This window comes from Mytilus trossulus, chromosome 5 (assembly GCF_036588685.1).
Source record: "Mytilus trossulus isolate FHL-02 chromosome 5, PNRI_Mtr1.1.1.hap1, whole genome shotgun sequence".
Taxonomy (NCBI): Eukaryota; Metazoa; Mollusca; class Bivalvia; order Mytilida; family Mytilidae; genus Mytilus; species Mytilus trossulus.
The window spans coordinates 6219577-6291665 of NC_086377.1; the positions used below are offsets into that span (position 1 = coordinate 6219577).

Here is a 72089-nt window from a genome sequence, read left to right on the forward strand (position 1 = left end):
CTGTTTTTCATCATTGAAAATGAAAATAGAAAAAAAAATTAAAGTATCTATACCAAAAACATGATGGAATATAATCATACGATGGAACTTAAATCAAACATCTGACAATATATATTCCATAACAAAATACAACAGATATCAAGCGAACAACTAGCATAATGAAATGAATAATTCATTTCCTACTTTCATTCTTATATCATATCAATTACATCAAGCTGTAAGGTGAAACACACTAATGGAGACATTTGTAGTTGGTCATTGTTGTGAAAGCTCTAAATATTAATTGTGTGGTTGTCGTTTGTTGTGTTACATATTAGTTTTTTGTTCACCTTTTTACACACATTAGGCCGTTACTTTTCGAGTTTGTATGGTTGTGCATAGTTATAGCTGACTATGCGGTATTGGCTTTGCTTATTATTGAAAGTCGTACGGTGACCTACAGTTGTTAATTTCTGTGTCATTTGGTCTTTTTTTTAAATTTATCCTATTGACAATCACACCTCATCTTCTTCTTCTTTGTTTAAACACGAACGGGAGGAATTTGATTATTTTTTCTTTCTGCTATTGATACAGAATTTAAGATGTAAACATATCATGTGTTGGAAATGTATGTTAGAATTGCGGAATCCTATTGGTCATCCGTTTAATAGTGTCATTAAAAAAACTCCAACTTTTCAAAAATATTTTTTATCTACACTATATTATTGGCACGTTTTTGATTCCAATAAGACTTTGAATAAAATACGGATAATGAGATATTTGTAAATCATCAAACCATTTCATTACTTTTTGAGAGGATCCTTATGTCTAATATATGACAAACAAAGGCAGAACATTGTCCCTGCTACAACATCACTGGCTTATATCTGGGTAACAAGTACAACGACCTTCGTTATTTTTTTATCTTTTTGATTTATGAGTCAATGACCAGTAGCGGAAATAGAATATATACAAAAGGAGCAATCTACATTTGTTGGTTCTCTTAGCAGTTTGATAAATAAGGACACTCGAATAAAAGCTGCAAAAGACTCCCTGTTAATTCATATAAAAAGAAAGGAGGGGGTGGTCAAATATCTGCATCCTCGGTGAATATAATGTGAACAAATCCACATGCAAGGTCTATAATTGATACATATTATCATGTCATCAGCTGTGTTTCTGATCAATAAATTTGCATGTGACTTCGATGTTCAAACTTTTCGCTGCTTTGTGAAGAGGAGTATTTCACTGTAACCTAGTACAGTAAAAAAAACAACAAAGTATTTCTCTTACAAACACAGAATGTGATATTATCAAACAATGGAACTAAAATCAGTCATCAAACAAAATCTACTCCAGATCAAATAAACAAAGATATCAAGTCAAACAGAAAAAGTTCCAAATAAAAGATACGCAATAGACAATTATTCGAAGAAAGTATCCCATGTGTCACCTCTGACATGATTTACCTGTACACGCAGTTTTTCAAGATTCTGTAGGTGTTTTTCAAAATTAGTATCTTTTTTTTCAACATATATAATTAATAACTTACATCATTGTCAGGAGCATTGACATCAGCTTTGTTTCTGATCAATAGATCTGTGACTCCGACATTCCCTCGTTTTGCAGCATTATGAAGAGGGGTAGCTCCCTGTAATTCATCAAAGTGAACAAAATAAATAAAATTATTTATTCCAAAAACATGATGGTATATAATCATACGATGGAACTTAAATCAAACATCAGATAATGTGTACGCAATAACACATGACAAATGACAAAGATATCAAACTAAACACTAACATCATGACAATGCATTTCCTACTTTCAATCTAATATCAGAACAACTATATTAAGCTGTAATACACTAATGGAGACATTTGTAGTTGGTCATTGGTACATACATTAGGTCGTTAGTTTTCGAGTTTGTTTATAAAAGTGAGAGGGTTACCACTATAGAACCAGGTTTAATCCACCATTTTCTACATTTGCAAATGCCTGTACCAAGTCAGGAATATGACAGTTCTTGTCCATTCGTTTTTGATGCGTTTTGTTTTTTGATTTTGCCATGTGATTATTGACTTTCCAAATTGATTTTCCTCTGAGTTCAGTATTTTTGTGATTTTACTTTTTTTTTGTATGGTTATGCATAGTCAAAACTGACTATGCGGTATTATATTTGCTTATTGTTGAAAGTCGTACGGTGACCTACAGTTGTTAATTTCTGTGTCATTTGGTCTCTTGTGGATATTTGTCTCATTGGAAATCACACTTCATCTTCTTTTTCTTTATTTAATCACGAACGGGAGGACTTTGATTATTTTTTCTTTCTGCTATTGATAATGAATTAAAAATGTTAACATATCATGTTTTAGAAATTTGTGTTAGATTTCTTTTGGTCATCCGTTTATAAGTGCCATCAAAGAAACTCCAACTTTTCCAAAATCTTTTATATCTACGCCATATCATAAGAAATAGCGCAGATAGCTGTATGCCTTGCATTTATTTACGTTGTCATTGTAGAATTTAAGATCATCACATTTGTCCCGTACAAGACAAATAATGTTATTTCAGTAATTCCGCCTCGTATGCATGTAAATTATATATTGTTGGTAGAATATTGTAAATGTATGGAAATATATTGCCTGTTCTAGTTGTTATTAAAAGTTTTCAACTATTGATTATTTATTCACGCTACCAATGCTGAAAGAGAACAAACAACAGATTTGACAGCCGTATTTATTTATTCCTCCGTGTATTAAATAGTTTTTATGAGAATATTCGTATTTGCTGGCTTTATATACAATCCGAACTTTTCTGATTGGATTCCATTAATATACCCACCAGAACTAGAAATTAAAGAGACCACAGACACGGCTTCCTCCGCCTCATTTTTAGACTTATACCTCGAATTTGACATACACAGTCATCTCAGTACCAGAATCTATGACAAACGAGACGATTTTAATTTTGAAATTATCAATTTCCCCCACCTTAGTAGTAATATGTTATAGATAATGCATATTTTAAGGTTTTTCTTGTCGTAGAACACACCGAGGGGTGTCAGGATTGATCAAATGAAAGACCGACCGGAGGGAGATCTTTCTTTGAACAATCCTGACACCTCGAGGTGTGTTCTACGACAAGAAAAACCTTAAAATATGCATTATCTGACTTATATACCGTCAAAAAATATTAATTTTATAAAGATTTGTAAAAATTAAGTATCCTTTTTTACCGACAACACTAAAGTGGGATATTCCTTTCTAATGCGTTCAGGTTTTAATACGCTCTGTGGATTATTTAAAATGAGAAATAAAACTCACTAAATAACTTAAATATAAACCTTTTAAAAACTGTTAACCATACACAATAAAATTATTACTGTAACTGCATGAAGTAAGACACAAATGTATTGTTACCATCCTATAAATGTGTATGACAAATACAAGACACATTGTAAGTTATTTATTGTATCACTTAGCTTATGGAAAAGGGGGAGGGGTATGTTTTTTTTTTCGTTTTGTTATGTTATTACTATCGCGGAAAAGTTGTTATTTATTTAACCATTTTACTTGAATCGAATGAAAAATTCAGAAGGATTGTCTTTCGAATAGCAATACATTTTATTAAAAGATAATCAGGATAAAATTATAGACCCTCCGCACCCGACCCTTTCGTGAGTTACGTTAATGTTATTCAATAGAATATAAGATTATTTTATTAGTTGATCATTTGATAGAGTTAAAGGTATACATAAATTTTCAAAAGTTACGAACTGACACGAAGACGAATATAACTACATGTAGGTCACAGTATGATTTCCTATTCAATGTGTCTCGTTCTGAACATGCATGAAATATTTGCCACTGGACGTTAAGCAATCAACATTTTCAGTTTGACTCAGTAAGATTTTCAAAATCTGACACACGAACATGTTAAATCTGGATTTATTTTATGAAAGTCTACATTAAAATTCTTCTGACCTATATGATAATGTTTCTTTATTATAGTGACAAATTAACAAAACTTCACGTTATTTGTTTCTAAAATAAAATTGCAGGTCTACAATGACTGTTTCTTTTGCATCTATCATCGGTTGACCTTTAGAAACTAAATTTCCAAATAGGCAACAAAAAACTATTAGACGAATAAAATTTTGAAGTAAATCATAGATTGCATGTTTATCCAGGAAAATAGTGACCTTACACAGGTCATTATTTTATGCCTTGGAGCATATACCATTGAAACATTGTATCGTCCGGGTTGATTCTGAAAAAGAATGACCTGACGTTCTGAAAGAAAATAACTCCATATAGGTATATAAACCAACTTCACCTGCATATGAAATATATATTTCCCAACTTATTAGGTATTCAAGAGCTTGCAGCTCCTATTCAGACTTTGTAAAACGTCACCAGTGTCGGAGCAGAAAGTGACGTACCAGGGGTATGTCAAAGAACGTCTCGTTCTTTTTCTAAAAAAAGTTCATCGGAAGATACCCAGAACTTGTTAATAAATATTCCGTATCATTATTCAATAATACTACTTTTTATGTTTAGTCTGTTTTTTTATGATATACATTTGACGTGAAACTGTACTAATGTATCCCGTCATACTTTGAACCACACCATTATTTTATTTATTATTATTACTTTTACTGTTAAGTCTGGTTTTTGTTCTATCTACTTTACGTGAGTTTGCATTTATGTATGCCGTCATACGACAAAATTATTTTTATGTCTACCTGTGCGAATTTCAAACGCGCAATTGTACACCAGTAATGAAAACCTTCTAGCATTTATGGGTAGACTTTACATAGATAAATTCAGCCGTATAAGAAAAGCAAAATGAGAATGTTAAATTTGATGTATGCCTTTTTGTGCTTCTTTGTTACATTTGTTGTTTATGTAGTGATATTAAGATGATAACACAATATTGACTGCTGTACCCCTATTTTTGACATTTTTACTCTTTGAGTATGTTTGTTTTGTTCATGCATCGTTGACAATGTAATGGAATTTGATGCGACTGTCATACAAGTGGGAGGTTTGGCTAGCTATAAAGCCAGGTTCAATCCACCATTTTCTACATTAGAAAATGCCTGTACCAAGTCAGGATTATGACAGTTGTTATCCATTCGTTTGATGTGTTTGGACTTTTGATTTTGCCTTTTGATTTTTGATTTTCCTTTTTGAATTTTCCTCGGAGTTCAGTATTTTTATGTTTTTACTTTTTTTTTTATAACTATACCAAAATACAACAGGAAGCAATAATTACGACAACATATATTAAAACAATTAAAAAAAAAAACACAGGGTGAGATTTAACAGACGATTGAACTAAACCAATCATCGAACAATATGGCCTTGACTATTGTCTGCTCTTTTATCGTTTGGTTGTCTCTTTGACATATTTCCCATTTTGATTCTCAATTTTTATCTAAAAAAACATACAATAACACAAGCACTATAACGAATTGGCTCGACTTTGAACTCTTCAATTGTGTCTGCTCCGTTACGCAAGTAGGTTGGGCTATCTATAGTCAGCGTTAAAACAGAAAACTCGAATCACGGACATAAAACAACGTACGGCCTTGAACATTGCACAACACTGTGCCGCATAGTTCGTAGGTCAGAGGCTCCTTACTTTGGACAAGCACAACATTGAGGCGAGATAAAAACATGTTTATTGAAATCTCAATCAATCCCCTCTTCCTTAGCAAAATGACAGTAAAAGAGGGACGAAAGAAACTAAAGGGACAGTCAAATTTATTAATAAAAAATGAACTAACAACGCCAGGGATAACAATGAAAAAGACAAATAGACAAACAATAGTACACATGACACAATATAGAAAACTAACAAATACACAACACGAATGTAGTTTAGGTATCCAATACAGTGATGGAAGATCCAGTTCTTCATCTTTGGTTGAAATCACAAAGAAACATAGAACAGACCTATTAGTATCCAGCATTTCCTCTTTGATAAGGGTCTTGAAGGTACTTGTTGAATTTCGAAGTGAATTTTCTATACCTAATTAGCTAATCAAGCAGTTAATGCAATGAGTTTCACACACAAAAACGATGTTGTTTGGGGATGTATCTGCGGGAACTACAACATATATGTCATGAAGGTAGAATACGTGTTTAGAAACATTTCGGTCTTTAATGATTGCATTGGCATTGATAGACCAATTCAGTTTCTTAATTCTGATTTGCATAAACAACCTCACTTCCTTAATCAATTCGGAGAGCGTGTCTACGTCTTCCTTCTCGCGCTTAGCTCATTGCCTTGCATAATCCTCGACTGAAATCATCAAAATGTTAATGTTGTATTTCCAATAGATTGACGCTCACGATATTTCGGACCTTTCATTAACACATTTCGTAGAGAAGTGTTTTTAACAATGTTGAGGTCACCGGTCATAAAGTGGCCAGCCAGATTATATGTGAATTTGGAACTAGCACAAGTGCAATTAAGAGGTACATACTTTAAGTCATTAATATTGAAATCCTGCAAAACGTGTTTGTATTTGAAATTTTTTAGTTGCAATATGTTTGGTATAGGTAAAATAAATTATTGGTACAGACTGGTCTTTGAAATAAGGAGGTGTTTTCGATTGAAGTAAGTCATGATGAAGAATTTTGCCTAAGTTGACGCCATCGATACCTTGTTGGCAAAGGAAAGATTAAGGAAAGATCTTTTCTCTTTTTCATCTTTTCGAATGCGGACTGGCTTAAAAAGTCCGTGACTTGCAAAATCCGAAATAATACCTGCAAGTTTGTATTGGTTTCAATGAGGGTTTGTTACAGTGGATTCCAAACATAAATTGAACAGAGAACGAAGTTTTGAAAGGGGGAATGAATAAAGTTTCATGCGAATGTGATAAATACCTAACGGCTTTTGTATAAATTGCAGCAAGTCATTAAAAGAGACATCATGCAGAGAAGGTGATGTTTAATGACGATGACCATGATTGCGTCTACGTCGAGGAGTCGAGTTTAAAATATTCAACACATTCACCGAGTAACATGAAGTACTAGATAGAACACTTCTACCATCAATTATGTCATATGTCACCATAATGTGTCGCAGAGTCGTTGAAAGATTAAGATTGTTAGAGCTATGGTATATCTTTCAATAATGCGAACTGTGAAAGAAACGATGTAATGATCAGGCTAATTGAAATGATGGTATAGAATGTTGCTAACATTGACGTTAATTTCTGATATATGACCGCACACACGTTTGTTTAGCCTTCCTTTCGTTTCACAAACGTTTGCCAATCCGCAAAGGTTGCACTCTAATCCGTAGACGACAGTTATCGATTTACAATTCAGATCATCTTCTTGTAAAATATGACGTCTTTGTTAAATTGCTAGTGAATCCAGCATCTGTAATTAAAATTTCACAAGTTTTGCAGCCTCAAGTCTCTCATTTCGAAATGCGACAATGTGGAACTGTGTCATCAAAATCCAAAATGCGAAATCTAGGAAGATCATCGTAACTTCTGGTAAAATATGACGTCTTTGTTAAATTGCTAGTGAATTCAGCATCTGTCATTAAAATTTCACAAGTTTTGCAGCCTCAAGTCTCTTATTTCGAAATGCGACAATGTGGAACTGTGTCATCAAAATCCAAAATTTGAAATCTAGGAAGATCATCGTAATTTCTGGTAAAATATGACTTTTTTGTTAAATTGCTAGTGAATTCAGCATCTGTCATTAAAATTTCACAAGTTTTGCAGCCTCAAGTCTCTCATTTCGAAATGCGACAATGTGGAACTGTGTAATCAAAATCCAAAATGCTAAATCTAGGAAGATCATCGTAACTTCTGGTAAAATATGACGTCTTTGTTAAATTGCTAGTGAATTCAGCATCTGTCATTAAAATTTCACAAGTTTTGCAGCCTCAAGTCTCTCATTTCGAAATGCGACAATGTGGAACTGTGTCATCAAAATCCAAAATTTGAAATCTAGGAAGATCATCGTAATTTCTGGTAAAATATGACTTTTTTGTAAAATTGCTAGTGAATTCAGCATCTGTAATTAAAATTTCACAAGTTTTGCAGCCTCAAGTCTCTCATTTCGAAATGCGACAATGTGGAACTGTGTCATCAAAATCTAAAATGCGAAATCTAGGAAGATCATCGTAACTTCTGGTAAAATATGACGTCTTTGTTAAATTGCTAGTGAATTCAGCATCTGTCATTAAAATTTCACAAGTTTTGCAGCCTCAAGTCTCTCATTTCGAAATGTGACAATGTGGAACTGTGTCATCAAAATCCAAAATTTGAAATCTAGGAAGATCATCGTAATTTCTGGTAAAATATGACTCATTTGTAAAATTGCTAGTGAATTCAGCATCTGTAATTAAAATTTCACAAGTTTTGCAGCCTCAAGTCTCTCATTTCGAAATGCGATAATGTGGAACTGTGTCATCAAAATCTAAAATGCGAAATCTAGGAAGATCATCGTAACTTCTGGTAAAATATGACTTTTTTTGTAAAATTGCTAGTAAATTCAGCATCTGTAATTAAAATTTCACAAGTTTAGCAGCCTCAAGTCTCTCATTTCGAAATGCGACAATGTGGAACTGTGTCATCACAATCCAAAATGCGAAATCTAGGAAGAAGCACACAAATTGAAATAGCATTTATCATGTTAATACATGTATGATAGCTTTGGCATACGTGTAATGAGCGAAAGCCATAATTTCCCACCCGGTCTGATAACCCATATCAGGGGCATCTCGTGTAAAAAAATCATAATATTTCCTTTCTTGCAAGTTACTTCCGGTATTTCCGGTATCGTCTGTTTACTTTTTTTTAAGATGACGTCAACATTTATGGGAAGTTTTGCCTGTGATGTCTAATAATAAAACTATAAATAGTGATAAGGTGTATTGAATCCAGTGGTAAATGTGTTTGTTCACAACCAGCTGTTGTTAAAAAACAGATGAATGTTGGTTTTTAACATGGCTAAATCCAATGATTCAGATTTTTTAAATGATGATAGTGTATTACTTGCTACCAAATGCCATTGGCAATTATAAATCCTTTTTTTTTGTACAACAATCATGGAGTATTAATGATAATGCAACTCTTCCAAAAATTTTCAATGTTTCAAAATGCCTCTTTAAGAAATGGTTCCATACATAACTATGGAGGTAGTGATGCTATAGTTGGACAATTATAGTGTATTTGTTGGCCTCATAATCTAACTTTTTAATAAATTTTTTGACTGTTTAAGATATTTTATTTGCTTATTTGCCATAAATAAACAATTGTCGGAAATATATGATAAAGAGATTAATACATGACCTTTTCTATATCGGCTAGGATATCTTCCCTCGACGCATATCAGCACCTCAGATTCCGAATACGGAAACAAAACTAACAGTGCACAATATCCGACGCAGAAAAGCAAACACTTCTTCAGACGAACACAAACAAAATCAGGTGGTAACCTCAAATACTCTGAATGAAATGCGTATCCTGATTCAATGAGTGCACCGTCTCTGTTGCACTGCCAAAGTAGTTGAAAACTCACACCAGGTAAACAGATAATATACATGTAGCTTCAATGATTTGAATATAAGTGAAGTCATCAGTATTAACACATACTTCATGATAACTTTACTTAAACATGGCTTACTTCAACTTGACAATATGTAAACTATCTTACTTGTACCAATCAAACCTTCATCAGGGAAATGTGTTACCAAATAAAAAATAAGCAGTTGATTCGTCGCAAGTTTATTTTTAAGCAAAAGCTACTGGAGAGTGATCTGCATTTACCAATGTTTAACATTCTTCACATCAACATAAGTTGCTGCGTTAAAAGTGTTCGTGAATGGTAAAGATCCCAATAACTTATGTAAGCCTGCCGCATTCTGTATGTATGTTCATGTCCAAAGGCAGGAGCCTGTTGTTCAGTTGTTAAAGGTGTCGACTTTAGATTTGATTTATGTTGTATGTCATATCTCAGGAATAACAACGAACAAAAACTAATGTGGCTCATTAATTGGAATATTACTGTGGTCATCAGGTACATCAATATAAATGATGATCAGCACAATAGCAACCTTCCTTCAGAAGGGTATATTTCGACTTGACAAATATGAACAATAAGTTAAATATCTTACTTGCAACAATCAACCCTTCAGCAGGTGAAATCGGTTATCAAAAGAAAGATAAACATTCGATTCATCATAATTTAGTGTTTTTTTTGCGATCAAACAAACTACTGAAGAGTAAACTACAACTCCTGATTTAACACCGCAACATTATTTGCTGTGTGAGGAGCAATTGCGATGATCAAATTATCATAATATACGCACTGTCAAACTATGTTCACGAAAATTTATAATTATTGTCATCGAAACCAAATGACTAAAGCGCATGTTAACACTAACGTGAGAGTAACACAGACACGGTATCGACTAGGGTGAACTTAAAATTTGTCTTCCAGTACTGCTTCAAAAACAAGGGCATGGGGCTATATATAATCACAGTTTAAAAAAATGGCTACAAAATATACAAAAAGAAAAAAAGACAATCACTAAAACATTGCCAGTAACTGTTAAATATGGTAAAGGCCTTGACATCAAATTTGAAGTGGTATACTTGAGTCTATCCATATCAACATATAATGATTAGTTTACATTTGAGTTATGTTTAATTTAAATTCATACAAGATGGTATTTAATTGTATGGTTTTTGAGTTATATGTCAGCAGGTCAGTCCGGCTTATTCAAATTTTGTTTCGAACAAAAGTAAACAATTATATCTTGAGGACATAACGACAAATTAGAACGCAATGAAATAGACAAAAACAACCAAAACAGTTTGATTGGAGATGACACTAACATAAAAAGTGTACGCTCATTCAGTGCCAGCAGTTGTAATCTACTGTTGTCTCTATTTATAAGGTTTTTATTTCTTTGCATTACTAACCAGTCGTATTTTCCTCAAATCAATTAGAGGTGGTATAGTTGGGGTCTCTTAATCTGTCACTACAACAGATTATTTCATGAACAATCGTATCAATTGCTCTAACATTTAGTGTTAAGCTAGATTAGTATGTTATTTGTAGATTTCTAAATTTTGACTGGTCTCTCTAATGTACAAGTGAGATACAAACATTGTATATCATGTGTTTCTTAAACTAAACAATATTATTTTCGTAATATCAGGTTTGACAAATCTTGCTTCTAATTTACAAACCTTCAGTCGTAAACGTTAACCATTTTCTATTTGAAAGCATTTAAAAGATTATGATTATAGCCTTGTACATTAAATTTATTGAAATATATAGCCCTAGACAATACAAAAGTCAATGTTCTGTCCATCAACATACATGAGCATGCACGCAAAAGGTGAATGCAAGATTGATTAAAACTTCAGATATTCAACAACTGTTTATGATACTTAATTTACCCCCTTGTCATTTTCTCCTTTAGGAAATAAAACAACCTCCTAAAAGCATGGATTTTTTTTCTTTTTCAAATAAAGGATCTTATATGCTTGACAAGCTGACTATACGGTATGACTTTGCTCATTGTTGAAGGCCGTATGCTGACCTACATATGTTAATGTTTGTGGCATTGTGGTCTGTGGGGATAGTTGTCTCATTGGCAATCATACAACATCTTCTTTTTTATAATCTCTTACTTTTGTGGATTTTGATCTACAGGTGAACCATGAAATAAAATGTTTATTGAAAAATAAAAGTTCTATTATCTCATATGAAGACGTCAGCAATAGTGAAATCCAATATCCATGAAAGTGTAAGTTTTATTCCATCCACAAAAATTGATATCCACGACAATCAATGAATGCACGGAATTATAATTCTAGAATCCTTTTTGCTATCTTTATTTTATATACTGATCTAAAGTGATATTCTTTTTTTTCAGAAGGAAGATATTATATAAGTGTTTACTGATGAGGATACAGTATCATAACTGCAGTATTATTGATTATCTGTACAAATGTTTCGAAAAAATAGCGCAGTTAAAACTAAACGATATAAATTATCAGAAATATTTGTAAATAGATAGAAAATCTAACCTTGTTATTTGCGACTGACACCGTTGCACCTTGATGAATCAAATATTCCACCATGTTTTCTCGGGAGAGAAAGGTGTATGAGTCAGTTGATTTATGCAGAGGTGTATCACCCTAAGGAAATACAATAATAGCTACAATCATACTTACACTAAAAGAAGACACTCTTTTTTATATAAAATAGATTTTTTACATTTTATAAACGCTTGATTTATAAATACAAATGTTTATTTATGTAAATTTAACATGAAATCATTTTGAAATAAAATACTAAGCTCACAACAGGTTACGTCTAACTTGTAATGTAAAAGTATTAGTATTGATATGTTTACACATTCGCTGTCGAGTTTGTTTGTGTTGATGTTGATTTAATGAATATAGTGTTTAACAAACGGGAAATGTCTGAAAAAAACAGTGACGAACCGCTCATCACAAGCATTCTTAAATACTTCTTACTTACATGCCAAAATCTAGGGAGAAGCACAATAACACATAGAGTAATTCAAAATTATTAGCGTTTCAGCACAATTCCATTTCCAAACAAGAAAACAAAACAAAACAAAAACTAAAGAGCAAAATAAATTGCTAGACAGAAAATATAACGCTACGTAAGACGAACCATAACAAAATCTTCCTAACTCATGTTACCCTTAGAATTTTGTTTTTTCATACTTTTTTATCATTCTGATAAATGCATAGCACTTAACTTTTAGAAATGTAAAATGGGTCGAGTTTACATTTAATTTTATATTATATTTCACATCTCGGGAATAACCTATATTATATTTCCCATAGGGTCCTATGTTAAACTAAGTCCCCCGCTGGCGGTCATCTTGGATGATGGATCAGCTACAAAGTAACAACACTTGGTCAGCACCTCATAAGGAACATTCATGCCATGTTTGGTTTCATTCCATTCAGTGGTTCTCTAAAAGAAGACATTTGTATGCATTTCCCATAGGATCCTATGTTAAACAAAGGCCCCCCCCTTTGAAGGCCATCTTGGATGATGGATCCACTACCAAGTAACAACACTTGGTCAGCACCTCATAAGGAACTTTAATGCTATGTTTGCTTTCATTCCATTCAGTGGTTCTCTAAAAGAAGTCATTCATATGCATTTCCCATAGGGTCCTATGTTAAACTAAGTCCCCAAGCTAGCGGCCATTTTGTATGATGGATCGGCTACAAAGTAACAACACTTGGTCAGCACCTCATAAGGAACATTCATGCCATGTTTTGTTTCATTGCATTCAGTGGTTCTCTAGAAGAAGTTCAAAATGTAAAAAGTTAACGACGACGACGAACGACGGACGCCAAGTGGTGAGAAATCTTCTCCTCTGAACTAATGGGCCAAATTTTACCAAACTTGTCCACAATAATCATTGGGGTATCTAGTTTAAAAAATGTGTCCGGTGACCTGGCCCACCAACCATGATGGCCGCCATGACTAAACATACAACATAGGGGTAAACTGTAGATTTTTGCTTATATCTCTGAAACCAAAGCATTTAGAGCAAATCGACCTGGGGGAAAATTGTTAAGCAGGTCAAGTTCTATCTATACTGAAATTTTCAGATGAATTGAACAACCCGTTGTTGGGTTGCAGTCCCTTAATTGGTAATTTTAAGAAAGTTTTACAGCTTTTTGTTATTATCTTGAATATTATTATAGAAAGAGATAAACTGTTATCAGCAATAATGAACAGCAAAGTAAGACCGAAATATAAGTCATGATACCCAAGATGGTCAATTGACCCCTTAAGGATTTATTGCCCTTTATATTCACTTTCATGAATTGTATACATTTTAAAAAAAATTTCCATAATATTTCCAACTGTAACTACTGGGCTAAGTTCATTATAGACAAACACGTTACCATCACCAAAACACTATTTTGTAATGAATGTATCTATGTCCTTTGTTTAACATGCACATATATCAAGGTGAGCGACACATGCTCTTTAGAGCCTCTAGTTTTATGAATAAAATCCTGTATACTGCATACCTGCCAACTGTCACTATTTGCGGGGGATTTCCCCCATGAAGGCTCCTAAATGGAAATTTTGAAAGAGCAATTTTGTTCACAATTTTAAACAAAACATTTGATTTTACAAGGGCTATAGGACTGTAGCAGAATGAAGAAGCCTAAAAACAATATTAACATATATAGTAAGGCCCCCTTGATGGTTTTGTAAGACTGTAAAAGCAATATTGCACGCTAAACTGCCATGGGCATTTTGAAAAGTTAAAATCTAGAATTAAAAAACAAAAAGGAGTCCATGTCAAAAGATATAAACAATTCACTTAAATTATTTGCAAGTTGGTAAACTCATTTTTGATTTTTGTCCGAAAACTGGAAAATTCTCCTTGTTTAATGAATAAAACCCTATAAACTTAGAAAGGTAAAATCTAAAAAAAATAATAACGAAAGGGAGCTCAAGTCAATAAATATAAACAATTCACCAAAGTTTAATGCAAATTGATAAAAGCGTTTTTGAGTTAAATGTCCCAAATGTTGATGACGGACGGATAATGAAATTGAGACTGAAAATGTGTCAAAGAGACAACAACCCAACCATAGAGTAGACAAAAGCTGATGGCCAGTAATGAGTCGTCAATATATATCTGTATTCTCATAAACCAAAGTACAATGCAGTATACCAAAATACATCCTGTAAACAGGCGTATAAAAAGTAGCACAATTATGTTGTTGACTAAACAGCTGTTATTGATCTTTATGCTTTGAAAACGTGACGAGCGTATCATGTGGTCAGGACATGTATTTCCATTCTCTAAAGTTAGCCTCAACCAAATGTGATAAAACTTATACACAATGATAATTACTACAAAATACAGATCAAGTTTGAATTTTTGTGATGTCACTTTAACTATTCAAGAGTTTTCCTGTATGCTTAACTTTTGAGACTACAAGCCGGAAGATTAATTATTTAAAAAGTTTAGTTGGAATAGAAGAATTTTATATGTCCTTTTACATATAGAAGAATTTCTAAATTTTTCAATTCAGTTCTTACTTATATGTAAGTTTACCTGAACAAAATGTTATGAATTGTATACTCAATGCTTATTGCCACAAAATCGGACCAAGTACACATTGCATCACTTTCAACATCCCTCAATTATGTCTTATTATAACTTTATGCAAGCGAGGTCATTATATGTGTCCAATGGAATTTATTTAAATAACGGAAAAAAACCCATTGCTTTCATGTTACACTTTGCGGTAAACATTTAATAAAAATCGCCATATTTGGACGAAGACCGGTGATGAATTTGTATTCTATATTCATATCTGTAAATTTAATTTATAATTTTACTGAAGATTAAATGTATAATTTGCCCACTGTTAATTTTTGAAAAGGTTGAAAGATCAATTTATCATTTAAAGCATTATAAAATTAACTAGGTTAACAATGATTGATGGTTTGTATGCCGCTTTCAGCAATATTGTGATATTTCGAGACGTTTTGGATGCAATTAGAGTGTCCGAGGGAAAATGTGTCTGTTTTAAGGTAAACAAATCTAGGGAAGCCGGTACGTGTCAGGGTAGAGTTTTATTTTTAAGTCCATATAACGACTAAGCTAACTTGTTTAAACGACTTAGCTAAGTTGTTATAACGACTAAGCATATTTATCTTGTTATAACAACTTAGCTAACTTGTTTAAACGACTTAGCTAAGTTGTTATAACAATATACATATGGTAAGTCGTTATAACAACGACTTAGCATATTTATCTTGTTATAACAACTTAGCTAACTTGTTTTAACGACTTAGCTTACTTGTTTAAACAACTTAGCTAAGTTGTTATAATGAGTAAGCATATTTATCTTGTTTTTACAACTTAGCTAACTTGTTTTAACGACTTAACTTACTTGTTTTAACAACTTAGATAAGTTGTTACAACGACTCAGCATATTTATCTGGTTATAACAACTCAGCTAACTTGTTTTAACGACTTAGCTTACTTGTTTAAACAACTTAGCTAACTTGTTTAAACAACTTAGCTAACTTGTTATAACGACTTAGCTAATTTCACTCGTTATAACAACTTAGCTTACTCGTTATCATTCTTTGCATCATTTACTTCTTATCTTACTATACTCATTGCTGTACCAACTTTGTAGAAATAAAAAATATTTCTCTGAATAAAAACTACAATATCTTAATCTTACTATGTTGGATTTAAACCTATTATAGTATTTGGATCAACAAATGTATGCATTATTTAACAGAGATCTGTTGTCAATAGCACAATAAATAATGCAAGTTAATTCCATCACGTCAAGTTATCGAAACATAAGTTTTGATAGCAATAGTTTAGTATGGTTATGAAAACAATTGCGACACATACTATGTAAAAAGAAAAGGCAGATAATTGAAAGCTTGCAATTCAGTCGTTCATTATAAAGTTACCAGTTTTTAACAACTGGCATGCAAAATGTAGATTTCAGTTGTCTAATCAGGGAATGCATGAAAAAAGTTAAGACAATATCATTCGAAGGATTTTTTTTTGTCATTTTGTATAAAAAACATGATATTTATATCTCATTTTATTTTTTTTCATTGACTACATGTATGAAAGGTATCAGAATGTGTGTCTAATCATCTGATATGATATTAAGGATTGCAATAATGACAGTTATGCCTAGATTTTTTTCCCTAAAATTAAAAAAAAAAATCCAAAAATTCAAAAGTGACCTTTTTTCAAACAAAATTTAAAAAATAAATAAAAATATACTCTCTGAGATATTTTTGTCAGGAATGCATCATATGCAATATTTTATAATGATCATCTTCGTTTATGCCAAAAAATCTGGAAAAAAAATATTGAAGCCATAAAATTGGGTTATTTTGTGATTTTTTGAAAAACATAAAATTTTAAATTTCGATTTTTTTACTTTAGATGAAAAAACTTTCAAAACTTTCAAATGTATTTTGAAACACTAATAGATTATAGTTGTAGAGCAAAAGAAAATTGGGGATAGATGTGTCCAGTGTATTGGAAAACAAGCGGTAAAAAAGGGTAAAAATGAAGTTTTCATCAAGCATTTTTGGCGTTTTTCAACCAAAATCAGAGCAACTTGTTTCCATGGCAACCAACACTTAAAAATGTTAAATGATTATTATTTTTGTTGTCAGTGCACCATTACTAATCCATGATCTGAAAATAAAGGATATCCATGAGTATGCATTTCTCATTTTCTTTGAAATCCTTTGATGCTTACAGAGAATGACTCTTAATGTATCCGTAGCTTCCAACATTTTATATAAAATGTTTCTTGTAAAGATAACACTTGAAACGATTTAAACGACTACAATTTATTTAAAGGATATTTTATTAATAAGTACTTAGTCAATTGACCTCTTGTGAATTATTAGTTCCCGCAAAATGTATCATGTACTCCATGCGTCGCTAACTCTATTGAAATGTATTTTTCTACAAACTCTGTTGTTGCTCAATAACTGGATTAGTGACATCGATATTAATGATGATCAACTCAATTGTAATGGCAATCTTACTTCAGAAGGGCATACTTCAACTTGTCCATAACAATAATCTGAACAATAAGTTTTTTTTCATTTATAGCCATGGCGTTGTCAGTTTGTTTTAGATTGACGAGTTTGACTGTCCCTTTGATATCTTTCGTCCCTCTTTTAAATATCATACTTGTAATGATCAACCCTTCATCAGGGGAATATGTTACCAAATGAGAGATAAGCAGTATATAGTACTCTTTTTTCTTGGATAACTAACATAAACAAACTACTGAAGAGTTTAAAGAAAACACAAAAATACCTTACTCTGAGGAACATGAAGAAAATCAAAACGGTAAGTCCATAATCAAATGTAAAAATCAAAAGCTGAAACACATGAAACAAATGGGCATCAACTGTAATCTTTGACTACATCGCCCCGTTTTACACCTCTAATTGTCTTCATCTCTTTTAGTTTATAGTTATGGCGTTGTCAGTTTATTTTCAATCTATGAGTTTGAATGTATCTCTGATATCTGTTGCCCCTCTTTTATGGAACCAAAATGTACAGAAAAAAAGACAGTCGCCATAACTTTGTCAGTTATGTGAGAAATACCCACGTATTTAAAAAAGAAGGCAAAACTCAATTAATACAGATATTAAGCGGAGCAGATGCAATGTACTGATTCAGCGTCTACAACGAAGACTAAATACATTATAAATTATGTTTCGAAGGCGTCAGCGTCACATGTTCTGCGTGGTTCCCCCACTTTGTGAACGTATTGAAAAATAAGCTAATTCATACCTTCCTGAGGCACAGCTGACAATTGATTTTTGTATTTCCTTAAGACTCTACACGTATTAAGTAATTAATTCATCCTTAGCTTGCAACATGTTAGGTATAAATGTTTCTTGTGACGACAAAACTGTAAAACGTTTCAGACAATTACAATGTATTTAAAGCATATTTTTTTTAATTAGAACTAAGCCAATAAACTTCTTGTGAACTTTTATTTACCGAAGCATGATTCGGCTTAGTTCTCCGTGTGTCGTTAACGCTACTGACATGATTTATTTATGTTCTAACTTTAGTCATAGTAGTCTCTCTTGATACATTAGAAATTATTACAAACACATAATTGAGATTTTAAATCAATCAAGCACATTTTATCTTCTATAGATTTGATCATTCTTTTTTATGATTCTTTTTGAAATTTATCTTTTCACATGTTTAGGAAAAACATAAACTGGGCTTTGAACATGTTGAATATGATCGTTACACTACTTAATTGTGCAATATTGTGGGACTCTGTTGTTTTTTTTGCATAAAACAGTGTCATAATCATGATAATTAAAAACTTACAACATGGTCAGGAGCATTTACAACAGCTCCGTTTCTGATCAAGAGATCTGCGACTACAACATTCCCTTGAGCCGCTGCTTTGTGAAGAGGGGTAGCATTCTGTAATTCATACAAGTGAAAATGAAAAAAAATCATTTATTAGAAACACATAACGGAAATATCATCGTAAGAACGAACTAAAATCAAACATCAGACAAGAAATACTCCTTAACAAAATACAAAAGATATCAAGCAAATCACTAACATCACGAAAATACAAAAATGTATTTACTATTTTCAGTCTTTCATAAAGCTGCAAAGTTTGCCTTACCGTAAAGGTTTAAATGTACTTACAACTTTATTTTTATTAGGGTATTATTTAGGAAAAAAGTTTTGAAAATATATCAGATTTGATTAAACATGTCATAAAAGAACCAAAATAACACTGAATTTGGCTAACCTACAAACTGCTCAGAGTCTGAACTGACAAGTTTAGGTGCTCGACCAGTAAAATCGAGCGCACATTTTAATCTTCTAGTCTCGACTTTACTTAACTGTACTTAAGTGTACTCGTGATAAGGTTTGTTGAGTCTTATATGGTCTTGACCAAGGCTCGACCTGTCTTGCAATTCAAATTTAGTTTTGACTGGTGTAAATCAGTCCATCTAACTAAATTAAATATTGATCTAACAAACTTCAAGCTAATAAGGTAGTTTATTTTATTTCTATGAAATGAAAGAGTTAAATTTTACAATAGGTAAAACTATAAATAATTATATAAATTCAGATAGGCATTTTTAATTATGCAGCTTTGTTGGAACTGTAAATTCTATCTTTTGTGACCTAGATTAATGTATTTCTTAAATTTGACCGCAGTACAACAAAACAAGATGACCTGAGATTCAGTAAGTTTAATATATATCATAGAAAGCTGCAACGTTGATTTGAAAAAGTTATCAAAAAGATTAAAGTGTATAATCTCTATTTTGTTAGAATTGCAAATTCTAGCTTTTTTGAACTAGATTAATTTAATTCTTAAATTTGACAGCAATACAACAAATAACTAATTGACATGGGATTGAGTTAGCTTAATATATATATCTAAGATAGCTGCATAGTTTGATGAAAACCTAAGTTGATTTTAAAAAAGTAATTGAAAAAATTCAAGTGTACTGTTTCTATTTTGTTCAAATAGCAAATCCTAGCTGTTTTTTATCAAGATTTCTTTAATTCTTTAATTGTACAGCAATACAACAAAACACTAAATGACATGGGATTCAGTAAGCTTAATATACATCTAAGATAATTGCATAGTTTGATGAAAAGCCAAGTTGATTTGAAAAAGTTATAAAAATAATTAAAGATGCCTTTCTGAATTTCTATAATAGTTTTTTTTTATTGATCTTTTTGGTGTTCAAGCTACAGTGCATACATACATACATACATTTTTACAATATATAAGTGATTGACATATGGCATAGTCATACTATTGATATTTTACGAATAAGACATAGTAAAAACAAATACAAATAAATGATGTGAATAATCGGTATATGATACAAGTAAAAGATACTTTGGAATACATTAAATATACATGATCATATCGAGAATAACATTTAATTAATAACTTTCATAAATTCCCCCCATCTGTCGACAAATGACTCGTGCTTGTCTTTAGAAAGATATAAATATTCTAATATCTCCAGACGTCTTTTTCAAAAATTTGAGAAAAGCTTGCACAGATATAAACAATATGTCTAATTGTGTGTACTTTACATAATGAATGTAATATTTTGCCTGTAAAATACAATAGTTTAACACTAAATTATCAGAATTCAATATACCAAAAATGACACTGTCTTTATTTAAAAATAGTTTTACTCCAAAAACTAAATGCCACCAATTAGAAAATTCTCTCCAAAATCGTTTTATTTCTATACATTCAAAAAATGTATGCTCTATAGTTTCTGTTTCTTTACAACTGGCACACTCATTAGTTAAAGAAAGTTTATATTTTTCAAAGAGATAATTATGTGACACTATTCTGTGTAACACTTTATATTGAAAAGCTTGTAGTTTGCTTTCAATAGTACATTTAAAAGCTAGTGAATAAATATTGTTCCACTTTTCGTCACTAATTTCTATATTAAAACTTTCTTCCCACCTTTGTTGTGAAATAGGAGAAACACTTACCCGATCGATAAAAAGTGAATATACATCTTTAGTATATAATTTGCTAATAGGCATTTTTTTTATTCTCATGCTCAAAAACGAATCTAAAAGAGTTGCTCTTAGGTGACATGTGTTGTTGTAATAACAAATATTTCCAGTCACGTGGTATAGCAAGTTTAATAGAAAGAATGTCTACAAAAGTAACATTCAAATTATATTTTTTGTTAATAGCGTCATGAGACAAAAATTCGCCTTCATCATCTACAATATCATTAATGAACCTTATGCCTTTCGTGTACCAAGATCTGTAAAAAATACTCGTTCTGTTAACCTTGATAAACGGATTGAACCAAATAAATTCTTTTCTAACATGAAATGCATTTAACGGGATGAAAATACCCTTGAAACGTTTCCAAGCAGATAGCACTTCTATTTAAAAAAGAGGTGCTTTTAAATTTAAAAACTTGAACGGACTAGAACTAAATTCATTATTAACGACAAGACTAGATATATTTGAGTATAAAGTTAAGACCCATTTCCGGAACTTGCTACCAAAATTAAAACAAGCCAATGCTTTTTGAATAAATTTCCATTCTAGCGTATCAAACGCCTTTTGGAAATCGACTAGTAATATAAGCCCTGGATAATTTTTTAAAGTAGTAAACAATATAATATCAGCAATTAGTCGTAGATTTTCACCAATATATCTACCAGCCACATATCCTGTCTGATCCGAATCTATAAGTTTCGGAAGAAATAATTTCATTCTTTCCGCAATAACTTTGGCTAATCAAAATTTAAGAGAGAAAGAGGTCGGCAGTTCGACAAGAGTGTTCTATCTTTATCTTTCTTTGGAATAAGAGTCAAAATACCCCGTCTTTGGTCTATTGAGAGGGTTCCGGTCTCGAAGGAATATTCATAGCTTTCCAAAACATATTTTTTTACATCAATCCAGAAAAATTTGTAAAACTCAGCGGTAAGCCCATCTGTACCAGGGCTTTTATTATTTTTAAATGTTTTTAAACTTTAACGCACTCAGATTCTGAAATATCTGCATCGCATATATCCTTTTCCAGATCTGTTAGCTTAGGAATAAAATTTAAATCAAAAAAGTTAGAATCACCTGTATATTTATCAGGGTCTTCTTTTGATGAGTACAGATTTTCGTAGAAATTTCTCTCTTCGTTTAGAATTTTTTCTTGTGACAATATTTCAATGTCGTTTACAACTAATTTGTTAATACATTTATTTTTATAATTACGTTTTTCTAATGATAAGAAATATTTTGAATTTCTTTCATTGCCTTCGCAGTGCTCGGCATGTGATCGTATAATAGCCCCTCTTGTTTGATTATTTACTTTTTGCTCTAAATCTTCTTTAACAATATCTAATTCAATTAAAAGTGTATTTATATCTTTATCTAAATATGTACGAGAGAGATTTTTCTGAATTTCGTCTTGTCGTTTTTTTAAACTGGACTCTCTTTCCCGCAATTTCATGTTTTTATATTTGGAATATTTGACGGTTGCGCCCCTTATTTCACTTTTAATGGTATCCCATTTTAAATTTTTATTTTCTAAATTTTGATATTTATCATCACATTCTGATAAAGTATTTTTGACTATATGCACATAATCTTTGTCTGTCAATAAACCCGAGTTGAATTTCCAGAAACCGGGACCTCTCTCACTAAAGTTTTCGCCTGACAGTGTCAACTTGATAAGACTATGATCAGATTTTATAGACGGAACAATGGATGTTTTTGTAACACTGCTTGACAACAAAATCGATATCAACCAAAAATCTAAGCGACATTGTATAAGCGGGGTTCTTTGACGCCAAGTATTTAATCTAGAGTCAACATTTTTTGTCCTCCAAATATCACAAAAGTCAAATTCTTCTATAAAATCTTCTAATTTACTCGTATATTTGACAGGTGTGTTATATTTTGAACCACCCATTTTGTCTAAAGATGGATTTAGTATCGTATTAAAATCTCCACCCAAAACGAGATATTGTTCTAACTTTTCATTTAATAAAATCTTTAATTTTTCAATATATTCAATTTGGTCATATTCAAAGTTTTTGGTTGGTGCATAATAATTCACAAAAACAAAATCTGTGTTATCAATTTCAACAGTTAGAATGAGATACCTTCCGTTTTCATCTGCATTTTTTTCTTGCAAGAAAATGATGTCGCTTTGAAATTTGTTTAACCAAAGAAACGTGGATTTGCGTTTAAAATCGTTTCCAAAGCCATTTACATAAAGAGAAGTTAAATTGATACAATAATTAGCCATTATCTAGTTTTTACTTTACAGTCTTATTAATTTCATATGTGATACACTTAACGTAGTTGAACATTATATAACTAAGTAGAAACAAAATACAGAAAAACATATCAAATATACAATACAATACAAAAAGAGAGAGAATTCTCTCTGTTCGGTCTGCCTGACCTAAACCATATAATTAGGTCTTTCCACTTTTCTGTGGAAATACCTATTGTTTTTCTTCTGATTATTTTTTTTTTTTTTCTTCCGCCTAATTTTGTTCTTGCGATAAACATTTGTTTCCCAATATGTCGCTTAGATATTTGGTATATGATATCGAACAATTGATGCGCTTTTGAAATTTATCCTGCGTAATCGAAAACTTTTCTTTGTAGGAGTTATCTCCCCAAACACTGTTTTCCTTGTTAGCGCAACTCCTTCGCAACCGTAAAATATTATGACAAATTATTTTACAAAATTGCTCGATATATCCTTCGCATGATTTGTCCTATTTTGACCGAAGTGATATGAACGCTCCATATGAGAGTTATTTCCCCTTATTCATTTGATATAAGTGAATTGCATTTCTAACTGGTAAACCATAATTGATAGCGACCTAGGATCTTTTGATTTGAGGTCCTTGGTCCCAAAAAATGAAAAGTAGGTCAAGGTCAAAGGTCAAGATCATATTCTAATTTTTGAATATGGCTCATTTCCACTCATTTCCAGAAAACGTATAAAATATCGACAAATTATTTTTGGTGATATAACTCATTAACTAAACATAATTAAGACCTATGGTCTTTTGATTTGAGGTTCTTGGTTAATGACCTTGAAATTAATCTCAAGGTCATAGCTTAAGTTGACGTTCTAGATTTTGACCTTTGCTTTTACCTCATGTGTATACATAATAAAGTCATGAGACTTTTGACAAACGGTATCAAACCATTCAACCTTGAAAAAACAACCGGAAGTGACCTTGTGTAAACCGGAATTAGCTATTTATTGTACTTTATTATATAAAAGTATATAGAACAAGATATTTTTGGAATCAGTGTCAAGTAAATAGTCAAATATTATCGGAAATAGAGTTTTTCAAACCGGAAGTAAGAAATTATCTCCCTTATCTAAACAAATATTGTTTAGAAACCATATATTTTTGGAATCAGCGTACAATAAGCTATCATTTGACGATTGAAATAACATTTTAAACCTATGTTTACACCTTTCATATTAAAATACATTGTTGTGGTGGAAAGACCTTCAATTGTTCTCTGAACAATTGGTTTTTAATTAATGTTAATGTTTGTTATATTCATTGTTCATTCTCAATAAAACGCATGTAACTTTCATTCATTAATAAAAACAATACACTATAGGTTTACCAGTTACGGTTTAAAGTACATGTAACTTTCATTTATACATAACAACATTACAATTTACAACCTTTACTATAAATGACCCAATTACAGATTGAAATACTCGTGCACAGGTACACAGACATTCTTGTTGATAATTTTGTATACCTTTTCTTGCCGACGTACGAATATGGGACAAAGTTATATAAAGGCAAATATGTATTTTGATAGAACTGTGGATTGCAGTGCATATCACTGAATTCATGTTTTTGCATATATATATATATCGGGTAGTTTTTTAAGATTTGCATTGGGTGCAAAACTTATAAAAAATGTTTAATACATACATTTTTGTTCGCCAACATTGCGGGGGATCGAAAGGATATTCGCACTTTACAAAAAAGGAAATGAGAATTCATTTTATAGAATACCAGTATATTGGATTATTCTAACGTGTGTATGTGCAATTAATGTAAATACAGTGTCAACAACAACAAAAAAGTGGGATTTTTTTTCTCCCGGGATTATAGTATTAATACACAGGGAAGATGATTACTTTTATGATGTCTGCGTGCCGGTACCGTGAGTAAATTGTGTTATATAAATATAAATAGTTTTTAGTTTTACCTATTGTGAAATTATTTTCTTTCATTTCACAGCAATAAATCAAACTACCTTATAAGCTTGAATTTGGTAAGATCAATATTTAATTTGTAAGATAGGCTGATTTACACTAGTCAAAACTAAGGTCAAGACTAGTCGAGACAGGTCGAAACTGGTTGAGACTGATTTGAGACAGGTCGAGACTACAACCATTTCAGACTACACAAAAATCATCAAGTACTGAATCAGACTAATCAATTGAAGTCGAGCCTAGTCGAGTACACATAAGAAGAGTTTCGTACAGTCGAAAAAATGTTGAGACTAGTCGAGTAAAATATGTGCTCGATTTTACTGATCGAGCACAAAAACTGGTCAATTCAGACTCTGAGCAGTTTGTAGTGCTTGCGATGTCTACAAGTACTCATTCTATAGACCTATTTAAGAAAATCATTGTTCTAATGAATGTGTTTTTGAGACTCAATTATCTCAGACTACATGTATTTGAGGATTTGTAATATTGCACTTAACACAATAGATATACATGCATGTTAATGACTCAGATATTCTAAACTACAATGACCTGTAAAAATAGGTTTTACAACTGTCACATTCAATGCACTATTTTGTTCTTCGTATTTAACCTGCTGTGACTTTCTATGATTTTAGGGCATTACATCTATCCTATAGTTGTCTACTTAATATGGTTCATGAGTTATATCTCCATACAACTTATTTCAAACTTTCCAGAGAGGAACAATCCTTCAAAAAGGTATGGTACTCTTTTAACTAAAATATTGTAAAGTGACGGTATATCGCGACGATCAATTTGATAACAAAAAATTGTCAGAATTGTATAATGGTTTGTGAGTAAAAACCAAACAATTTATTATTAAGTTTTCCAAACATCACTGTTTTAAATACTGAAGCTTTTGCTTTTTAGTAATAATGTTTAGTTTACTTTTTTATTTATAAGTTTGACTGTCCCTCTGGTATCTGTTATCCCTCTTTTCAAATCAATGAATTATACAAAACAACAAAAACAGTGTGGTTGGAGTTGACACTCACATTTAAAGTGTACGGTCACTCAGATCAAGCTTTGCAAGCGTATTTGTACGAACAATGTTGTTTTAAAAAGTCCTTCTTGAGGTGCCTGTAACAAATTACTAACCCGGGAGAATTAAACGCATACATGTAAAATACTGTACACGGAATGAACTCAATCGAAATGAGCGAAATGAATGAAATGAATGACACGGAAACGGAATGAACGTAACACGCAAACGGAACGAATGAAAAACGGAGCGAAAACGGAAAAACGGGAAACTTGAGTGGTTCAGTAGCTGTAAATACAATTTACATTATGTTTCGAGGGCGTGAGCAGCAAATGTGCTGCATGCTACACCCACTTTATGTGAATGTATAAAAAAAAACTAACTTCCTCAGGCACAGTTGACAATTGATTTTGTTTAAGCTCAACACGTGTTAAGTAATTAATGCATCCGTTGCTTGCGACATGTAAGGAATACATTTTTCTTGTGACGATTAATCTAAACGCTTCAGACGATTACAATGTATTTAATGCATATTTTTTAATAATGAGCCAATAAACTTCTTGCGAACTTTTAATTACCGAAGCATGATTCGGCTTAGTTCTCCGTGTGTCGCTAACGCTACTGACATGATTAATTTATGTACTAACTTTAGTCATAGTTATTTATCTTGATACATTAGAACTTATAAACAAATAAATAATTGAGGTTTTAAATCAATCAGGCAGACTTTATCTTCTATAGAATTGATCATTCATTTTTTATACATCTTTTTGACATTTTTCTTTTCACATCTTTAGGAAAAACATGAACTTGGCTTTGAACATGTTGAATATAATCGTAACACTACTTAATTGTGCAATATTGTGAGACTCTGTTGTTTTTTTGCACAAAAAATGTCTTCGTGTCATCATAATTAATAACTTACAATAGTGTCAGGAGCATTTACAACAGCTCCGTTTCTGATCAAGAGATCTGCAACTTTAATATTCCCACAAACCACTGCTTTGTGAAGAGGGGTAGCACCCTGTAATTCATACAAGTGACAATGAAAAAAAAAACATTTATAAGAAACACATAATGGAATATCATCGTAAGAACGAACTAACAACAGATAATTAAATACTCCATAACAAAATACAATCATATCAAGCAAAACACTAACATCACGAAAAAGTAAAAATGAATTTACTATTTTCAGTCTTGCATCATATCAATTACATAAAGCTGTAAAGTGTGCGTTACCGTTAAGGTTTGAATTTACTAATAACTTTATTTTTATTAGGGTATTATTTAGGAAAAATGTTTTGAAAATATATCAGATATGAGGAAACATGTCAGAAAATAATCTAAATAACACTGAGTATGGCTTAACTACAAACTCCTCAGTGTTTTAATTGACCAGTTTTGGGCTCGATCAGTTGAATCGAGCACATATTTTACTCGACCAGTCTCGACTGTACTCAACTGTACTTTATTGTACTCGACTAGGTCTCGACTTTACCTGATTAGTCTGATTTAGTACTTGATGATCTTTGTTTAGTCTGAAATGGTCTTGACCAAGGTTCGACCTGTCTCGACCTGTCTCGACTTGTCTCTACCTGTTTCGACTAGTCTCGACCCATTCTCAACCATTCTCGACTAGTCTTGCAATTCAAATTTAGTTTCGACTGGTGTAAATCAGCCCATCTAACTTAATTTAATATTGATCTTAAAAAAATCAAGCTTATAAGGTAGTTTGATGTATTCATGGTAATGCTGTGAAATGGGAGAAATTAATTTTACAATAGGTAATACTATAAATAATTATATAAATTCAGATAGGCATTTTTAATTATGTAGCTTTGTTGGAACTGTAAATTCTATCTTTTGTGACCTAGATTAATGTATTTCTTAAATTTGACCGCAGTACAACAAAACAAGATGACCTGGGATTCAGTAAGTTTAATATATATAATAGAAAGCTGCAACGTTGATTTGAAAAAGTTATCAAACAGATTAAAGTGTACTATCTCTATTTTGTTAGAATTGCAAATTCTAGCTTTTTTGAACTAGATTAATTTAATTCTTAAATTTGACAGCAATACAACAAATAACTAATTGACATGGGATTGAGTTAGCTTAATATATATTTAAGATAGCTGCATAGTTTGATGAAAATCTAAGTTGATTTTAAAAAAGTAATTGAAAAAAATCAAGTGTACTGTTTCTATTTTGTTCAAATAGCAAATCCTAGCTGTTTTTTACCAAGATTTCTTTAATTTTTTAATTTTACAGCAATACAACAAAACACTAAATGACATGGGATTCAGTAAGCTTAATATACATATAAGATAATTGCATAGTTTGATGAAAAGCCAAGTTGATTTGAAAAAGTTATAAAAATAATTAAAGATGCCTTTCTGAATTTCTATAATAGTTTTTAGTTTTACCTATTGTGAAATTATTTTCTTTCATTTCACAGCAATAAATCAAACTACCTTATAAGCTTGAATTTGGTAAGATCAATATTTCATTTGTAAGGTCAAGACTAGTCGAGACTGGTTGAGACTGATTTGAGACAGGTCGAGACTACAACCATTTCAGACTACACAAAGATCATCAAGTACTGAATCAGACTAATCAATTGAAGTCGAGCCTAGTCGAGTACACTTAAGAAGAGTTTCGTACAGTCGAAAAAATGTCGAGACTAGTCGAGTAAAATATGTGCTCGATTTTACTGATCGAGCACAAAAACTGGTCAATTCAGACTCTGAGCAGTTTGTAGTGCTTGCGATGTCTACAAGTACTCATTCTATAGACATATTTAAGAAAATCATTGTTCTAATGAATGTGTTTTTGAGACTCAATTATATCAGACTACATGTATTTGAGTATTTGTAATATTGCACTTAACACAATAGATATGCATGCATGTTAATGACTCAGATATTCTAAACTACCTGTAAAAATAGGTTTTACAACTGTCACATTCAATGCACTATTTTGTTCTTCGTATTTAACCTGATTTGACTTTCTATGATTTTAGGGCATTACATCTATCCTTTCCAGAGAGGAACACTCCTTCAAAAAGGTATGGTACTCTTTTAACTAAAATATTTTAAAGTGACGGTATATCACGACGATCAATTTGTCAGAATTGTATAATGGTTTGTGAGTAAAAACCAAACAATTTATTATTAAGTTTTCCAAACATCACTGTTTTAAATACTGAAGCTTTTGCTTTTTAGTAATAATGTTCAGTTTACTTTTTATTTATAAGTTTGACTGTCCCTCTGGTATCTGTTATCCCTCTTTTCAAATCAATGAATTAGACAAAACAACAAAAACAGTGTGCTTGGAGTTGACACTCACATTTAAAGTGTACGGTCACTCAGATCAAGCTTTGCAAGCGTATTTGTACGAACAATGATGTTTTAAAAAGTCCTTCTTGAGGTGCCTGTAACAAATAACTAACCAGGGAGAATGAAACGCATACATGTAAAATACTGCTTTAATCAAATAAAAGCATAATCTGGGCTACAACAACTGTATTATATTTACAATTATTAATTTGCCGGACATTGTATACCTGAAATAAGCATGCATCAAACATCTACTTTTTAGTGTTCAATGCTTTCTTAAGAGATTGTGATTTTTACATGGTTCGAGATGTTCGTAAGACCCCTTTTTGGTCCCAAAATATAGCAGTTTAACAAAGTTGTTAAAATGTAAGCTTTTAGTTATCTATTGATCAATAGAATGCTTCTGCTACATAAATGTGGGCTGTTTTTGACAATACAATGCACATATATCAGGTACTAGCACCATTAAGTCATGCTTATTTACTGAAATCTTCACAATTCTAGCATTTAAGTTCAATTTTAGACGGTTTTCGTGTGAAACGAAAGTGGCCGCATTCGTGTTCATCTTTAATATTAAAATGTAAATTGTATTTTATGATAAAACATAACATTAATAAAGATTGAGGATGATCACGGATGTGGCCACTTTCATTTTTGACGAAAACCATCTGAAAAGTGACATTTTTCGGCATATTTGGTCGAATTTTCATATTTGAACTTGAATCGGGCCGTTTTTAATGACAAAATCAGTTAAAATCTTTCACATAACCTAATTGATTCAAATAAAATAGACACATAAGTTTTTAAAAAGTGGTCAAAATCTTTCGTCAGATGAACCTAAAATTTGAGGCCAAAATCGGTCCTTTCATGACCTTCTCCTTTGAGTCATTTTAATTTCTCTTGATACATTAGAAATTATTAACAAATACATAAATGAGGTTTTAAATCAATCAAGCACACTTTATTTTCTATAGATTTGATCATTCATTTTTTATGCATCTTTTTGACATTTATCTGTTCACATGTTTGGGAAAAACATAAACTTGGCTTTCAACATGTTGAATATGATCGTTACACTCCTTAATTGTGCAATATTGTGATACTCTGTTGTTTTTTTTGCATAAAAAAAGTGTCTTCGTGTCATCATAATTAAACACTTACAACATTGTCAGGAGCATTTACAACAGCTCCGTGTCTGATCCAGAGAACTGCGTCTTCAACATTTCCACAAACCGCTGCGTTGTGAAGAGGGATATCGTCCTGTAATTCATAAAAATGAAAATGAAAAAAAAAAAATCATAGGAAACACATAGTAGAATAATATCGTAGGATTGACCTTAAATCAAAGATAAGACAATAAATACTCCATAACAAACAATGTTCTAATAAATTTTTGAGACTCAATTCTCTCAGACTACATGCTTTTAAGTATTTAGAATATTGCATTTAACACCAACGATATATTTTAATGACTCAGATATTCTAAACTACAATGACCTGTAGAAATAGGTTCTCACAACTGGCACACTCAAGGCATTATTCTGTTCGACCCTTTTTGGTATTCAACCTAATGTGAATTTCAATGATTTGATTATGATTATGGTGCATTTTTTTTAAATCGAGGTCAAAGGTCATGAAAGCAATTTCAATTTACGGATACTTCCAGTAGAAAAATCGAGTCAAAACAAATGCAAAACACGAGACAATTTTATAGGAATGCTATATTACTGTTGGAAAAATATATTTCTATCAAAGTATTAATTAGTTTTGATTGATTTTAACGGTAACGTATGTTACGTTACGTTTTCTCTCGAAAATCAATCCTTAAGTCACACAAATGTATCTGTAGTCGCCCTTGCATTATCTAAATAATATAATACCTCAATGTCATTTGATTGCACGTATATACAAACATTTATCTGCAAATTTGATATAAATAATCCGTAACAAAATATTTGAAGCAAGAGGCAAATATAAAAAATGACGTATTTTTAATTGTTTAGAAAAGTCCCATGATGAGCTGTACATTAACATTTTGAAGCGTATGGTCTGCTGTTAGTTTGAAAGCCTGCCAACCGTTAAGATCAGACAACCATAGGGGAGATTTTTTTTTAATTATTGTAATGCAATATCTTGAGTCTAGATCATACAACAATTTCATTCACATCACTAAATCAGATATGATATGAGTACTAACTAACATTATTAAAATGAGTAAAGTGCTATTCTAATATGTCTTGCTTCTTTCGCTTTGCAAACAACACTATTATCGATATATCTATACTTAGCGCAGACTCCGAGATGTACAAAATGATGGCTGTTACACTATACTTCCCACGTAATTCCAAATGTATAGAAACCTTTTTGCAAACCCTTTGTCGATTTTATTGTTTTAAAAATTCAGTGCAATTAAAAAAAGACCAAACCACTATATAATTATTCTTTTCCCAATGCATAATAAAGAGAAGTAATGCACAAGAGCTCGGAAAAAAACAACACAATAAAAATAAAATAAAATTCCGCGAAAGTTATTAATGTTTTCGGGGCCGATTTAAGTCATTTAAAAACATGACGTCATACAATTGAAAACGCTAGAGTTGAAAGTTTTCTGCTACGCGAACCATTGAAATGTCTTTTACTATCGTATTAAAACTGATTATCAAGGTAGATTTTATTTTATTTTCTATTCTATTGCATTATTCGCATATTTACTGATTTCTGCAAGTCAACATGGCGGCTCCTTAAGTACGAAAGGTCAACTTTTGATTTGACTGTGCTCACGAGAAAAAACATGTAAATCAACATGGCAATTGTTGCTTTTAAGAATGAAACAGATTTTTTTTTCAGCGGTTCACGAAATAATCCATGCATGCTACGGATTTATTAGAATATTTGAGCTTTGTTTAACAGGGAGTAAAAAAAAAATAGCCATACACACATCATAACCACCATCGCTTCAGTTTTTCTAATGATCGTATTTGTCCTATTTGAATCGAAATAATTCATGGAAGCCATAGATTATTGAAACTTTACAAATGGCCTTGGCCGTGATATTCGTTAATTTGATCCCACGCTAACGCTCAGGATAAAATTCGAATATCACGGCCCAGGCCATGTGAAAATTTCCAATAATCTATGGCTTCCATGAATCAGTTCTTAACCATGTTAACTAGTATATTTATATCAACAAATTAACAATTTTAATATAAAGCATCACAAGGAAAATGTGATCACTTATTGTACGTCAAACTGTGTTTGATTTTACTTTAGTAGGCCGCCGTGTATCTTGAGATATCTAATTAATCAAACAACACTTGACAAAGTAGTTTGTACTTTTTTTAAATTACGCTAGTGATGACGTTCGGCTACTTTCAATTTGGCAATAGTTATTACTTTTTTTATATCTTGTGTCACCGCTCCAAACGGAGGACAAGGTTATCCTAATATAATTGAACCTTTTTTGTTTGGCTTTCTTATGCTAAAATCCTTTTAGCGTATAACCTAAATGATCGAAAGGTCGGACCAACGGGATGTTGGACCATTTAGGTGTCGGAATATTGTGATATCGGAATATTATAGCTTCATTCTTAGCGGTCAACATATCCATATAAAAACAACTTCCTTGGTATGGGCATATACCAGTGCAGCAGAGGTTTTGCCCAAAGCCGACACACGATCTACTATATACAGATTGAATTAAAAATTGTGAATGGACATGAGGGACACTGCATGAAATGATACGTTTACAAAATTTATTCATATATTAAATTTCTAGTTTTGAATTTAAGGTCTGATTTATGAAGAATTATTTTAGTAGTTTATTAAAGTTTCATAATTTTGTTAAATTTCTTATTTTCTTAAGTTTAATTTCGATTTATGGGTTATTAAATTTGTTATTTATTTGAAAAATAATACCAGTTTAAATTTGTTATTTAAAAGGTTTAAATCTAGTTTATCGCCGTTAACGTTTTCGTTTAAACATACGTTTATTTTTCCAACAAACTACTAAATTAAAAATATAAGACAATTTAACCGAAATTTAATTTGGAGTAAATGAAAAGTTTAAACTAATAAACTTTCGTTCGATAAATTTGTAATTTAATGCCAGTTTTCGTAACGTGTTTAAGTATCTTGTTTTATTTCAATGATTACTTCTTTTTCTCAAGGGTCAACAAATTAAGGCTTCAATACTGTCAGATGAATACATGTTGTATAATATAAAATGGAGAGTTAGTAAGAAAAAAAACGACAAAAGTTACAATCGGGCTTATTATAATTGTCCAAAAAGAAAAAAAATCTTTCGTTGCAAAAACATCAACAACTTACGTAAATAATTATTCGAATTTTGAAAATCCCCAAATCTTTAGAGATTGTCAACCATGTATATGTCTTCGTAAGATTTCCATGGACATTCTGGTTATCTTTCTATCTTTCTCAATAACAGAAAATACAAAACACAACAAATAACAAGAGCTCTATAAATAATGGCTAAATTTCATCGTTTGGGTTTATTGTTTTATAAGGAATAACTAAGAAATAAATAGTTTAAACAACATGTATTTATCGAAGTTCATAACCACAAATAGAAGATATTTTTAGAAACAAGCAGTTTGGGTTATCTCCCTTATTATAGACCAAATATATTTTGCATTTTGACATTCTTCTTCCATTCGATAATAGTTATTATAATCATATGTATACATACGAATATACAGTGCACTTTGTCAGATATTTCTTAAAGATCGTATTACTTTTTTAATAATATTTATAATGGGATGTAGCTCATTTTGTCATCAGTCATATCTGTGTCAGAGGAAAATATTTATTTTTAAAATAAGTTATCTCCCATTACATTTGAAAAGCGTAAATATTAAGATAAAATTTTATAAAAAATTTCCTTTTCTTCTTTTTTTTTATATTCAACACTGTTTTACGGATGGATGGATAATCCTTAAAAAAAAGTGCCGCATACTAGTATAAAAGGGCCCAATAAGAAAAAGTAAGAGCTGTTTTAGCGCAAATTTCAAAATATTCACGAAGTAAACAGGATGTTTTCTTTTTTCCAACTTCAAGTTGTCGTAGTTTGCTACTGACTCTTTCGCAAATAATGCTACCCGTTTGTACAACGTACATAATTCGCTTTTCCGTAAGTGGAAGTTACGCGGGCGTATTTTATTTGTGCGCATTTTGTGATAACATTGGCGCGAACTAGTTTTTCAGAAACACTGTGACAGGTAAATTAAGGTAATTCATATTTAAAATGACTGTAGTAATATTGAACTTGAACATGTTCAAAACTTGAATTATATATTTTTTTTCCTAATTCTGTATTTTATTTGTTTATTTAAAGAAAACGAAAAGACTTAAAAGCAGACCGCAATAAGGACCTCAAATTGGATGTATTATTCATTATATCTATTTGTTTTTATCGTAAACACAATCTTACGTTTTGGGCAGGTTACATGTGCCTTCCTCTTTCTCTTATTTCCTATGAGTTAAAAAAACGATGAACATTTTAAAAAAATGTGCATTATGACGACCTGATTTGAAAAAATCAGTGAAGATCACTTCTAATCTCCCGATAGAACTGTAAAACTAATCTGTCCTAGGACAGTTCTAGAAAGAACTGACCAAATCAGTTCTAGCAGGTAGAATTGTCTGGATCAGTCTTAGGATTGAAAAGTTCAAACCTATTCATATATATATAAACCAGTCTAAATTAAATATATTATTCTTTAGACTTATTTATATTTAAGACAAAGAGTTCTTAAAATTGTTCTATGGACAGAACTGACTAAATCAAATCTAGCAAAATCAGTTCTAATCGTAGAACTGTTCTAGTCGTAGAACTATTTAAAACTGTTCTAGGATATAACTGTCAAGAGCAGTTCTAGGTAGAACTATCTAAATCAGTGATTATAGGTTCGAACTGTTCTAGCTAGATATAGAACTGTCTAAAAGGTGTCAGGATGACAGTTCTACATAATATCCTAGAACAGTTCTCCTGACAGCTTCTGACAGTTTTGGTGAAAGGTTTGAAGTTATCTCCACTGCAGATGTCTACTGAAGCCAATAATCAATGGCCCGATTCCTTACCTTATATGAAATTCACAGGTTAAACGTTTAAAAAAAGAAAGAGCCATTTTTGCCCCTCCCCCTCTCCCCCCAAATTTCCTTAAGAATAGAAAAAAAAATCTGAAAAAAATGTATACTCCGTATAAAGAATAAAAGAATAAAATTGTTTATTATAGTGTCACATATTGATTGAAACAAGGCATTCACACAATATTCATATACATACAAACAACAATTACTAGTATATGCGCAATGCAAGGCGGTTTTGTCATAGAAGTTAGAAATACAGCGGGGAGGAAGTTATAACCGAGGAAGTCACGAATCAGATCTACTCTAACATAGTAATTAGGTTGATTATGTAGGCACATATATAAATCGACCTTATAGATCTACCAATATATTTCCAATGACGTCACATAATCTGTATATATCTGTGTGCACCTTATCTACTATTGTACCTATCTGATCACGTGACAAACAATCCACTTTATATCCCAGTTGTAGGTTCGAGAATGCATTCTAGTAAAGTAACTTTATAAATTTAGGTTAAAGTTAAAGATATCAATATACCAATAAATTCAGCAATTTTAAGGAAACCCCCTTTTTTTCTCCTAACTCCTAATTAAACGGTTTAAGCAATAACCAACAGAGTCAATCCAATGTGGTATGCATATTTGAAGTACTAATTCATAAAATTATAGTCAATACACTCAGTATACACAAGTTATTGTCCGGATACCAGAAAAAAACTTGTTTCCACTCCCTCTTTTTTGCCCTAATTCCAACATTGAACCTTTATCACAAAAGTCAATCACAACCTTTCTTGTATGGTATGGAAACTTGTGGTACAAATTCAGAGAGGTTCATTCACTTATATTTTCGAACTAGTCCTGGACATTGCTCATATCAATCTTTGATTTATGCTTCATAAATATCTGTCATTTTTTTGTACATGCGTATAAAAGAGCGCTTACAATGCAACATTCCCATAAAACTATTATTTCTGAAGCCTAACACATTTTAAAAACTAGATGTGTCAAAGCGACACAATTGGCCCCGTCTCAAAAAAGTTGAAAAATCAGCAAGTTCAATGTGGACATTATGGACACATGTGGACATGTTCCGGACCATATGAGTATTTGGACCATACGCATATGGTCATGACCATATGCGTATACTCATATGACCGTACGTATGAGTATAATACTCGTTTGGTTATTAACGGGCCGGACCATAGGATAATTTGGACCATACAGGTATTTTTTTGGTAAATCACACAATAAAAGTTTCAATAATACAAAAACTTTATCTAAAAAACAATGTATTATTTTTTATAACTCAAATACTACGTAAAAAGAATATTTATGCCATAGTAAGTTTTCATCGCTAATTACATTATTGCATGTAGGCTTGGGGTGACATTTACTTCCACATTGATAATAATTCTTTATTCCGTTAGCAAATATACAGCTCATAGGATTAAATACATACACAAATTATACAGTTTACATAAACATATACAGCATTAATATATAGCGGAGTTTGGCATCCAATTTACATTTGTAATAAAGGTACAAAACAAAAATCAAGTGTTACGAATTTTCTCTGCCTCGGACAGATATTTACCCAGATTATTTAATTAATTAATATTTCTTACAGATAGTAATTGAACTAATTTGAAGGTAGATGGGTTTCTGTAATAATATATCTTTATACTATAATATGAAGATAAGATTAACTATATGATAGCGTCTTTTTAAAGAACGGTCATACCATATGAAGAGTTAAGAAGTATTTAAAGTAATCTGCAACAGATTGTTAATTACCCCGACCATAAGCGTACGGTTGGACCATACGCGTATGGTCGGACCATATGCGTATATACCCATATGGTCATGACCATACGCGTATGGTCCAAATACTCATATGGTCTGGAACAGACACAAACATAATAGTAGTCCTACATATATAAAAAATCAGACATATAGAAAAAAAAGTCTGTATAACTGATTTCTAACAATTTCCAAAGTTGTAAAACCTTCATTTTGGCAAAAATAAGCGGAGCAAAACAACTTAAACAGGATCTGTAACTCATTGTGGTTTACTTACATACCAAGAATCAGCCCAATAAAGCATTGAAAGCATTTAGAAAAAAAGTCGGTATAAGTGAGATTTTCAAAAATTTATCAAATTCCTAAGCCCGAAATTAAACTAAGCAAAAATTAGCCGAATTGAACAAAACTTATTCTTGATCATCATGGGTAACTCGAGCTCGCATACCAAAAATCAGCCCAATATCTGAAAGCGTTTCCAAAAAAGTAGTGTTGTCAAATCGTACACTTTTGCCTAACCGGTTACTCGGATAATTGTTCGACCGATTACGCGGTTAACCGGTAATTTAAGTTGTTGTTTGAAAGCCTTATCAAAAGAACCCTACACATAGATATAAGATGTGGTATGAGTGTCAATTTGACAACCTTTCATCCAAGTCATAAATACGCTTTTATAATTGAAGTTTTTCCGTTAGCATTATAAGGCTTGTCTGTGAGGATTCCTTGCGAAGTTTGACTTTTGATAATCAAAAACACCGTATCGTCTAGGAGTTATTACCAACTTCAGATTAAAAAATACAAAAACAATCTTAATCTCGTAGAATTGAATATATATCATTTTTCTGAAACCGATTATTCTTTCATTTCTCTTGTTGTCTCTGAAAATAATGGGGTGTGTTTCAATTTGAAATGATTAATTATAAAACGAGAAGATGTGGTACGATTGCCAATGAGACAATTTCTCACAAGAGACCAAAATGACACAGAAATTAACAACAATAGGTCATTGTGCATGCTGTACAACCTGTTTCTTCACTGTGTTTGCTTTTTTCTTTAAGCATGTTATTCGTACCTTCACGTATACATTGGTTTACATTTCACATTGGTTTACATTTCACATTTTTTTAATTTAAAGTAAGACTAACCCTTGCACTACGGAGGTTGCACATTTAAATGTGAGGTTTACACAATGTTAGAACGAAAACGAAATAATGAAGTAATTGGTAGACAATCATGGTAAAATAAAATCTCATTACTGATTAAAAGTTACTGTTACACAAACACGTTTACTAATTATGTTTCTGAAAGATCCTGCCCCGAACTCTAATTAATTGTATGTTTTTAGGATTAACAATATCAATCAATAAATATACTGGACAATTATTGATCTGTCAAACTAATTACCACGACGACAATTTTTAAATAAACATAACTAATTACTGATTTAATTTTCAACACAAATTTATATTAAATCCATCGAAATCGAAAAAAGTCCGGTTAACCGGTTAAGCTAGCGTTTTTGGTATTCGGTATTCGGTCGATCGACCGATTAACCGGTTAACCGTTGACAACACTACAAAAAAGGTATGTATAATTGTGCTTTTCAACACATATCGAAGTCCAAAGACCGTAATTTCGGTAACAATTAGTAGAGCGGAACCAAACTTAAACTCGATCTGTATCTCATCATGGTTTACTCACATATATACAAAAAGCAGTCAAATGTCTGAAGACGTTTAGAAAAAAAAATCGTTAAATGGTTTGTTGCGGAATTACGGAATTACGGAATTACGGACAAGGGTAAAACTATATGGCACCGTCATCCTCGTACGAACCTTTGCTGATGATGTATCTCTGATATACATGTAAGTTTGATAAACATTTGGAAAGAATTATACATATGAGAGGGCTTTTAAACTGGGTGGCCGGACATATACACGGACACAACCGGACTCCTGGTAATTTTGTGTTGCCCGTAATGCGGGATTCACACAGCTGAACATTGCTCCCGTTTGAGACTAGACACCGTTAGGACACGAAAGGTAAACAAAGTCGCCTACTATCCGCAATGTCCTGGAATGTCCTATTATTGCCCGATCGCTGTAGTATACATTCGTAACATATTCCTACGGCTTAGAGATGTCCAAGTGAGGTGACTTTAAGTAGCAATTGGGCAAACTCGATTTTGTCTAGTAGGATTTCAATCGTGATTATGTCGTGACAGATTCTGCTGTAACAGTTACAGTATCGGATCAAAATCGGAACAATGTTTTGTGTTTTCTGGACGGTGTCCTGTGGAACGAGCATGATCTGGAAAAAATTGTCATTGGTGGTTTGTTTTTTTTGCGAATTGAGTCAAGATTGCATCCCGAATACGAACCGGCTTTGACGAACCCGTTCTGAAGCAGTCCCGTAATTAATACGACATTCGGCAATAATTCACTCTTCTGAGTCCGGACAATTACTGAACACGAAACGATTGAGTCTAGATTTTTGTTCTGTGACTTTCTGTCCGTTTACCTAAAATATTTGTATGATGACCTATCTTGATCTCTCTCTATATATACTAACATTTCCCGACGAATATCTAGCGCATGGATTCTTCTTCTTGATCCCTATTCGAATTTTATTGACTTTCAAAAGTTATCGCATCGAAAGTTGAATCAGTGCCAAGCAAGATAGACATCCGAACATTTTCGTTAAACGAGTCAAATCCGTCTTCTGGTTGCCTAATCGATCTGTGTTGATTGAGTCTGATCGACAATGTGAACCTTACTTTGCTAACTCGATACTTAAACATTTAACTTATCTTTTCTTACTCGATGCTTGACTTTCATATCGACAAAAACTCGATGATGGGCTCTCTTTTATGTGAAACCTGCCTGAACTATATGTTTAGAACTTTTTTGGCAGTCAAATTGGCAATTTTTACATAAAAATGTAAGCCCAAATTAGCGACCCAAGAAACCCAAATTAGTAGTTTGAATTAACCACAAAGGTAAAAGAAATATTTATAATGATAATGTTTTTTGCAAAACAATATACCAAGACGAGCTATTAAAATGCAAACATGATTAACACAATTATGCATATACCTAAGATGTTATGTTATGGTATGCTACGGATCGATAACGAAGCCGTACAGCAACATGCATGTATATAGATACATGTAAAAGGGAAGATGTGGTATGATTGCCAATGAGACACTATCCACAAAAGACCAAATGACACAAACATTAACAATTATAGGTCACCGCACGGCCTTCAACAATGCCCATACCGCATAGTCAGCTATAATAGGCCCCGATAAGACAATGTAAAACAATTCAAATGATAAAACTAACGGCCTTATTTATCACGGTAAAAAAAAAATGAACGAAAAACAAATAAGTAACACATTAACAAACGACAACCACTGAATAACAGGCTCCTGACTTGGGTCAGGCACATACATAAATAATGAGGCGGGGTTAAACATGTTAGCGGGATCCCAACCCTCCCCCTAACCTGGGACAGTGGTATAACAGTACAACATAAGAACGAACTATAAAATGCAGTTGAAAAAGGCTTAACTCTTCAGATAGACAAAACATACAAGTACAGTTTCGATCAAATTCTGTCGATCTGCCTGCTGTTATTTGAAAGAAAATTCCAATTTATTTATTTTCAAGGAATCCCAAGACCCCCCCCAAAAAAACAAAAAAAACGGATCCGCCTATGACCTGTCCCTTTTCAAATATTCTTTTTTAAACTTGATTTATACCCATTTATATTTCCAGATATTTAAATAACAAAATGAAGACCTACACCTATTTAATGATCTGATATGCGCTACATTACCACTCCCTCTTAAAACAAAGCTTATCGACAATTGCAAATTCCTACAGTCTATTTTAGATGTCAAATGGGTGCAAATTTCATAATAATGCCGGAAACATCTGACACATTTACAAATGTTGTTTAAACCGCAACACAATAAATACTAGCATCAGACACTTAATTAGAAATAACCCTGACCGTTTTAAATTTCCCACCCTTTTCATATATTAATGAAGCTTGAAAGACTTATTCAAGCTATTCCTATACATAGCCTTTCCCCATAGGGATTAATGGATTAATAAGTTCCATTATAAGAATAGGGAATGTAACTAGCGGATCAAAAAATGTTATAAGTGGGGCCCACTGACTGCCTAAGAGGGGTCCGCCCTGGTCATGCTACAGTGATAATCAACCAATTTTTTCCCAGAAACCCTGTGGGCTCCCTGGTCCCCCTTCTAAATCCGCCTCTGATCCTCTTTTATAATTTTGACGACTCCTCTCCCAAAAACTCAATTAAATATGCTTTTCGAGCGACTTTATTTTAGCAGGCTATTCTTAATACGACTAAACTTTTATCTTCCAAAGGTAATCATTCAATTTTTAAATGTTGACCTTGCTATAGAAATTTTATAATTTAAAAACACAAGTTGTGTACATTAACAACTCTCCAGTCTGAACAGACTGATAAAGCAACTTATGATATCAGTTACTACATAACTTCAAATTAACATGTCAAAACTCATTTATATCAACCCCATGCAACTAGGTACACAGCTGCATTCAATGAAACATGATCAGAGATAAAAATACATGTATATTCTGAATCAGATCCTTTCTTTTCGATACAACAAATAAACGAGAAAAAAAGGGGGGGGGGGGGGGGGGGGTTATCAGAAGAAAAATTATATTTAACTTTAAATAAACTGGTGTTTGCAAATTGCAAATTCCAATTAAACGCTATCAGTGATTACTGATTATTTGCCTCGATCAGATCTGCATTTCTTTTTGCACCGATTTTTTTTATTACATTTTCGCCGAATTTGTGTATCATTGCGCTGTTTGTGTACTTGTAAATTACAGGTTCATTTTGATCATTATCAATCTCTTCTGTAGTACAGAAGTTATGAATTGTCAATCATAACATATATATAACTGTTGTAACATACTCACGGGGGAGGGGAGTGAAAGTGGGCTTCCGAGCAGGATTATAAAAAAAAAGATGTGGTATGGTTGCCAATGAAACAACTCTCCACAAAAGACAAAATTTATACAGAAATTAACAACTATGGGTCACCGTACGGCCTTTAACAATGAGCATAATTAGCTATAAAAGGTCCCTATCCGACAATGTAAAACAATTCAAACGAGAAAACTAACGGGTTAATTTGTGTTCAAAAATGATATTTTAGAGTATGAATGTTGAACAGGCGGTCTAGGGACATGCCATTTTGGTTGATTTGGAACATTCAGGAGTCAATATCTTATCAATCCCTCTAAAAATAAACTGTTACTTTGCATAAAAATGTAAAATATAATTCAATGTACTGACTGCTCAAAAAGATACTTGCAAAGATCAAACACATTTTTTTTCAAGTGGCTGGGACAAGAAAATACGTTTTTATTGAAAAACGCCCTTATATATATATTGGGAGAGGACGGCTCTAATGTTGTTATTACTTGTGTCCAATCCCTTTTGCTACTTTTGCAAATAAAATATGTTTAAATTAAACTGTAGTGTATTGATGTTCTAATGACACAGACAGACGCAAAAAAATAATGATAGAAAACGAAAAAATAACAGATTTTGGAAAAAGGCCGGTGGGTTAAAAAAAATGTCCTGTCCCCAAGTACCTAAAAGTATGCTCACTATTAAAGCAATAATTTGAGAAATATATATTAAGTGTTATACAAATGTGTGAATATTATAAGTCCAGGTAATTTGATCAACTTGATTTATGTATGAAAAATTATATTCTGGTCATGTCCCGCGGTTTTTTGTAATGTTGTTATAATAACAGTGTAAGTTAAGACCAAAAAGTATACCAGGAAAATACTTTATTATCTGTACATGTACTATTTAATTTCTGAAGATCATATGTCAGTCATTTATTCTGTAATTCACATCCTTTAAACAATTATAACAGCATATATGATCTCAATCTATCAATTAGGATACATTATTTTATTTGGTTTAATAATATATTACTGGTATTTAGTGCGATCGTGCACCTTTCGGTTGCCTCGAGTGTTTTCTATGTAGCAATCTTTAACTCGTCATGTTGCGTGATTTTCAAATTCGAAAAGAAGAAGAACAGCATGATTTTCGACTTGGTGACTGTATTACTTATAGATAATTATACATTACATCACCTTACACAATCAATTTACTTTTTATGATTATTCTGATATTCATGCCCCATATATTTTATTCCCAAAACCTTAATATAAAAAGGAGATGTCCGGGTCAGGTCGTGCAACCCAATTATTCATTTATTGTTTATTGTGAACAATTACAAACTGCGCTGAAGTTTTAAAGATTATTTGATAATTGACTTGATCTATATGTACATGTACCTAACTTACCGGGTGACAATACAAGTTGTACCCTTAATATTGCCTGTTGGAATAAATTTAAATGCTTAGTGATATATAAAAAAGAAGATGTGGTATGATTGCCATTATGGACTTTGCTCATTGTTGAAGGGTTGTACACTGACCTATAGTTGTTATTGTCTGTGTCATTTAAGTCTCTTGTGGATAGTTGTCTCATTGGGCCAATGGGACAACTGTCCACAAGAGACCAAAATGGCCAATGAGACAAGAGACCAAAATGACTCGGACATTAAATAACAACTATATAGGTCACCATACAGCCTTCAACAATGAGCAAAGCCCATACCGCATAGTCAGCTATAACAGGCCCCGATAAGACAATGTAAAACAATTCAAACGAGAAAACTTAAGATATGTGCATTGTTCATATTATTGTATATATGAAGATTAATAAGATTCAAGTAAACAATGTGGTATGTTTCCAAAATAAAAGCTATCCACCAATGACAAACTGATGTCGATGCAATTACTAGCCATACAAATGATACATACATTTTGGTCACCATACTTCCTTCATTTATATTATGACTATTGAGTAAATTTTTGCAAACATTTCAAACCTGTACATGTGCATGCTGTTTATGTACATAGTACTACAGTTCAGTGACTCAAGTTTAAAATGCATAAGCTTAAGGTCATAATATAATTTAAACTTACTATCATATTTGTATGAACATCATGATGAATATTTACATTCTCTAAAAGAGTTTTAATTTTACTTAGCTAATACAGAAGATGATGGATTCCCCAACAAAAATCTTGATGACGGATCAAGGTGAAACAAATTGAAGAATTGCATCAATAGTTACAGAGAATCGATTTGCACGCAGAAACAGGTGCTCAAAGATAAGGGAATACAACAGCCATCCATGCTCCTTCCATGTATAGGTATTATATTGTATATCATGTGTAATATATATATATTGTCTACATTTTTCTGAATTGTTATTGTCTGTGTCATTTAAGTCTCTTGTGGATAGTTGTCTCATTGGGCCAATGGGACAACTGTCCACAAGAGACCAAAATGGCCAATGAGACAAGAGACCAAAATGACTCGGACATTTAATAACAACTATATAGGTCACCATACAGCCTTCAACAATGAGCAAAGCCCATACCGCATAGTCAGCTATAACAGGCCCCGATAAGACAATGTAAAACAATTCAAACGAGAAAACTTAAGATATGTGCATTGTTCATATTATTGTATATATGAAGATTAATAAGATTCAAGTAAACAATGTGGTATGTTTCCAAAATAAAAGCTATCCACCAATGACAAACTGATGTCGATGCAATTACTAGCCATACAAATGATACATACATTTTGGTCACCATACTTCCTTCATTTATATTATGACTATTGAGTAAATTTTTGCAAACATTTCAAACCTGTACATGTGCATGCTGTTTATGTACATAGTACTACAGTTCAGTGACTCAAGTTTAAAATGCATAAGCTTAAGGTCATAATAGAATTTAAACTTACTATCATATTTGTATGAACATCATGATGAATATTTACATTCTCTAAAAGAGTTTTAATTTTACTTAGCTAATACAGAAGATGATGGATTCCCCAACAAAAATCTTGATGACGGATCAAGGTGAAACAAATTGAAGAATTGCATCAATAGTTACAGAGAATCGATTTGCACGCAGAAACAGGTGCTCAAAGATAAGGGAATACAACAGCCATCCATGCTCCTTCCATGTATAGGTATTATATTGTATATCATGTGTAATATATATATATTGTCTACATTTTTCTGAATTTATGATTTTTAAAAATCTTTCAAAAGATATAAATGTACATAGTCATGTCAAATGTGTCATGTCATTCAAATAGAGACGTGCCGTTGTCTTTGATAAAATACACATTATGCAGAGGTACATGTTTGCCTTTTTAGTGTTATCAGCTTATATACATGTACTTGCTTAGTCTTGTTAAAATCTATAAATGTACCTTAGATGTACATGTATGTTGAAATGTCTGTCAGAATATATACATATACATGTAATCATAAAGTTTCATAGAGCCAAACATTGTAATTAATTTTTGGGGCCCATTATAGCCTTATGTTCGGTGTGAGCCAAGGCTCCATGTTGAAGGCCGTACATTGACCTATAATTGTTTAATTTTATAAATTGTCATTTGATTGGCACTCACACCACATCTGCCGGTCTATATCTATAATATATATATATTAAGTATTGCGAAACCTGTACACCCTTTCCTTTGCTTAGACTAAGTTTAACAAATATAATATGCAATGTTCATGATATATACTAGACTTGCTTGAATTTTTTTAAATTCAACTAATTATCTCCTGGCAATGCACATTTAGTTAAGGAATTTTTCTGTTTTATTTTGCAGTAAGCAGCTGTTCGTGATGCTTATAGGCATACACAATCTAGTCTGGGCATGTAAAACAGCAGCTGGTTCTATTTTGAAGTAAGCTATTTAGTAATTACATCAATTTGACATGATTAGACCAAGTCTTGGGATAAATTAATAGTCTCATTGTCATGATTGTACTAGCTTGTTATTGTTTATATATTTTATGGAAAATACTGTTAGTTGAGGCCTGCAAAAATAAATTTATAAGGTGATGAAGTGTGGTTGCAAATGAGAGTACAGACATCTAACAAATAGCATGAATAGAGTCATGGGGGATTGAATTCATACTCTTTTTACTATTAAGTGTCACAAAAAAATTGCAGGAAAAAATAACAACAACAAAAAAAAAAATTGTGTATTTAGTACAATAAGCCAAATCAAACAATGACTGACTTTAAATCTTGTTTGAAATTTTTCACATAAATTACTATTGATTAAATATAACTTTATAAATCAAATAATAAATACATATAAGGTTAAGCCAAAAGGGCAGTAATCCAGTTTCAGATTTGTTTGTTGGTTATATTGTATACAGCTGATTGTACTATTTACAAATACTTCTCATATGTCAAAAGAAGACAAAATTGCTGTACCCAATCTTGTGATTTATATTAAAATTGATAAAGACAACAAACTCAATAATGAGCTATTCGAATAACAATCTCTCTAGGGGAAAAGGGAGTGTTACATAATTTTAGACCTTCATAGTGTGCCCAAAGACACATCAAACACTCACCAAAATATAAGTCTGAACCCCACAAGGGATCACACATCAAATGATAAAAGTTGTATATATTGTACACAATAAGACCAAACAATGAAAGTAGGAGTTTTTAAATATTAACTGATACAAATCAATAAATGTTTTAATGTTGATGAATAAATTACAATGTGTCAGCCAACAATAGTAGAAGGGTTTTATGTTTAATGAGTCATGCCTTTTTTGTTCATCTTTATATCTGTTCTGGTCAGGATAGTTGTTAATGAAGTTAATGACCAATCAACTCAAAAATAGATACACATCTGCCTTATGTTATAATCTTTCTAATGATAGATTAATGGTTTTGATCCCAATTTCATGGTCCATTGAAAATACAAAATTTATCACGACTTCTAGCTATTCTTTTAATAGAGTTATTCCACAAGATATGTTTGGGTCACTCATTAGAATATTTTTTAAATACAACTGTATATGATTTGATTACAACTACATTCAGATAGAATAATTGCATGCAGAAAATTATTTCTTTTATCAGATAGATATCACTAGTCAATTTAATAAAACTAAACTTTTTTTAATTACTTTATTACAGAATCTACAAAATAGAGCTAAGGTCCTGTAAGCCAAGAAACTGCTAGTATCTGAAGTGGACAATCTAAGACAGGCCATGAAAATTGATTTAATGTCAAGTGGGGACAGTGATTCTGTAAATAAACTCGCCTAATCACAAAACCTCGGATTTGACTGTCACAAGATTTTAAATTACATGGATAGACTAAAGTCATTTACTAGACTGTAAATACTAGAGACAGCTGAATGCACAAGGCCAAAAGCTAAGGTCTAAGTAAATCAGAGAGGCCTTGTCACAGGTAATGTACAGAACTTGCATGTTTTCTTTCCTTAAGGGCATATGACATAAGATTGAGAGATGTCAATGAAAATTTATTTGAATTTAAAAAAGGGCCAATTCAAAGGTTCACTTTTGGAATTTGCAAGAACAAAAATACCTTCATGTTTACTTCGGAATTATAGTTGACAATCTTCACTTTGAAGAGAACCTCTGAAAATAAGTCAAATGGAGGGGTTTGGTTTATTGAAATCGATTATTTTTTAAAGTAAAACAGATGAATTATTGCTCTTTAATTTCAACATTTGCATTTTACTATTAAAATTATTTACAAGTGCAGCATATCGATGACATCAGATTATGTTATTGTGTTTGGTTAAGCTACATATTTCTTTTTACTTAAATTTCTGTTGACTTTATTGGTTAATAAAATGCTGAATAATAATTTGAGTGTGGCTCATTTCAGTGTCTAGTATTTGCTGTCAATTTTTGTGATGATTTTACCATATTATTTATAATAGCTTGGCCAAAAGGAGATAACTTTTTGTATTTTCACGTTAAAATGCTGAATAATAATTTGAGTGTGGCTCATTTCAGTGTGTAGTATTTGCTGTCAATTTTTTGATGATTTTACCATATTATTTATAATCGTTTGGTCAAAGGGAGATAACTTTTTGTTTTTTCACATTAAATCATCTGCAAAGAGGATTATGTAAAATGTGAATTTTATGGTTCAATAAAAGCAAAATAAGTTACTGCCATTCATTATTGATAAAAATCAATCAAAAATAAGGCTCAAAGAACTTTTTATATTACTAATATAAACAATAACAAGGAACACACATGTTGACGTGTTAATTCACAACGTCAGAGTGGGTGTGTCACAATAAAATGTAAACATTTAAAATAAAACTGATACTTGTAACTAATCAGGAAACAGTTAATACACCAAATATATTTTTAAACCTATAAACTTATTATTTTCTTCAATTGTTCAATTTCATTCAATATTGATAAATTGTTCATTGACATTACATAATTTTGTTGATAAAAGTTTATTTGTGTGCTATTTTACTTAATTGTACATATTTGAAATATAACATTACACCTTATTATTTTTATTCTTGCATACAGCATTTGGAATGAAATCTCATACCATTTTAATTAAAATGTTCGAGTAGCAGGATTGTTTTTGAATTTAGCAATTATGTTAATTATGTAAATAACGTAATGTTTTTTGTTTTTTGCTTTTTGATGTTTTTAAAATTGACAAATAATGCTAGCAAGGGACATTATTATTATTAATCTTTTTATGATGCCAAACTTGAAATTTTAAAGTGGCTATGATTGCTATTTGTTATAAGCCTATTGTTATGATTCTTAAATCGTCTATACAAGTAAGCATTTTGATTTGTCACTTACCATTATTTTATTGATTAGTTTGAATTTGATGAGGTTCTTCGATGTAGAACTGGACTTATTTAAACATAAAATGTTTTTTTTAATTTGTTTGATAGTAAAATTGTATTACAAACATTTGACATTTTATTTAATTTATCATCAACACAACTCTAATTTGTCAGTATCTGAAGAAAATTAATTTGTTAGATACTTAGTTCCTTTTATTGAATTATATACAAAGGGAGATAATTCAAAATTGTTTTTTTATTATTCTGACCTGATGAGAAGTCATAAAAGTAACTAGGCCCAAGACAGGATGACAATAAGAAAATGCTGGAAATTGTTGTGTATGGTTATGCTTTGTCCCAAAGTTTTTGTTATCTCCTGTATTATTTATTGCTTCAATTGTCAAAATCCAAATCACACATAGAGATAGCCTTGTCCTATAGTTTATATCTGGTGTTTGTGTTTTTTGTATGTCTTAGATTCTAACCCTTCAAGTTCTTATGTATACACATTCAAATGCAGTGCCATTCTTTACATATAGGTAAAAGCATACTTACAAAATGGTATTGAGCTTTGTAAATGAATAACAGTCTTCAATGTTACTGACATATTATACATTTGCACATTGCCATTTGAAACCACAAATATTATTCTACTGTAAATAAACAGATCAGCAATCCATGCCCTTTTTAAAAGTCTTATACTTTGTAAATATGGATCAGAAAAGTTGGAGGATCAATTTTATTTGTTCAGTAGCTACAAAGTTATAAGCATTGACACTTCCTGTTTTTCCTTATTTTCTTTTTATGTTTAATTAGATATTTCTAAACCAGATATTTTAGTTAAATTAAAAAAAAAATCCCCTACATCCCTTTTCCAAAAAAAAAAGCACAGGGAAAAATTCTTCCTTTTCTTCATTTTTTATTTGCACTATTGTTTTGTAAGTACATCAGTTATACAGGATTATATTGACTTTAAATTGCATTTAATTTAATGGAAGTTCGAATTTAAATAAGTCATAAACAAGACATTTATTTGAATTTACATGAAATTAAATTACATAATTATTCAAATTTAGTTCATATTAAAATTTGAAATTTATTCAAATTTAATTTACGTTCAATGATCTTTAAATCTGAAATTTATTCAAATGTAAATTATATTAAAACTTCTTTAAATTTGAAATTTATTGAAATTTAATTTATATTAAAATTTCTTTAAATCTGAAATTTAATCAAATTTAATATATTTAAAAAAATCTTTTATTTACAAATTTATTCAAATTTAGTCTTTATTTAAATTTTTTAAATTTGAAATTTATTTAGATTTAAAAATACCTTTAAACTAGGTTGAAATTTGGGAATTTATTTGCAATATTAAATTTAGTTTAAATCTATATTAAATGAGAAATTTTCCAGCAAAGTAAATGCATAATATTGTTTGTAATTTAAAATTTAATATGCATAATATCTGCATTTAATTTTATATTAAATGCATCATTGCATGCAGTGGTATATACAACTCGTCTAAACATCAACCCAACAACGTTAGATCTGAAAATTTGCTTTTGCAAGTTTATACAACTTCTCTAAATATCAACCCAACAATGTTAGATCTGTAAATTTGCTTTCGCCTGGATTCGAACCCGTGCTTCTGTGATATCGTGACACCAAATCGCCTGCACTGCAGCCGTCCCGCTAGACCACACGACCACCTGGGCTCTACAATAATAGAGCTTTCATTGGCCGTGTGTTACCTCGTCAGTTTTAATCTAGCGGCGTACTACAGTACATGATATATAAGGCATGGAGATGTTATTGTTACAGATCAGCTCAATTATCTATCGTAAAGGATCCTACAAATTAATGTAAGATACAGTCACAGAAAATAATTATATTTGTAAGTACGTCTGAGTCAGCGACTCTTCTACAACAGATTTATCTATTGGATCGCCATCAATGATGGTGATACATGGCTGTGTACATTATGTATATACAACTCGTCTAAACATCAACCCAACAATGTTAGATCTGTAAATTTGCTTTAGCAAATTTTTTGTTCTTCCCTCGCCGGGATTTTAACCCATGCTACTTTGATATCAAGACAATAAATGGCCTGCACTGCAGCCGTCCCGTTAGACCACACGACCACCTGGGCTCTACAATAATAGAGCTTTCAGTGGCCGTGTGTTACCTTTTCTCGTCAGTTTTAATCTAGCAGCGTACTACAGTACGAGAAATATAAGGCATTGAGATGTTATTGTTACAGATCAGCTCAATTATCTATAGTAAAGGATCCTACAAATTAATGTAAGATACAGTCACAGAAAATAATTATATTTTGAAGTACGTCAGAGTCAGTGACAACTCTACAACAGATTTATCCATTGAATCGCCATCAATGATGGTGATACATGGCTGTGTACATTATGTATATACAACTCGTATAAACATCAACCCAACAATGTTAGATCTGTGGACAAGGTACACTTAGGGCCGTATTTTGTCCCCTTTTTTGTCATTTTTTTCTTCTTCATGAAATAAACGAAATTATAATTGGAAATAATTTGCATATATCTGTTCTTTAGTAGCTCATGCGGATTTTAATTTTTGGTAAAGCAGAAACCTGATTTTTGGGTGGCTTAAAGTTTCCTAAGTACCCCAAAAGGTAGCAAAATGTTGATTTTTGGACTGAAATTCTTCGTTTTTAAAGGCCTCTGCCAACGTGAGCCACAGAAAAGAATGGTGATAAGGATAGCATTCAAACTGAATTTTCTGATAATGAAAAGAAAATATTGGCTCACGTTGGCGGAGGCCTTCAAATATAAATGCAGCTATCTCCTAAAAAACAACAACTTCGCCGTAATAGTAAAATCGGAAAGGGCTGAAAAACTCCTCATTCGGCTGTGATTACCGGACACCACCAACTACATCAAGAATATTTCCAAAGGTGAGGTTTTTAGTTTTGAGATTTGGCAAACATTCTTCACATTGTATTTTTTTTCTTTTTATCAATCTAGATTTTGTTTTTTCCAATTTTGATCAACAAACAAATGGTGAAAACGAATGCATTTGGCACACACGATAAACAACCATGTTCATGTGTAACTGAGACCGGTTGAGTCATGATATAATATAAATATGAAGCTACAAAGAGTTTGAATGATTAAATAATTTGTCAAGTAAAAAAATATACTCAGAATATGTCAAAATTGGGAACAAAATATCGGTCCGGTTGCAGACGACCTTGAGAAATTGACTACCGCCGAAAACAACATGTTTTGCTTATCATCAACCGGAGATTTTTCTTATGACTTAACATAAAAATTTTACATTTTTTTCAAGTAAACAATTTCCGAATGAATTCGACTACAAATAGAATTAACGGAGAACATAGCAAATAAAAAAAAAACAATGGTGATAATAAGTATGTCGTTTCACACTGAATCAGTTATGATGACAACGTAGTCTAGTGGGAACACCGTTACCTATTGTCCGGGCGTCCTACGTTCAAATCTCATTACTACCCATATTATTTCTTTTAACATTTTTTTTTTACTTGTATCATTTTATTTTCTTTCAAAAAAAAGATAAAAGCAGAAAAATGCTCTCGAGTTCATGATATAATAGCCAGCAATTAAGTCTGATTTCTAAACATAAAGTTTGAGTCACTTCAATGGTATGCAACAGATTTTTATTCCAAGTTTGGGCCTCATTCATTTTTTTTTGCCTTTGGAATCATTTTTTCAATATGGGATGACATCAAAAGATCAATGAAGTATATCAAACTTATATCAAACACCTTGGGGGAATGATAAAATGGCTGCTATTTTTGTTTCTTTGACTTCGATTTAACATGTTTCCATATTGGTCAATCATTTCCCCCCAAATTAAGTCAAGGGAGTTGGGGGGAAAGGGGGGATCAATGGAAAAACTATGTGAATTTTTATCCTACATTGAACTTTTGATGTCGTCCCGGAGAGAATTTGAATAGAAGTCATTTGAAGAAATGATATTACAGCCGATTTCATTGAGTGTGTAGCCAAAGGTAACAGTGGCGGATCCAGGGTCTAGGGAGTTTGAACCCCCTTTTTTGGACGATCAATGCATTTGAAAAGAGGGCAGTACACCTGACCCAATAATGACTGAATGGTTCAGCTAACAAGCAAGCTTACCAAAGATATTACCTTGACCTACACACTCAACGAAATCGGCTATAAAGGGAATTCATATATAAATTGTAGATATAACATAGTTGTTTCAGACATACACGAAATATTTTAAGGTTGAACTTAACAGATAACAGTAACATGTTTTTAAAGAAAGATTTTCCGCCCCTTTGTTTTTAAAGTAAAAATGACAAAAATAAATATATATACTAATACATCATAACATAATTAAACGTCACACAAATGCGTGGACGACCTGATGCGCAAGTTTTCAAATAATATATATTTTTTATGTCTTATTACAGATATAGAATTGACATCCTGATTATGAAAACCATGGACACCACATAATGAAATGCATGGACGTTCGTATGCCTGTTTTCGAAAATGGTATAGTTATTTTGTTAAACAAACATAATATATAGACATAGGAAGATAAGGTATGAGTGCAAAGGAGACAACTATCCATCCAAGTAACAATTTATTAAAGTAAACCATTATAGATCAAGGTTCGGACTGTGACACGGATCCTTGGCTCACAGCGAACAGCAAGCTATAAACATGATAAAGGACCCCAAAAATTAGTATTAAACTTAATACTTAATCACTTTTGTTTGAAAATAATTCTCTAATATCTTAATTTGACGCAGTATAAATTTGATATCAGCAGCATGACTGTTGTAGTCTTCGGTCACTTTTTTATCAATTGTATTATAATTCAGAATGTTAAATACATGTCAGTAGCCGATGCCTCCTTACTATATATTTTACAAGATAAGAGAATGTAGCCTTTTAAGGCTGTTTAATAGAGATAAATAGTTTTGCAGTTGCTCATTATATATTGCACATATATTTCGATATCATTTCAGGTACATCCATAAGGGGTTACAGTATTTACATTGATAAGAATGAAGAAACATAAGGAATGGTAAATATGTACAACACTATTTTTTTTATTTTTTTTATACTAATTTAACAAAACTGGTTGCAAGGGTCTTCTCGGCACACGACCATACAATAAGCACAAAAGTCCGCTGGATTGAAATGATTCGGCATTGAAGGTGATCTGCTATTGAAAAGATGAACACAAATAGTGATATAAGGGAAACTTAATGTTGGGTTAATGTCAATGAGAGTCACCATTCAAACATCACAATATTCCAAGACGGTTACTTCTTGTTTAAATATATGCTGCATATGGCATACTAGACACTATAAAATTAGTCTTATACAGAATATCTCACCCGGTCTAAAAAAGGAACTATATTGCATTCGCCTTGTGCATCTGTTGAATATTCAAACTACCGCGACTGTATAATAGCATAACATTCTCATCATTATACTTGTGTATAAATACATTTGATTTCTGTTTAATACCACATCTTCTTTGTATGCCCCACATACGATAGTAGAGGGGCATTATGTTTTCTGGTATGTGCGTCCGTTCGTAGGGCCGTTCGTCCGTCCGTCCGTCCGTCTGTTCGTTCGTCCGTCTGTTACACTTCAGGTTAAAGTTTTTGGTCAAGGTAATTTATGATAAAGTTGAAATCCAATCAACTTGCAACTTACTATACATGTTCCCTTTGATAAGATCATTATGATTTTAATGCCAAATTAGAGAATTTATTCCAATTTCACGGTCCAGTAAACATATAAAATGATAGTGCAAATGGGGCATCCGTGTACTGTGGACACATTCTTGTTTATATTAATCTGCTCCTGTTTTTTTTGCATTATGGTTCACAGGAAGATAAATAATACAACTAAAAATAAAGGTTAAATTAGAGTAAACGATTTTTGTTAAATAATTTCTCCTTCATTTTCATGTTTAGGTAATGCTGTGAAAATGCCTACCCCACGAAATTTCAGCTGCATTATATGTATGAAAACGCATTCAAAAGAGACAAACCGACGAGCAATATTTAATTCTGGATTACGGAGCTATGTTGAGTCAATTTTAAAAAGACATGTATATGAACATGACGCAACTTGCCTAAAATGTAGAACAAGAATTCAACGAGAATTTCAGGCTAACAAATTAGTTAACAATGTGACTGTTGCAGAAAAAAATAAGAGTAATGAAAAAAAAGCAACCAAGCTCTGGAGGCGTCCTTAGTCCAAAAATCATACAACTTCCAATATGTTCTACCACATATGTGTATTGTTTGTAAGAAGCAAAATTCAAATAGGCATACACTTATTGTTGTTCCCAATGAAGCCAAGACACAAACATTTATAGACAAGGGCATCTTTATTTCCACGAATAGTGGGTGTTGTTCTGATCACCTTGTTGGTAAATACTTCAAGCAAGAGGCTCCGAAAGCATTAAAGCATACTTCCCCGTCGACATTCTTCAACCGTACGGATGTAAACAACTTGTTGGAAAGAACCAAGTCAATGCTAAAAGATGTTGGAAAACTTAATTTCGATGTCCAGATAGCTATGTCAGATGACGTTTTTGTTAATCTCACTGGACTCACCAAACAACAGTTTGACGTTGTCGCCACACATGTTACAGACTTGAGAAACTCTGAAGTACGCTCAATAAGAACATGTCTTGCTATTCTCCTTGTGAAATGACGCACTGGAATATCAAATACAATCTTAGGAACTCTCTTCAGCCTTAAGTCTTACAATATACCGTACACTCAGCTCGAGAATCTCTAATTAAAAATTTCGTTCCATCATTTTTAGGATTTAACCATATGGGTCATTCCGTGTTTGCCCAGAGTCATACAACTCCAACTGCCAAAACATTGTTTACAGGAAACAATGAAGACACAGCTGTTCTGATCCTAGATGGGAAATATATATACATACAGAAAAGTTCATACCACAAGTTCCTGAAGAAAATCTACAGTATGCACAAAAATCGACCTTTAGTCAAGCCCCTGATTATAGTTGGATCTGATTGCTACATTTTGAGTGTCTTGGGGCCATATTATGCCAATGGCCACAACAACGATGCCTCAATTACAAAGCATTTATTTAAAACCAATGCTGAAGATATAAAGAATTTGATAAAGGACGATGACGTACTTGTAGTCGAAAGAGGTTTCAGAGATGCTCAAGCTTCCCTTGAAAGTTTGAACTTGAAGGTAGAGATGCCTTGTTTCATCAAAAAGGGACAAAAACAACACACCACCGAGGAGGGAGGCAAATTCTTCACGACTTATCACAAAAGTTCGGTGGGTAGTTGAAAGCGCCAATGGACGCATTAAACAGTGGCGCTTTCTCGAAAAAGTCGTTTCAAACCACTTTGTTCCTTATATTGGAGATTTTGTCAGAATTTTTTCTGCATTTATTAATTGCTTCCGGGCTCCACTGATAAATGATTTTTGCAATGAAGAGATTGGCCAAACTATGCTGGATAAAGCACAGCTTGGTAACCAGGTACAGAAGTATGTCGTGGACAATAATTTAATTCGCAAAAAAGATATTTATTCTGAAGTAAATGGCACGGAAAACGCTTTAGATTTTCCAAAACTTACTCTCCAACAAATCAGAGATATTACTATGGGAGTATATCAACTGAAGCAAGCCCCAAGATATACAGAAAGCCATCTTTCTGATGACAATTACATGCTCCAGACTTGCCGTGACCGTCCTAATCTACTACGAGTAAAACTAACATCCAGACATTCGTCCTCAAGAGTGTACAGTCTATGGATTGAATTTAGTGGAGATGAAGTCTCTGGTTGGTATTTCACCTGTAAAGTTGGCGCCCGGGTGGTTGGTTGTTGTGCGCATATTGCATCTACAATGTGGTACCTTGGTTATGGCAGGTGGGAACTAGAGACACCAAGCACATGTACATCTGCAGATTAAATTTTGAATGCAAAAGTTGTACCACTTGAAACATATTCCGATTCTGATAGTGACGGTTTAATTGAGGAGTGAATCTCTGACACTCATATTATTGACAGAGGTTAAGATGTAAATACTAAGAAATAGTGAATGTAGTTAACAGGAGGTGGGTTCTTTCATTGTTGTATTAACAAACGAATATTTTTTTTCGGAGTTCAGCATCCGATAAAAATTGTTCTTGTCTTGCAGAATTCTTTTAGATTTTAATGTTGAATACGTTTTTTTCTCGCTGATCGTACATACTCTACTGTTAATTATCTGCTCACTAATTAAGAATAAGAATATGTTTTACACATTTGTAGTCACATGTCAGATATATAAAAAAGAAGATGTTATTGTGAAGGATGGGTTAACTAAAAGTCTAGACAGGCAGTAAAACAACGTCTGGTTCGTTTGATCGTATAATCTCAACTCAATATAGTAACATGATACATAACAATAGCACAACGTTAACAGAAGATAATGATGACGTTAACAATGTGAATGGAAACGGCGTTAAAAGTAGTGTTAACGTTTGACGCGTAAGTTAAACTGTCTCTAAATCACCGACATACTCGGGGCCACCAGATTCAATGTCCATTAGCTGTGATATGTAGTGGCATGCGGAAAGAACAAAAATAGATTGATCTCACAAATAATGAAAAAAGGATTAAATTATTAAATTACGTAAAAAACTCTTTGAATTTACAGTCTTTTCACAATTAAGAAAAATTAACAAGTCTGTTCACACACGTTAGTTTCTTCGTTCACTTCGTCTTAAATAACAGTCCATGCTGTTGACTTCTAATGGGTAGAGTTTCGTCACGGGTCGATTTGTAATTCCTGATTTGGTACGCACCATAGCTACGCGTACTAAGCCGTCCTTGCCTTTCATAGTGTCCTGCACAACTCCAAGTTTCCAATGTACGCGCTTTGATTCGTCGTGTATCTGAACGACATCGCCTTCTTTGATCTTCCGAACGTCGACTCCAGCTCTTTGGTGATATTCTCGCAATGAAGTAAGGTATTCTCCTTTCCATCTTGTCCAGAAGTTCTCAATCAATTGTCTCTGTCGTATCGCTTGATTGTTCAAGTTTGTGTGTGTTAATTCACAAATATTTAGATTGTCAATAGCACTTTTTGACGATCCATACGGTACAGTTGTTATCCTTCGTCCATGTATAAGATGGGATGGTGTAAGCGGCTCCGGATCTCTGATATCTGTTGAAATATACGTCACTGGTCGATCGTTGAGTGTAGCTTCGATCTCTGTTAATACAGTCCTTAGAGTCTCATTGTTGACATGTGCACGTCCTAATACTTTCTTAAGTGATATTTTTGTTAAGCCAATCATTCTTTCCCACATGCCTCCGAACCATGGAGCTCTATTTGGGATGAACTTCCATTCAATGCCATAATTCTGAATATTTTCTTTAACTTTTCTAGAATTGCAAAGTCGTGAAATTTCGTTTGAAGCAGCTTTAAATGTTAGCGCATTATCTGACATCATTATTTTCGGCACTGATCGTCGACTTACAAATCTCCGGAAACACAATAAAAAAGATTCTTCGCTGAGATCGTAAACTAATTCCAAATGTACGGCTCGAGTGACAGCACATGTAAATAGGCAAATGTAAACCTTCGATTCTTCGTTGTGTCTGTTTCTTGTCGTTAGCGCACCTGTGAAGTCTACACCGGTTATGCTAAAGGGTGTGGCATCTTGAACTCTCTCTTTTGGTAATGGTGGAATTTCTGGTGCGGGATAAGATTTTCCGATTACTTTTCGGCACGTTACACATTTCATCAATATAGATTTGACGCACTGTCTTAATTTCGGAATCCAAAATGTTTGTTGTATGTATGCTAGAGTGATATTTATTCCTGAATGTAGTGTATTCTCATGTGCTTCTAACACTATCAAATGTGTGAGACGGTCCTTTGCCGGTAACAGATATGGAAACTTGACTGTTTCTCCTACTGTCGCATTGTCTATTCGGCGGCCACCACATCGTGAACATTGCTTTTTGTCTAGAAAGAGCTTTAATTGTCGCACAAGTGTTTTACGTTTTGTAAAATTATCTATACAATTTATTTCGTCACTAAATGTTTTACCTTGTGTATATCTTATCCATAGGAATTTTGCATTTTTAATTTCATCACTACGTAACACATCTTTCTTTCGTTCAGTTTCTGTTGCTTTGCAGTTTGTTGCGAATCTCATTACATATGCGGTTATGCGGGTTAGTTTTCTATAAGAATTGTACCGTTCAATATCTATGATTTTTCCTATACCAATACGTACATTTTGATTATTCTCCATAGTTTTAATTTTGTCATCGTTCTCCGACATTGTTGTACATACACTAGACGTTACATTGTTTCTGTTCCATGTCGGCCAATCTTCTTTGCTGTTTAACCATTTAGGTCCACTAAACCACATTTCATTCTGTTGCAGTTCTTCAGATGTTATACCACGTGTAAGCAGATCTGCGGGGTTGTCTTTTGTAGGGCAGTATCTCCATACATTATCTCCACACAAACTTGTAATTTCTTCAATTCTATTTTTAATAAATTGTCTCTGTGGTTTTACGGATGAAAGCCAACTAAGTACGATTTGACTATCACTCCAAAATTGTATTTCACTGAAAGTTTCTTGAAAGTTTTTGCAGATATGATCAACAAGTCTTGCTCCAATAACAGCCCCCATGAGCTCTAGTTTGGGTAAAGTTATAGTCTTGATAGGCGCAACTCGATTCTTTGCCATTACTATTGTTGGTTTTCTGTCATACATGATGTACGTGCATGCGCCGTACGCATGAGTTGAAGCATCAGTAAATACATGAAGAGTTGGTAAATTTCTGTTATTCTCGTTCTGTGTTTGAGTACTTCGATGAATCTCTGTTTCTAAGTTCGATGCTAGATCTCGTGAAATTAATATCCATTTTGATTGGATATCTTCCGTTAATATTTCGTCCCACTCCAAATTTAGCTTCCAAAATGATTGCATAAAGATTTTCGCCTTTACAGTAACTGGGCTTAATAGTCCTAACGGATCGAAAATCTTGGATGATTGTCGTAAAATATATCGTTTAGTAAGTTTTCCTTTTTTGTCCATCTCGAACGGGTTACTTTGGTAAAACAACTTGTCCGATTTAGCGTTCCATTGCATACCAAGAATTTTAGTGAGCTCATCTTTGTCTAAGGTTTGTTCTTTGCTAGCGATTTCTTGTAATTTTGGACTGTTGGAATTCCATGAGCGTAGGTTGAATCCGCTTTTCGTAAGTAATTCTCTCGATCTCCTGTAATAATCTATTACGTCATTTTCGTTATCAAAGCTAGTTAAAATGTTGTCCACATATAACCCATGTTCAAGCGTATCTGAAAGTTTCCCCGGATTTTCTTTAAAGTGCTTGAGAAGTGTGGCGCTCAAAATGAATGGCGAACATGTAGCTCCGAAGAGTACGGACTTGAATCGATATGTTATTAGCGGACTTGATGTGTTTGTAGGATCGCTAAGCCATAAGAACCTCGTTGCATCTCGGTCTTTCTCGTCGAGCTGTATTTGTAGAAATGCCTTTTCTAAATCTGATGTTGTAGCATATTTCTTAGCGCGAAATCTCATAAGTATTCCCGTAATATCATTCATAACAGGTGGGTGTGATTCTAAGCATTCATTTAGACTTGGATTATCTCTTCCATCTTTGCAGCTACAATCATAAACAATGCGTATTGGCGTAGTAGATGATTCCTTGGAAACAGGATGATGCGGGATATAGTGCACGGGTCGATCGGTAGGAAGTTTTGTTTCCTCAACCTTTTCAATAAAGTGTCTCCTCTCCTGCTCCCTTATGATATCTCCATACATTTTTAATAAATCAGGTTTGTTTGCTAAACGTCTAATAACGCTACTTGTCCTCTGTTTAACCAATTCCATGTTATGTGGTAGCGGAAGGAAATCTGGTTTCCATGGTAACTTAGCTGTGTACTTTCCATTTTCTAGTATTATAGACTTTTCTCCGTATTCTCGTACAACTTCAGACTGACTTTTAATGGTATCGCTTCCTGAAACCCCCAACGCTTCTAAGTTCCAAAACTTTTCCAAGTCGCAAACAACGGCTCTGTGATCAGTCAAAATATTCAACATTGCTGATTGTTTTGAACTACTTCCGTTTTTAGTTAGTACGGGTCCCGACAAGAGATAACCTATTTTCGACTTTACTGCGGTCGGTCCATTTCCTCTTATTATTTCGTCTTCAACTATTGACCAGTAATAGTCTGCGCCGATCAATAAAGATATGTTGAACTTGTCTTCTGCGCATATCGGATGTGCGAGTCGTAAACCACGTAAGTATGGCAGTGCTTTGATTTCCTTTTGTGATTTTGTCTGAATAGGAGCGGCAATTTTCGGTACAATTATTACTTCTATTTCTATTCTTTGATTATCAACTGTCTCAATAGCTATATTTGCTTTATCAAGATGACGAACTTGTCCTTCGTTTCCTCCAAATCCAGATATTTTCAGTGCAATCTTTTCGGTGGATTCAATTTCTAGTTTTCTAGCTAAATCTTCAGTTATGAATGAGTTTTGTTCTTCCCGTCAAGTAGAATATTTGTCATGATAGATCGATTTTCGGACCAAACTGGAGTTACGGCAGTTTTCAGTAAATATCTGTATGTGCAGTAACAGTAGAATGGTAGGATGTGGTTAGCTCCAGTGGCGTTACCTCTACGGCGGTATGTGCTACGGTCTTTTGTGTACTATACTGGTTTTCGGTCAAGCTCTTTGGTTCTGTGTTATGTACTTGTACATGTATACTCGTGTGATGTCTCTTTCCGCACTGGCGGCATTTAAATTCTGACTTACATTCAGCTACTCTATGACTTCCGAAACAGTTAAAACATACCTTTTTTCGCTTCACAATTTCTTTTCGTTTCTCTACATCTTTCACGTTTTTGCATGTATTTGGATGGTGGGATTCTTCACAAAATAAACATTTCTTACGTGACTGTTTTCCGTTCTTTCCTTTAAATGTTTCGGCAATAAACGAAGCGGTCGGTAAAATTTCTAAATCTTCATTACTTTGACCTGTAGATTGTCCTGCGACCTGTACGCATACCTCCCTCTTTATTGCTGTTCTCAATGATTCGATGTCCCAGTCGTCGTTTCCGCGGTCTCGGGTTATGTTTTTTCGTACATCGGACGGCAACTTATTGTATATTATAGGCGTAAGAATGGCTCCAAATGTACTCTCGTTTGTTCCTAACGATTCTAATCCGCGTATGCTACACTCAATTCTGTCGGAAAAGTTTCTCAAACTGTCTGCGTTTGACCTCGGTGCGGGTAAATCCATTAAATTCTGAATATATGCGTTCGTGATTTTGTGGTTCTGACCAAACCTCTCTCTCAGTATTGAAACGGCTTGATAGTAATTTGCACTTGTGAGTGGTAAACCGGCGATACATTGCGCGGCTATTCCCTGAATCTGATATTGCAAATACGTAAATTTCTGCACGTCTGTTAATGTTTGGTTATCGTGTATTGTTGATTGATACGCATCCCAGAAAGGTTGCCATTTTAACAAATTGCCATTAAAATATGGTAGATTCAATTTTGGTAGCTTGTGGTAAATGCTAGAATTTGTTGCGCTCATTGACGATCTGTATTGCATACCATTATTCTGCATGGGATGTGGAGTATTACATGTAGATGTGGAGTTGATAAAAACAAAATCTGCTGCATTTGGATTTAAGTTCTGATTAGAGCTAGTTTCATTTGATTTGGTTTTCTGTTTTGAACTTGATGAATTGCGTATTTTTGTCAAAATTCGTTCTATATCTAAAACATACCGATCTGAGTCTTCTATCTCTGCTTCCATGTTTTCCTCTGCAATCTCCTCTAATATTTCATTATCAAGTTCCGAAAGAATATCCCTCTTTTTCTTCAAGGTTTCACATAGGCTTTCTATTTCGTCGCGTTGTGTTGTTTCTTTCTCTAATTCCTCTTCAATCTTTGAAGTTACTCTCCTCGCGGCTCCTCGATGGCCCACTCGAATGGCTTTCTTTTTCGTCATTATATCCTCTGTTCACAGCACCAATCCCTCTTTATTTGACGGAAGGGTTAACTTAAAGTCTGGACAGGCAGTAAAACAACGTCTGGTTCGTTTGATCGTATAATCTCAACTCAATATAGTAACATGATACATAACAATAGCACAACGTTAACAGAAGATAATGATGACGTTAACAATGTGAATGGAAACGGCGTTAAAAGAAGTGTTAACGTTTGACGCGTAAGTTAAACTGTCTCTAAATCACCGACATACTCGGGGCCACCAGATGCAATGTCCATTAGCTGTGATATGTAGTGGCATGCGGAAAGAACAAAAAAAGATTGATCTCACAAATAATTAAAAAAGGATTAAATTATTATTTACGTAAAAAAATCTTTGAATTTACAGTCTTTTCACAAATAAGAAAAATTAACAAGTCTGTTCACACACGTTAGTTTCTTTGTTCACTTCGTCTCAAATAACAGTCCATGCTGTTGACTTCTAATGGGTACAGTTTCGTCACGGGTCGATTTGTAATTCCTGATTTGGTACGCACCATAGCGACGCGTACTAAGCCGTCCTTGCCTTTAATAGTGTCCTCCACAACTCCAAGTCTCCCATGCACACGCTTTGATTCGTCGTGTATCTGAACGACATCGCCTTCTTTAATCTTCCGAAAGTCGACTCCAGCTCTTTGGTGATATTCTCGCAATGAAGTAAGGTATTCTCCTTTCCATCTCGTCCAGAAATTCTCAATCAATTGTCTCTGTCGTATCGTTTGATTGTTCAAGTTTGTGTGTGTTAATTCACAAATATTTAGATTGTCAATAGCACTATTTGACGATACATACGGTAAAGTTGTTATTCTTCATCCATGTATAAGATGGGATGGTGTAAGCGGCTCCGGATCTCTGATATCTGTTGAAATATACGTCACTGGTCGATCGTTGAGTGTGGCTTCGATCTCTGTTAATACGGTCCTTAGAGTCTCGTCGTTAACATGTGTACGTCCTAATACTTTCTTAAGTGATGTTTTTGTTAAGCCAATCATTCTTTCCCACATGCCTCCGAACCATGGAGCTCTATTTGGGATGAACTTCCATTCAATGCCATAATTCTGAATATTTTCGTTAACTTTTCTAGAATTGCAAAGTCGTGAAATTTCGTTTGAAGCAGCTTTAAATGTTAGCGCGTTATCTGACATCATTATTTTTGGCACTGGTCGTCGACTTACAAATCTCCGGAAACACAATAAAAAAGATTCTTCGCTGAGATCGTAAACTAATTCCAAATGTACGGCTCGAGTGACAGCACATGTAAATAGGCAAATGTAAACCTTCGATTCTTCGTTGTGTCTGTTTCTTGTCGTTAGCGCACCTGTGAAGTCTACACCGGTTACGCTAAAGGGTGTGGCATCTTGAACTCTCTCTTTTGGTAATGGTGGAATTTCTGGTGCGGGATAAGATTTTCCGATTACTTTTCGGCACGTTACACATTTCATCAATATAGATTTGACGCACTGTCTTAATTTCGGAATCCAAAATGTTTGTTGTATGTATGCTAGAGTGATATTTATTCCTGAATGTAGTGTATTCTCATGTGCTTCTAACACTATCAAATGTGTGAGACGGTCCTTTGCCGGTAACAGATATGGAAACTTGACTGTTTCTCCTACTGTCGCATTGTCTATTCGGCGGCCACCACATCGTGAACATTGCTTTTCGTCTAGAAAGAGCTTTAATTGTCGCACAAGTGTTTTACGTTTTGTAGAATTATCTATACAATTTATTTCGTCACTAAATATTTTACCTTGTGTATATCTTATCCATAGGAATTTTGCATTTTCAATTTCATCACTACGTAACAAATCTTTCTTTCGTTCGGTTTCCGTTGCTCTGCAGTTTGTTGCGAATCTCATTACATATGCGGTAATGCGGGTTAGTTTTCTATAAGAATTGTACCGTTCAATATCTATGATTTCTCCTATACCAATACATACATTTTGATTTTTCTCCATAGACTCAATTTTGTCATCGTTCTCCGACATAGTTGTACATACACTAGACGTTACGTTATTTCCGTTCCATGTCGGCCAATCTTCTTTGCTGTTTAACCATTTAGGTCCACTAAACCATATTTCGTTCTGTTGCAGTTCTTCAGATGTTATACCACGTGTAAGTTGATCTGCGGGATTGTCTTTCGTAGGGCAGTATCTCCATACATTATCTCCACACAAACTTTTAATTTCTTCAATTCTGTTTTTTATAAATTGTATCTGTGGTTTTACGGATGAAAGCCAACTAAGTACGATTTGACTATCACTCCAAAATTGTATTTCACTGAAAGTTTCTGGAAAGTTTTTGCAGATATGATCAGCAAGTCTTGCTCCAATTACAGCCCCCATAAGCTCTAGTTTTGGTAAAGTTATAGTCTTGATAGGCGCAACTCTATTCTTTGCCATTACTATTGTTGGTTTTCTGTCATACAAGATGTACGCGCATGCGCCGTACGCAGAATAAATCCAGATTAATATACAGATTGTTGTTCAATAAAAAGGCGGGAATTGACTATTTTTGAATTAAAATATATTTGTGTCTCTCGTTTAATTTTATTTGAATGATTTCGTATATGACGTTTTCTGTGTCTATTATATTTATTTTGGTACGTCTAAACACTGCTTATAACATGCCACTAAGGACTATATGAGGTGCTGTAACATGTTATTTCTTTTCATATTATGGTAGAAATTGATATTTAATGCATAAATTTCAGATTTTATGGAAAAATAATCATACATAAACGAGATATTCAACATTATTAAGACACGTGCCTGTTTTTCTTTGATATGCCGAAAATCAATGAACCGTTTGACACGTGTCAAATAAATAATAAACTGATTATACGGGAATCCTGATATCTGTTGTGTTTAATTTACAAGTTTGCTAAAGTTGGATACTTATAAATGAATTGTTGTTGAAATTTTATTAATTTTTTTTTCAGAATGAAAAAGTATTTTCTCAAGTGTATTTTGTAATTATTTCTTGTAAATAAAAAAAATTGTCACCAGAGCATTATATCTAATGTCGGATTTTATTTGATGTTCATATTATTAAGTGACTGCATGAAATATATATATTTTTAAATATTTTAATTCACATTTATATATAAGGTTTGAAAGTACGTGTTGACGTTTGGATAGCCGGCAGAGATGTTTGTTGCTTTTTCATTAAACTCATCTTGATCCTGGGCTGTGATAAGTCCGATAGAACCGAAAATTTAATCTTATATTTCGTAGCGTTCTTTGTCGTTGGAACCAATTTCATTTTTCAGGTCGTCGGACACATTATCTTTGTACACGTATCTCTTTACCGTTTATTATTTCTCGCAAGCGTGCTTCAATGAAAAGACAGGAGACGACAGACATGCGCTTGAACAATAGACAGGTATGGAGATGGAACACTTTAGTTTGTTTCTTGTGGTGCACTTTTCAAATTATATTTTCTGATATGAATACGTTAAGCAATATATTACTGGACAAAACGAAACTAATAAGATAATACATTTTTACCAGCACACTAAGTTCATATATGACCTGTTTGGGCAGAGATTATCTTATGCGTTTGCTGTGGTTCATTTTCAAAATTGTTATCATATGAAGAAAGCATTTGAGCAATATATTTCAGGCATTCAACAGTGGGTAAAGCACATTCCACATATATAGTCATTATTTCAACAGACAATTTAAAAAAAAATACAAATTGGATTTCCTTCTGACATACTTGTTTTTCTTTAAGAAAAAATAGATTTAAAGAAATTATAGTTGAAAATATTTCTGTCGGCTTTTTTCATTTTTTCACGAGATATATTTAGGTTTAAATATTCAGATTTTCTTGTATTACAAAAATTATTATGTACACATCATGTGGTAAAGGCATATGTTCAAGGCATTCATACGAAGCATTCTCTTTCTCTGTCAAAATTATATCTTTAGCTCTTAATTAACACATACTGAATTTGTTTTCTTAAATGATGTACTAAAAACTGTGGTACATTTAAAAAAAAACATTTGTCTCTTTTATATAATTGAAAACGAAACTTAATCTGACTAAAAATCGGGAGATGATTTTTTCAACTTCTTTTACTTTTAGAAAAAGAAAAATAACGATGGAACCTTTGTAAACAGATTTCAACTAGTGGTTTTGATAAACCCCAACAGAGACATATACTATCGGTGCTCTGATCCCAAGGATGTCACATGATTTTTTTTTCTCAATTCAATCGTATTTGTTATTGAAACCATTTGTATATACACGCATCTTAATTTGTCCAGATTAAAATATAAACAAAACACTTATAAATATATCTATTCCTTTTGTCTTCGTGTCTCTTGCATACCAAGCTGACCACACTCCAACTAATAAGTCATTAAGTTGGCCCACATCAAAGTCGTGTTCCTATGGCAAATAACTTTGTCGGGAATGAAATAAAACAAAAACAAAATAATTTGTCCTTTTAATAATTTTTAATAAGAACAACACATTTAATTATAAATATAAGCATTAATCTTTTCGATAGAAATGTGTATTACTTAAAATAAAAAGAATATGATTGTTTAATCAGTTGTATTGTTATTTGACACGTGTCAAACGGTTCATTGATTTTCGGCATATCAAAGAAAAACGGGCACGTGCATTTATGACTATTTTTCTATAAAATTTGAAACTTATGCATTAAATATCAATTTCTAACATAAAATGTAAAATAAAACACTTAAAAGCACTTATTTTAGTCCTTGGTGGTATTGTATAGTCATTTGTGCACTAATGAGTCCTTAGCAGTGTTTTGACGTACCGGATCTGTTAAGAATACATTCTCTCATGCGTAGAACATGATAAAAAAAAGCAGGTTAACTGTTTGACTCGTGAAAATATTTTTTAACTTTTTAAAACTTCATCTGTGTGATCAAAATTGTCGAAAGATTCTGATGAAAACTTTAATAAAAAGTGATGCAAGTACAAAGGACCAGCCGATATGATATAATTGGCACTAAGGACGTGAAATATAGAAGTAAACTTTTTTCAAAATAAACAATTTAACATTTCATATCAATTAATTTTTTAAAGAATTACAAATGTATTTAATGTTTTATCGACACGTGCCACGTTCGATATTGATTGCCATCTGTGTAATCGATTTAAATTAATGATCAATATTCATTGGACAACAACCCAACAACACAGACAATCAAGACATTAAAAGTTAACAGTCATTTGTTTGTTTTATAGAAAGATCCCTATACACCTTATCAAGCCAAAAAACCCGTCCCATGTATAAATAAAGTAAGGAGCTAATTTGATATTACCTACCAGTAAATTTATTACAAAAGACACATATAAATTTTGTGTGGATGAACAGTTTAACCATACCATTTTTTTTATAATCTCAATTCGTGGAAATCAAACCAAGTACATGAAATAAAAATCAGTATAAGGCTAATACTTCTATATTTAGTAACGATAGAGAAGATAATGAACGTTGATGATGCCTTATGTCTAGACCTGTCTAGAGACAAATTCAAGTTCCAAATGTTTTATGAACATGAACCCTATTGTAGACTGATACAGTGTCGAGAAATATTTTTGACGTGCTAGTTCACAAGGTAACACTCCGCATTAAGACATCATTTAGCCACTAGAGCATACCAGTCGGTTTTTTTTACAGATATATCATGTAATGGAGGGGAGGTGTAATTAAATTATCAATGCCACTTCCTTAGCGGAGGAACAGCAATTTTAAATTTTGACGTATTTGGTTTGACCCCGCCGGGATTTGAACCAACGACCTCCCGCACTAGAGGCAAAAACATAACCACGAGGAATCTGAAGCTGTCCGAAAAATATAATATCATGCCAAAAAAACAAAAGTGCAATAAATAATCCATCTCAAAGAACTCTTCCTTTTATGTATGCCAGCAAAATGCATTTAATCAATTGATGTTATTGAAAACATTACATGTACTTGAAAAACGATGATCGATTTAAGCGTAGATTTCATGCAAGAACGCTGGTTGCACATTTGGTACTCTTGCAGCAGTTATTTGAGGGATCCGTGTTTGACCAGCTGTTGCAAGTCTAAATTTCTGTTTTTTGATCCAATATAATTATCCTCATTTTGCATTAGCATTCCAAGTTCCATGTCCATTCTCTCAGTCAACCTTTTAGCTATGAAAAGCCTACCTATTGTATTTATAATTAATATGTTCTCATGATGAAAATACATGAAATATTTGCCACAGGACGTAAAACAAACTCATTAATAATAAATATCACGAAAACCATATACGAAGGCAAGATTTGCATAATCCTAGTAATATTTCCATGTATGCGTTTCAATAATTTTGGAAACTTTAACGACCCTTTTCAGAGTTGCGTTCAATATCGTAGCGGCAACGTGGAGCTACGTAGATTTATGACTATTGAACGAGTAGCTAGCTTAGCTGCTATCAATATATATGTAGCAGCTAGGCTAACTAAACGTTTAAAAGTCATAAATCTACATAGCCATATATAGCTGATAAGATATTGAACGCAACCAAAGGTCGTGATCAATATCGGAGCGGCTACGTAGCTGCTATCAATATCTATGTAGCAGCTAGGCAAAATACAAAGGTTGAGTTCAATATGGTAGCAGCTACGAAGCGATCAATATTTATGTAGCCACGAGTCAACAGCTACACGTTCAAAAGTCAAAATCTAAGTAGCAGTACGTAGCAGCTACGCTATTGAACGCAGCCCCAGTATCTCTTTGAAAACCACTACATCGATTAACAGGGTTGAGTTCAATATCGTAGCAGCTTCGTAGCGGCTACGTAGCTGCTATCGATATTTATGTAACAACTACTCTATAACTACACGTTCAATAGTCAACATCTACGTTGCATTATGTAGCCGCTACGACATTGAACGCAACCCAGTAATATCAACTTTTAAAAAAAATATTTCGTTCTTAGATCTACTGTTCACGATCTATCATATGAGATTATGCTAATTTGTTATGGAACTAAGCAGACTACGGGATTATGACTTTATCCTATAGAATTTCATAAAATCCTGTAGGATTTTTAAATCTCCTATGGGAGAATAAAATATCCTACAGGATGTTGTCACTGTTTTCACTCCAGTTGCCGAATCGGGCGAGACACACCAAAAATGTTTTTGTATTGTGTTATTTCTCCCCAGAGGTACATGTACATTATTGCCAAATTTAATGATTCTACGACAAAAAAAAGTGTGGTTCCAATTTGCACTTAAGAAAAGTGCAAATTAATCCAAGAACATGTTTATATATATATACATATTTGTCAAGGCAATGCTTAATATAAGAATGCTGTTTTTCGTTCATCATTGCAACTATTGAACACCGATTAATATTACTATAAACAATATTTACCTTATATAGGTCGCTCATGGTTATGGCCTCGAGTTATGGCACATCAATGAACCTAAAAGGAGAAAATTGATTGTGATGTAAAACATGTGAAGTTAGTTGACCGTTTGATGACATTTGGTGTTACACATACACAATTCCTGTACCAAGACGGATAATACAGTTTTAATCCATTTGTGTGTAGTGTATAAGCTTTTTGTTATGCTCTTTGATACAAGACTTTCCGATTTGGATTTCCACCGAAATTCTGCATTTTTTTTTTATAACTATTTTACTGTTTTGCACCCCCTAATGTGTAACTTAAATGTAACGTATGGCCTCAAGTTAAGGCACATTAATGAACCTAAAAGAAGAAAACTAATTGTGATGTACAACATGTGAAGTTAGTTGACCTTTTGAGAACATTACACAAAAATGTTTCTTGTGTATTTCTCCATACAAAAATGCCCGTATCAAGACTTGGACAGAATGAAAGAGGTTACTTTCTATGAAGCTAATAAGATTATTTTTTTGTTACACTGTGAGTTAATTACGTCAAATAATTGATTCTTATGATTGCTTTAAATTGTATATTGACGGCTTATATCTTGCAAACATGCTGTTGAAGATGTTCCATAATTAATTGACCAACACACTGTCATGTCGTATATTCTCGATAAGTACATGAACTACACACATATGAACACATGTAATCTTCATTATTTGTAGTTAGATCGAATTAAAAAGTGAAAATGGATGGACATCGCTGCTTTAAGCCTTCAAACATCTATTAAAACCAATAATCAAATATCGATTTCTATTGCCTTTAGTATGACCTCAGACTTGACTCCGATTCAAGGAACAGACTTTTTTTTAATTTTTCTTCACTGTGTTGTTCTTGTCATTTGTATACAAGTGAATCTGGACCAGATGTTTTTCTTTTCGTCTTTCATGATATCCTTATTCACAAAATTAGAGATTTTCCCCCATTTTTACGGTCCACTGAACATAGAAAATGATAATGCGGATGGGGTATCCGTGTACTGGGGACACATTCTTGTTTATTTGTGTTTAAAGTAATCATTTCGATTTTGACACAGCATTTTTTTTTATTATACTTTGGTTTGTTTTATCTGATTATCATCTATTTTTATTAGATATTTTGATCAACATATATGAAACAAATATAACT

At 32.6% G+C, this 72089-nt stretch overlaps 3 protein-coding genes across 3 annotated transcripts; all 3 read right to left on the reverse strand.

Moving 5' to 3' along the window:
* Positions 1 to 1162: 1162 nt before the first annotated feature.
* On the reverse strand, positions 1163 to 31896 carry LOC134717531 (poly [ADP-ribose] polymerase tankyrase-2-like). Its single transcript, XM_063580021.1, has 6 exons — positions 31891 to 31896; positions 30855 to 30953; positions 27278 to 27376; positions 18916 to 19014; positions 1532 to 1630; positions 1163 to 1234 (listed from the first exon to the last, which is right to left on the reverse strand). Exons 1-6 carry the CDS (start codon positions 31894 to 31896, stop codon positions 1163 to 1165), a joined length of 474 nt encoding a protein of 157 aa, XP_063436091.1.
* Positions 31897 to 58176: 26280 nt separating this feature from the next.
* Positions 58177 to 63493, reverse strand: LOC134717532 (uncharacterized). The gene is made up of 2 exons (XM_063580022.1): positions 62287 to 63493; positions 58177 to 61988 (listed from the first exon to the last, which is right to left on the reverse strand). The coding sequence occupies exons 1-2, from the start codon at positions 63491 to 63493 to the stop codon at positions 58177 to 58179; spliced, it is 5019 nt and encodes a 1672-aa protein (XP_063436092.1).
* An 847-nt stretch (positions 63494 to 64340) lies between these two features.
* On the reverse strand, positions 64341 to 65933 carry LOC134717533 (uncharacterized). The gene has a single exon (XM_063580023.1). The coding sequence runs from the start codon at positions 65931 to 65933 to the stop codon at positions 64341 to 64343; it is 1593 nt and encodes a 530-aa protein (XP_063436093.1).
* Positions 65934 to 72089: the final 6156 nt, after the last annotated feature.

Coding starts and splice junctions, on each gene's coding strand:
- LOC134717533 (XM_063580023.1), bottom strand. CDS start 65,933: ATGGCAAAGAATAGAGTTGCGCCTATCAAGACTATAACTTTACCAAAA.
- LOC134717531 (XM_063580021.1), bottom strand. Junction 27,377..30,854: donor TAAATGCTCCTGACAATGTT/GTAAGTGTTTAA, acceptor TATGAATTACAG/GGTGCTACCCCTCTTCACAA. Junction 1,631..18,915: donor TAAATGCTCCTGACCATGTT/GTAAGTTTTTAA, acceptor GATGAATTACAG/GGAGCTACCCCTCTTCATAA.
- LOC134717532 (XM_063580022.1), bottom strand. CDS start 63,493: ATGACGAAAAAGAAAGCCATTCGAGTGGGCCATCGAGGAGCCGCGAGG. Junction 61,989..62,286: donor AAGTCATAGAGTAGCTGAAT/GTAAGTCAGAAT, acceptor TCATAACTGAAG/ATTTAGCTAGAAAACTAGAA.